The following is a 72089-nucleotide window of genomic DNA, read 5'->3' as shown; positions in this document are numbered from 1 at the left end:
TCCTTATAGACAATTAACACTAATTTATTCATTTAGCTGTATCATTTCATACTATACCTAAAATGACAAAACATAATTCAGTTTCAAACAATTTTAGGAAAATTTTTCATTGAGTATGCTCTGAATTTCGGAATTCGTAAGAAAGAAAATAAAATTATTTATTTCAGGTTTTCAAAATGCTGTGATTTTATTGCAGTTTTAAGAGGTTTTACTGTAGCCTTGGCAAATGAAGTATATTTGGATTTAATGAGATATCTTTATACTTAGTTATTAAAAGAAATAAGTACAAAATATGAAGTCCATTTCTGTACCAAAGTAAGAGCTGAAATTTCATAACTCGAAACTCTCCTGGAATAATTTCTACAATCCTACAGGAATTTGGTGTTTTCCCTTTAAAAGGGATTTTATCTCCCTGGTTTTGTAAAGGGTTTATACAAAATGCTTTTCAATGACAAAAGCAGGAGCAGCCCCTAAGAACTTGGCCTTCTCTCCTGTTTAATGAAGCTCAGTGTAACACAGAATTCTTCTCTCTTTACTCAGGATAAACTGTTGAATTCAACCGGGCTCAAAGATTTTCTCAGGGTTTCAATTACTAAATAATACAGGAGTTTCAGCAACATTGATTGATCGTGGCAGAAATTAGACCCCAGAGCACTGTGGCCCAAATATTTATGGTATAGACAGATAATGTCTATGCAAAGCAATTATAACCATGATTTCTCTGAGGAATGTTTGTGTATGTGTAACTGTGTGTATTTAAATGAGGAAAATTGGGGACAAATCCTTCACTTTGCCAAAATTTATTTGTAATGTAAAACTTTTTTAACCTCAGGAGCAAAAAAAAAAAATTAAAATCGAGCTGTTACTCTGTAATGGGTTTTCTATAAATCAAGGGAAAAAGAATTTAATTTCTGGAGACACAGATGAACTGAGAGCTCAGATTGCACATAAAAAGAGCTCATCATCATTCAATGTTTTACTGAGTTTTTACTGTATGAGCTTGTGTGTCTTATCAGTCCTACTTTTTTAATCACGGAGAAGGGTTATTCATGGCATGCACAAATATACAAGTCAAAATCTTGAAGGTGAGAGCAAGTACCTTATTTGGTGGTGAGGCGTTGCAATAATGTGAGTTGTTCCAGAGGTGCCAAACCACCTCTAGAGTTCTGCAGATCTTGGGGGTTTGACTTATTTGTGAGTGCATTCTGTTCTCTGTGTATGAACAGAGGCATGCCTGATGCCAATCCCAGCTTTGTTTTTCTGTAAACACTTGGCTATTCAATTTACATGATGCATGAATAAAGTAGAAACAGTGAGATATACACCATTTGGTCTCAGATCCTATTAAATTATTGTTAAAATAATCCAAGCATGGTACTTTGTATAAATCATTTAACTTAGCCTGCTTTTATACATCACTGTATAAAAACAGCACCTAGCAAAGTGAATAAATCATGTTGTTTGATTTTACTGGTTAAGTTTAAAGAAGCATTTGAACATAGTTCTTGGTTATTTATGAATTAATCATAATGTAAGTCAAAGTAGTTTCATATGTTAGTTTCTATTTTCACTTCTGTTCTACAAAACAGAAGTTCCCTTTCATGGAAAATCTGCTTCTTTACAAAAATCTGTATTTGTTTGCAAAATGTGATTATATTTGCTAAAATAAACAGTATTTTTGCTACTAATTTAAACAACAAACTGCAAACATTAAGATGGAAGTTCTCTTCTATAGCCATCTCAAGATATAAGTATTTAATGGTTTTCTTTACCTTTTTCAAATCTATCTCTCCAAGATTTCAGCAGCATACTGACATGTGTATGAATGCACCATGTGTGTGCATTGGCAGGAGAGAAGGGAAGTGGGTGGAAAACTTGGGAAAATGAAAAGTGAGCTCCTCTGCTCAGGGCCTGTGCAATATCCAAAGTGCCAAGCACAGGAGGAGATGGAGGGAGGGAAAGGGTGGGGGAAAAGGGAGGGAGAAGAAAGGAAAAGGTTGATTCATCAGTGGAAGATCATCAGGGCAGACAAGCAAAAGAGCCCAGAGTGGGAGCAGCCCCTGCTGTGTTTCTGTGCTTTGGCCTGCTGCACTGTGAGACTGCTGACACTTCATTGAGAGACTATCACCAAAATTTATGTCTAACCTAAACTGACTGCCTAAACAACACCTTCAAAAAAAGAGAATGATGTCTTGATTAGTAGTAAGAGCTACTGGATAATACAAGCTGAGAGAATGAATTTATATAAAATTAGCTAAAATAGACAGCGTGCTACAAAGGCAAGAGATCTGGGAGATCTCTTACACCAGGAAACCTTTGAAAGTTGAAGAAAAACGGTTCTAACAAATCAATGTGAGGAGTGTGGGGGAAGAAAAGAAAATTATTACTGAGATAAAAAATACTGTAGAGTTTCATGAAAGCTTAGGTGGAAAAGTGACATTTCTTAATAGTGAGAAGAACTAAACTGGCTGCTGTGGAAGTATTTCTTTAAAAACCTTCTCAAAATTTGAATATACATTCATATCCAGGCAGCCCAGGTTGTTATTTCAAGTGAAATCCTTTAGCTGCTACAACATGATACGAAGTTTTAGAAACCTTGAAGATTCATCCCACTTTTGACAATGTACAGCAAGGAGCACAGGCTTCCTCAGAAGAGGAAGGGGAAAGAGAAGGCATGGATAAATAAAGAAGAGTAACCAGTAGCCTTCCAGTACCATGGAGAGTATTCCTTGTGGTGCCAAGAAATGTCCCTATTTGCAAGGATTTGACATCTTGATACAAGTAAACTCTGGTGCACCAAAGAAAGTGATCCCTGTTTTGGTGAAAGGTAAAATGTAACAAACTACTTAAGACAAAAGTTGCTTTAGAAAGGCCTTATCTACTCTCTTTCATTTACAGCATTCACATCACAGAAGTGTTGTGAGGTTTTAATTAAACATTTGGAAATTGCTATGTGTTCTTCCCAAGGAGAAGCCAATACAAATAAGACAATTACACTGAAATGGGTGATGGAACAAGGAAGTGATAAAAGTAATTCCACTTGTTATGGCATCTCTCTCCAACATCTTATTGTGTTTCCTTCACATTATTAAAATAAGCCCTACTTTCCAAGCATATGTATGCAGATCATTTTTAAATGCAAAGATTGCAGAAACAGGTAATTCTTTCAATAAGACAGTGGAGCTTGGTGGGAAGGGTAGGCATCTGTCAGGCCCAGATAAGATCAGACAGCTGTGCTCTATCCTGAAAGGGTTCCGTGAAGCTCACTTTTCCTAGGGAAATAACATCTTTGGTATGAAAAGCAGCAAAATGAAGTCTCCAAACAGATAAGTAGAGAAAACACAAACTCTCAGAGCTCATTTTAATCTAGAATACCAACTCTGTATAAGTGAAAAGATGCAGGACGAGAGGAGGATAACACCTTTACCAAACAGTAAAAAATAAAGGGCAGGAGGATCATTTCACTCTATAGTCTCAAATTAATCCTTTTTATTAGACACAAAGGTGACTTTAGCAACAATAATCACTGCAGAGAGCCACTGGGACAGTGAGAGGGTTGGAACACAGGACACCCAGGACAGGCTGTGGGAAGAGGGGTGGTTAAAACAGAGGCAAGAAAACCAAGAAGGTGGAAATCCAACAGCAGTGTCACAACAGCTACACGGGATGGTAGAGCCAGACTTCCTCAAGGGACACACAATGACAACACAAGCAGAAAAAATCACAAGTTGCAATAATTTTGTCTTTATTTTCTTTTACTTAAGGAAGAAAGCTTCTCACCCCAAGCATGGTCAAGGACAGGAGCAGGTCATCCAGGGAGGATGTGGAAGCCTCTTCCTTGGAGAGCCTCAGAACTTGACAGAGTGAGGGCCCAGTTGGGTCTAACTTTGAAGTCAGCCTTGCTTTGAAAATGGAATATGTATGGAATAACTCAAAAAGTCCTTTGCAATCTAATTTTTCCTGTGATTTTATGAAATTATGAGCTCTGGAAAGAAAGTTTGTAGAATAGAATAAAAAGAAAAGTGCAAGGATTTCACAGGAAAAACCCACACTATTGGTCAGTGCCAGGATCTATTGTGCCAGACAAGATGAGGGGCATCCAGGTATGCATATCAAAGGGATTCCTGGAAAAACAGGAAATCAACAGGCCTATAAAGGGAATTTCCAAAACCAGAAACAATGAGAGGCAGGGGTCTGTTTCTATCAGAAGGACCTCTCAGGTCTGAATTAGTAAAGAGTTTTTAACTACTTGTTTGGATGATGGTTAAATTTAACAGGTGACAACTTTGGAGGGCTGATTAAAATCATAGAAAAATTAAACAAGAAATGTTCTTAAAAAGATGCATTTTAATGAAGAAATGTTGGTAGTGCCACAGCTGGCAGGAATAATGCACCACACAAACATATGATAGCAAATGACAAGCAGAAAATTATTTTTGAGGTGTTGCATATCACAGACATATGAAAGCAAACCCCATACTGGATGCAAACTTCACCAAGACCCCTTTTGGCAATAATTTCTATTATTATTAGAATGTCCCTGAATTTTGTCTGAAGCATCTGGCTGGGTGGAAAATCTGTTAAAAGTTGTAACTTAGAAGAATATTACAAGTAGAGAAGTACATAGTCTTAACTACTGTGTCTGTGCAAATGAAGTGATGGAGAGGGACCTGAGAGGATTGTGAATGCCAAACCAGGTAACAGTGAGAGAGGATATCTGTATCTTATTAACAAATAAATGTCTCCCAAAGACACCAGCAGCAATATAAAAGGAAGTTATGAGACACTGAAGTTTTCGAGGGTAACATTTAAAGTACCTGTGGTGCTGCTGGTGATTGAAGCCTGAGAATATGCTAAACACATGCATATACAACAATTAGACTATCAGAAATGCACAATAGAAGTTTTAGCATCGTGGTAAGAGGTATAACAAAGTGATTCAAGATTCATCCATGGGAAACAGGCTCCAGGCTGCAGGGAGCAAGGTCCTATTGTGTGTTGTTTTGTTACCACCGCAACCGATTATTTTTATTTGCCACACTGCTCAAAGAAAACCTGAGTGGAAAAGACGGGCTTTAATAACAGGTGCTGTCAAAGATAACAGCATTAGTGAGAGTTTCTGGCTGATGTAAGAGGCAGTTTCTGGAACGCTCAGTATCTACAGCAGTGTGAAACACCAACCCTGGAGCAGCCAAGCATAGGTCAGGCCCTCTGGAGCATGGGCAGTGGCCAACAAGAGAGACCCAAAGAGGAACGGCCAACAGCCGCAACCCACAACATTCCTGCGCTGCACAGGACAGAGCTGAAACCAGCCAGAAGCAGGAGGAAAAGCAAAGACCACTTTTCTGCTAGATAAAACAATGGTAGTGCTTATTTTAGGCTCTGCAATGAGATGGAGCAGAAACTGAATGTACGCTCTGGGGAGCCTCTGCATTCCAGCAAATGCCGCAGCGTTGCCGCGTCCTCCATCCCACCAGACAATCCTTTGGCAGCTGTCACCAATGTGCTGCAAATGAGCAGATCTTCTCTGTAGGAATTGTTTCTCTCTGCCTTCTTGGCGTGTTTGCCTCTCCTCAAGTGGACCAGCTTTCCCCAGGATGGGAAATACACAGGGAAAACTATTTGAAATATCACTACTGGTAGGAAAACACCGCTGCTCTTGAAATTTTTTAATTAAGATGGTTAAACCGCTTAATTAAAACTATTTAAAAGGCCTATTCTCATTTCCATTAGGGACTTCAGAGATCTTATGGCCTCAAAGAGTACAAAGAGGTCCAAAGGTCTCCGTAATGTAAATAAGTGTTAGTGGATTTATTTTCACTGGCATTATTTATAGTTAGTGATCTTCTCATGTTAGCTTAATTATCATCTGATTCTAAAAGGCTAATAATTTCACTCCATTACCCTCCAGATCTGCTTCTCTTTCACAAGGAGTTTAACAGATGCCAAAAATTAAAAAAAAAAAAAATAAAAAGAAAGATTAAGAGTCAAAGCAATGCAGAAAATCAAAGCTGTTAAAAGACAATTGCTGAACCAGTGATTCAGAATTTGTTGCTCACCACCTCCATCTGCTGAAAGTTTCAGCAGAAACAGATCAAATCTTGTAGGCACCACTGCTTCTGGACTGAGAAAACAGCTCCAAATATATCAGCAGCAGTTTCAAAGAATGCATTAGACAGTTGGTTCTGGTGGGCAAGGCTCTGGTTCCTTTTGCCAGCTCTGCTAGTCCCTCACTCTGCCACAGGCAAAGTCAAAAGCTTCTGAAACTGTACAGTTGGGAATTGCTGGAACTTACCTCTCAATATCCAAACTCATCTGATTTTCAGCAAGATTTGAGTCCTTGAAAATGAAACTAAGGCTTTATGGGGAAAAATTTGCTAGGATTCAGATGCTGAATAAAAATCACAATGAGTACAAAGATCAACATCTACACACGCACAAACCCCATTCCGTGCATGTGCTTCCAGATCAACCATTACCTGAACTGACCAGTGTGGAAAGGAGCAGGAACAGAGGGACCATCTTTGTGTATTCCAAATTGAGAAAATTATCAAAATAATGCAGCATAATTTGAAGGGGTGGACATCAGCTGAGAAGTGATGAACAGAGTATTCACTACCAGCTTACTTCCACAAAGACACAGAGTATGTGTGAACCATCCATGCTCCATCCCTGCTGAACAAGACCAGGCATGCACAGGGAGGAGGAGGTGGGAAAGATGCTCTGCTCTGTGTGTTTGCTCCTTTTTCCACTCCCAAGACATAGAATCAAAATGCACATTTCAGTAACTTAGCTGAAAACAGCACATTCTGCAATTTCCACTGAGCAAGTCCCCATTGCACAACTGCTGTTCCACAACCAAATGTCAGCAGAGCAGCTGAGCCACACACAGGCCTGGGAGGGAAAGGGAGATCTCAGAAGCCTGGAAGAAAAAGGGAAATCACAGTGCTGACCAAGGAAAATAATAAAAACCCCTTCTGTTAGGCTACCTGATGGCATATAGTACATGGTTTGAGCTTCCTTGTGAATCCCTGTCAAGTCAACTACCGAGCAGAACTGGAATATTACTGCAGATAATGTCCCAGTCCCAATCTTTCTTCAGGATTGGTACTCCATTATACTCCCACTTTAGGCAGAAATGAAACCTACAGCCCACTTTGCCTCAATATGTAAGGATAGGTTTCTAATAACTCTGTGTCACCTTGGAAAATTAAAATAGTACCTCTTGTTCTGATTGTATATGAAAGTATAGCTAAAACAAATTTCATGGCACTGATTAAGTGTCGTGTTCACTAAACTTTCCAATCCCATTATGGATCTTTCTATATTGGTGTTAGCAGAGGCTGCATGGTGAGTAAGAAAAATCAGATTTCAGGTGCTCACAAGCATGACAAATAGGCACTGAAGTGGCCTTGAGCGCTGTGATGTAGTAACAGAGAGGAAATTGAAGCATTCAATATTCTGAGGTGCCTGAGCCCACTGCAGATGGCTCTTGGATAGTTGTTGGTAATCTAGAAAAAGAAATCATCTGGTTTTGTGAGGGCTTGTTGTTTGTTTTGCTTTGACACTGCCAAAATAAATAATTTTAATTCAGGCAGCATAATATGAGTAACAATAATACACAAACTAACTTGCAGCTCTTACTTTAGGAGCTCATCTCTAAATGAAATCAATGCAAGATTTACTAAGTCCTTCATACAGTAACAAATCTACACTTCCAGAAGGCTACTGTACATTTCTGTGTTAATTAGGAGCTTTGTGGAATTTAATTCAAGGTTGCTGACAGAAAGGCTTGTGATGAGGAGTATTTTAAACCCATGACTGACAGTAACAGCAGTGTTGCAGTCTATTGCCTTAGTAGGACTATGTGTTCTGCCCATCTTCATATCCCACCATTTCATTAAGTAACTCATAATAACTTAATAGGTCATGAAAAAAATATATTTCTGTATGCTAATCTTTGTATAATTCTGCATTTTATAATTGGATGTATAATTAAAATGCAGAAATTGAATTATATGCTTTCATTTTGGGGCCTGTTTCTATCTGGCAAGTAGACCTGTGGAAAGAGATGGATTCATAGTTGAATAGATGATCTGAAAATATTTATATATTATATAATCCATTTAGACATTCACTTTCAGTGAATGAAGACAATACCAGCAGGTATCTAATAATTAGGAGTCATTGTATACATTAGTGCATGCATAAAGATAAATTTTAATCTGTTATATCGCTCTGAAATTATCATAGTTTAATATTTTTCAATTAAGAGCTTCACTGTTTTAGATTTTCATATATAAGGAGGTGCTGCAATTCTGAAATAAATTTTAATATTAAAAAAGTCACAAAATAATAGAATAGTGATATTTCCTCTTTAGATTGTCAGGCACAGCAATTGTGAGTTCCAGCAAAAAAATTCTGATTTGTTAACGCAAACCTCCCTGATCTTCCAACAAAAACAATTCTGTATCTTCGAATAAACTTAACTCAGATTAGCTTGTAGGTTTAAACAAACATGTAGAACAGAGATCAGAGTAACAAATTGGCTATTACTCAGTAATATGCACAGGTGTGACCCTGCAAAGGTCAACAGCCAGGCACTGTGTTCAAGTGTGGAAAGTTAAAAATAGCCTGTGCAAGAGTAGTTTATATAAATTGGTGATGTACAGTAGCCTTTGAAGGCAAGTAAGAGTGAAAAAATATATTTAATTACCTAAAATTTAATTGACCTGTACAGGAGAAAAATATGAAATATGAACAATCCAGCAGCTTTATGAAAGAAATGAAGTGGTACTTTATAAGACTATTAGAATTCCTATTGATTTTGTGAATAATCGTGTCCTTGATTATTTTATCTCTCTCTCCACACATCCAGCCATTGCCTGCAAATGAAATTTAATTATTGTTTAGACAGAATCTGAACACATCCTCAAGCAAAATAGTACAACCAGCAATGGCACAACAATTTGACAGCTCCCTACAGCAGTACACAGAATCCATCCAGAATTGGATTGTGTCCCAGCGTGCTGCAAAACTACACTTTGCTGCCTCTCCTTGTGCTATCAGACAAAGCCAAGGCAGCCAAAGGATGAAATGGGGTAGCTGTTGGTGGAATTCCTGTTTCTCCCTCAAAGCCACCGCTCACATACTCACAGTGCCTTAGGAGCAAGCCCAATTCCCTGCTGGTGGCCTCTCCTTCAGAAGCACAGAGGGAGGAGGGGCTGTGTCCCTCCTCAGTGAGGAAGAACTGAATTACCTGCCAGAAGGAAAGCAGCACATGCAGGATCAGAGGTTTGGTAGCAACCAGGACACCCCAACATCACAGGGCTTGTGCAATGCAGGTCACAGCACCCAGCTGATGTTTCACACTGCCTGAGGACTCAGGCTGGTAGCACAGCACCAGTTATGTCAAGATTAGGCTCAAAGTGGGAAAATCCATTTAATTTTGAGATGTTCTCCATGCCTCCTTTCAGAAGAAGAGTTCTTACAAATGCAGCAAACACTGTGCCCAGCCATGACATTTCTGTAAAGGTTGCAGGACTACAAACAAGAGCTGGACTCAGTAGCTGCCTGTCATCTATGCCAGCTCTGGATGCCAGCATAGAAGAATGATTTAAAATTGCATGATGTGGTACATTTAAAATGTACATCAAAAACCTGAATTTATACAGGCTGGATTCAGCCCTAATTTTATAAGTACATCATGTCACATTTTCCAGGCAGCTTAACCTTTTGAAACTACTACCTATTAGTGGGCCAAAACCATCTTTTAGCTTTAGAAGGGGTTTAAATTCAAAATATACTTGGCACTTCTGTTTCAAGTAAAGATTAAAAGCTGGTGGAAACTGGTGGAAAAGAGTCTCACACTGAGCTAAACCCACCCCAGAATGGTGTTATAAATATGCAGAGGCTATGGGGAATAAAAACAAAAAAGACCTTTCTTTCAGCAAAGAAGTCTGCTTCCTTCTCAGGATCAAATATGATCCAAGAGAAAATGGTGAAAACTATAAAAAATTACACAGAATGAGAGCCTGCAGCAAAATTTAGAAATATTCTTCAGTAATATGTAAAAGAACAAAGAAATAAGCATCAATTTATAGTTCTAGATTGACACCCAAGTTAATCTCTGAATACTCACCAAGATGACCATACTCAAGGTCTGAGTAAAGACATTGAACTGCAATGAGACTGAGGAATAGATATTACTGAACCCAAAGGGAAAGTAAAGCTTGATGTTCTCAATTCCAACATGTTTAAAGTCACCATTAATAAAGTCTGATAGCATGATTTCTCCAGCAAACCTAATTCAGGCTCAAAAAGAGAAAACACACTATGTGTGTTTTAAAAGGTTGAATGGAGTCACTTGGGAACTACAAATTCATGAGTATGACCTCAGTAGTTTGTGAGTCTTTAGAACACACCCTGAAAGCTTTGATTTAATGCAGATATAATGCAGGTAAATGGAGATAAAAAGGATGGTCCTGCACAGTGACCAGAAGAGCTTTTACTTGTACATTTTCTCAAGAGAGAAAATACAAAGGGAAAAAAAAATGAAAAAGAAGAAAAAAGGAAACCAGAACAAGGCTCTAGCCATATTTGTAGGCAAATGAGCATATGCAAGTGGAAGCCTGAGCCCTGGTGTTTTCTGTAATATTCCATGTGCAGCTGTGAATGCTTGCACTAATGCCAGTTAATCTGCAGAGCCATGGGCTGAGGGAAGGCAGTGCTGGCCACAGTACTGGAGTCATCTACTACTCTTCAAACACTGAAACCCAATCCTTCACATCCTCCTGGGCTCCACCAGGAGGGAGCAGATGGAGCCTCGCTAAGCTGCTCATTCAAACACAAATGCATAATAAGGCAGTAAACATGAGGGGCTTGACACAATACCAAAGCAGAGCAACAACAAGAGTTTTGCTAAACGTGCTTCTCACTTAAACCTTTCTCTCATGCTTCCAGTAGAGTGAGAGTTCATGGCTTAAACCAGGACTAGCAGCATACAATTAAATCTGAGTAAACAGATTTATACTGTTTATATTAACAAACAATTAAAACTAAAGAAAAGACTTTTTGCAATGGCGCAGTCTGACTCCCCTTTTATGTGATGTACCAATTTCAAGCACCTCTGCAACTTTTTGCTTACATCCTTGCAATTAAGGCTCATCCCTGACATCCTGCACTAAGAGGATGCCTTTCAGCTTCCTTTTGTTTTTTTGGGGTTTTTTTTTGTTTTTTTGTTTTGTTTTGTTTTGTTTTGTTTTGCTTGGGGTTTTTTTTTGTTTGTTTGTTTGTTTGTTTGGGGGTTTTTTTTGTTTTTTGTTTTTGGGGTTTTTTTTTTGAAAGGTCTGACAATTTTCACTTTCATTCCTCCTCGAGGTGTAATATGGAATTTTTTTTCTCTTTCTAGCTGTCAAAGTTTACAGAACAAATAAAATGAGGATGAAAAGTTCTTCTTGCTCAGCTTTTTAATTTAAAGGTTTTTTTATTTTAATTTTCTTTCTTTCTTTTTTAACTCATTGAAATCTTAGGGTCAGTAGTAAATGTGCCATTCAAGTATCTATTTTTCCTGAAACCATGGCAGAAAACATCCATCCCTTTGGGATAAACAAGCTGAAAAGAGACTTTCTTCTGTTCTCTTTCCCATGACTGAGGTGAAATTGCTTGCACCACTGGATATAACTTCATTTTAAAAGAGTTTTCTTAATAAATGAAAAGTAGGATTCAGACTACACAGAAAGATAGACTGGACAGAAAAGCATAAGGGATCCAAAAGAAGAATACACCTCAAAAGAGTTTTCTCCTACTTTCTGGATATCTTATCCTAATTCTGACATCCTTCCTCCTCACAAAGCAATTCTGACTGCAACCTTTCCAAACCATCTCTTTCAAGCTGAGGAACATTTTCACACCATTTTGTGATCTGATGCATTCCAGCCACTCACATGTGACCTTACTGGTTTGTCAGGATGCATTCCTGTCTCATTTTATAATATCTTGATGATAATATTTGTTGCAATACAGTTGAGCAAAGAAGAGAATGTGAAAACAAAGTCTTGATTCTGAATTCCCTGACCAATCTTGTCATTCAAATAGAAATAAAGAGTATGGAATAAATCCAAAGAGGAGAAAGAGAACACAGTTTTCTGTGCTTATTCAAAGGATAATGATGTCCTAGGGGAGACAATAAAAGAAAATGAAATTGTACAAAGAACACCTCCAGTACATCTGTAAACCTTGTAGGAAAACATAACAACAAAATCAATAATAAAAAACTATTTGTGAAGATGCTAAATAAAGCAAACTAGGAACAAGACCTCTGAAATGCATATATTGTAAACTGAGTTCTAATACTTCAAAACAATTATTCCTAATCCAGGCTGAGATTCAATAAGGATATTTACCCAGTGCTTACCTCTTCTTTTGTGCAACCTGACTTCCTATAAATGTTTAGGGAAAGAGGAACACAGCTAAGCTCTTCAGCACACTGCACACCATGTACTGTTCTGCTCAAAACAATGCCTGCATTTGCCCAAAAGTTGTGTGAGTGTTTCGGGAAGATCATCCATGTGCTGGTTTGTTCTGCATGGAGGGTTCCTCCTGTCAAACCTTGTTGATTTTTATGTAAGAGGAACAGGAAAATGAAAGTGCAGAATACCAGAGTCTCATGCTGCACTGTTTCTAAATATACTGGGTACACAAAGTCCAGCAGCATCCCAAAAACAACCTTTTGCAGCAGGTATAATAGTGTATTTTATAGATTCTCCTAATTTAAAAGGGATAATCAGATTTTCATCTGATTATACCATCTCTTTGTGCTGAAACTAAGCACAATCAAAACAGTCTAAATGGATTTTGGAAAGAGTGGGATAAAGTCACTGAGTGAACTGGAGCAATGCTTGAGAGAATGCCAGAAAGGAATCTACAGGTTTGCTGTAAAATACATGCATTAAAAAGAAAAGAAATCAACAAATCAACCAGAATACACACATACTTCTAGACCAATACTTCAGCACATAAAACAACTTAAGTTCATTAATAATCACAATACACTCCTCTCAGTTTTAAGAGACAAGTTCCTAAATACTTATGCAGTGCTTTGAACTCTGAAAATCTTTTAATTGAAAGAGACCTGCACACTTCAGCAGTACTTAAATGTCTTCAGGTAATCCAAAATTCATCTGAAAGTTCAAAGAGATTAATTTATAGAGTATTGGCATTTCAAATGACCAACTCTTAACCTGTCAAATGATATATCTTAAAAGCTGCAGCAAAAAATCTCTTTTTAGAACTTTGGTCTGGTCATGCATTGCAGTTTATCAATAGCAGTAAAGCTTGGCAAACAGAGGCTGTGGTTGAAGTTCATGTCAATATAGCACAAGGTCCAGGAAAGACTTGCTGTCTCACTAAAAGCTTTTCTAAAGATTTAACTAGAAAAATGTTAATGCTATTGTAAGATTTCTCTGCACTGCACCCACATTCACCCTGCAAGAGCTTCCCACACGTTGTCACAGATATTAAACATAAATGTAAGTAATGAATATAAAACAAAAAGTCCTTTTGCACTACTACAATAAGCACAGCATTTATATTTCAGGAACTGCTGAATGATAACAATCATAACTCTGAAATTATTTACTGTGAAATTTGGGCCACTAAAAAAATTCTAAATATGCAAGTCTCAAGTACAGGGAAAGTTCAAGGAGAAAAACCCTTAGTTCTTATTCTTGCATCATATATTATAAATTTAAAATTAGCTGTATCCAAGTCTTAGAACATTTAATAATTACATTTCCATCTTCTATTTTTCCCTTGAGGTGTGCTTCATTACACAGGTGCACAACTGAGTAGGGATGCTCTGACTGACCTCTCCATTCTCTTAAAAGTCCAAGATGAATTCCCACTTACTATAAATGATCAAAGTTTTATGGACTAATGACAGTTTAAAATACTTTTTTTCCCCCACTTTTACTGCAGTCCTGTCATTAAGACTAACAATCTAAAGTAGCTAAGAGAATGAGTAAGCAAGATGATTTACACAGATGATAGTGCAATGGTAAGAAGTGGGGAAAGTTCCTTTCAGATTTTTTTTGTAGCTGACGCATTAAAAAGATTTACACCAAGGTCTTTAAGTGAAAAGAGAGCATTGCCAAAGAGGTCTGGCAAGCTCTTCTATCAATAAAATACTCTGCCCCATAAATTTAACCAAACTTTCAGCTTAAAACCTGATTAGCACTACAAAGAGCTTGCCTTGGTACCAGAGTTACCAGCCCAGTATCCAAAGGGTCTGATAAAAGCCAGACAAGATAGCAACACTTCTACAAAATTTTCACCACCATGGCATCTCTCATACTTTTTATTTTCCCATGATGCCACATACAAAAGCTGAGGAAATAAGCATGAGAAAGCACAGGCTCTAATACAGAACAAAGTCATATTGAAATTACTTAGGGCTGGGCACAGCAGTAAAAGCTTGTAAGTTTGTCTGCCTGGCTGATCTGTACTTCTAGAGCCAGACTTACAAGAATCATGGCATAGGGTTCAACTTCTTTCAGAATGTTCTTCAGTAAGAGGTCAATTTAGAACAAGCTTGTATCTTTTTCATAATCCAACTCCTACTATTTCTGTTCATCAGAAATAGCCTGAATCACATCTGAGTTTAGGTGTAGGGCAGGTTCAGATCAAGGCTTAATTTTATGACTGTACCAGTATATGCATTTGACATTTGAAAGCAGCAGTATTTGATACAGTGCTCAACGAAATTTCAAGACAAAATCACAGAAAGAAAACATGAGGCTTGCTGTTGCTCAGTATAACAGAACATTATTTGTTTGGTGCTAAAAATGGGCTTAAGGTTGTAAGCCATGACTGTTTTGACAGTCCTTGCTTCCAGATCAGCTGTTCCTGACATTTCCATCAACTATCAACTTGGATTGCAGCCCATCCAGATCTAGAAAACAGGTGCCATCCACTTTTGGACTTCACCCAAAAAGAGTAGGGAAGATACTCATATGTCCTCACCCTCACCCTGAAAGTCTGAATAAAGTGATAAACTTTATATATAGGGAACTCCAACAGTCAGATCCTGGCAGGAAGAAAAGCAAGGGGCCAAAGGGTGGATAAGCAAAAGGGTCTTTTTATGTCCCAGCAGTGCAGGCATCTCTGCTGAGGGCAGCAGGCTGCCCTCATCAAGACATCTCTGAGCCAAATTCTTTAACCCCCAAACAGATACAAACAAATACATAGAAATCCACTCAGATGGAAGCCAGTTTTGCCTACTGACCAGTCCACACATCCTATGCAATTCTACTCTGAAACTGAATCAGGACACAGCCTTGGATAACTGGTCCATCACAGTAGTGCTGAGTTTCTATGGGAAAGTTTGATATCATTCAGGAGTTGTTGTGCTCCTTCAGCCAAACAAGGGTGGAAGAGAAAGCCACCAAAAAGGGAGGAACCTTCCATAACCAACACCTTTCCCAGCTCACTGCTGTGATTTGGCAGTCTACAGGCAGCCAGAAGCGTCAGGAATTTAAACAATTCTGGTTACACAAATGTTACAAACCTTGCTGGCAGCTTTTAAAAACACAGAAGGAGGCAGATGCCATTCCTATTCCTGCTCAGCCATTCCTCAACCAAACTTTGAGCACTTGCAGGTCCAATTTCCAATTCTCCAACTTTCACCCAAGTCTCAGACTACATACTGGACACTATCAACACCCAGTTGTAAAGTAGTGTCACAAAATCCAGGTATTAGCATGGTAAAATAACACCAAAATTTAATAGGGAGCCAACATGCATCAAAGGAAGGTCAGCCTACACGTCTTATTCCTAATCTTTTGCCTGCATCAAAGAATTTACTCCTCTATCCAACCACAGATATTATCTATGGTTCTCTAAAATACAGTCAGTATTTGTAATGGTATTCTGATTGAGATAAGGAAAAAAACACTGAAGGTTACTCATGAAAGTTCTTGCCAGTGTTCCTCATTGGTCAGAATTATAAGTTTTAGCAAATAAATTCACTATTTCAAATTATAGGAGAATCTGTGCCATCATTGCATGTATTCATTCAAAAACATACATTCACATGTGCATAGGCAGCTCCAAAAATGGATATGTCCTAAACAAGAAACAGGACAGAATGTGACCTTCATGGCAACAAATTTTCAACTAAACACAGAGATTTTAGGCTGTTTTAGGAAAATGCTTGTTTCACATTCACCAGTTTGGAGAGGGATTCCTCTTCTGCAAATGCAACTACATCAGCTGTCCAGTGGCAGATGGCAGGAGTGATCATAAACAGGATGATTTTACTTTCTGGTCAACATCCACTTGTCAGGATTTTTATATAGGTTCATTTTTCATTGAAATGAAGGAAGAGCTGCATGTATTTTTTCATTCACATACAAAATATTTAGGAAAAAATAGCAGGAAGCTCTCATAGAAACACAGCATCTTCCCTCCCACTCCCTGCTTTAGCATCTTGTACAGCAGCCTGGGAAACCAAAACAGGTCATGCATTACAAACCAGTTTTCAGAACAATTCATTAAAAGCACTGAAGAGTGCTTGTTGCTTTCATGTTCTCCCCAGATGATGTGTTGACTGCATATCATATTTGCAAGCCCTCATTCCTTGCAGACCTGCTCCCAAGAGAGAGTTAAAAGTGGGAAGACACATTACTCATCCAAGTATGAGAAGTTAAAATCGTTCAGAGGGGATTACAAATGTCATTTTTCCCACTGAATCTCTTCCACACTAAGTCCTGTTGACTGCACACATTCTCACAACCATCCCCTTTGAACAATTGTAGAATCTCAATCTCAAGTATCTTCCTTTAGGGAAATGCAGAATATTTCTCTTGTTTTCAGTGCGTTGGGAAAGACATGAAACTCAGTCATAAAGAATTTGTTTCTTCTCACCCATATTTTTATTCCCATGTGAACTATAACTTTTACATCCTGCATATACAGGAGTTGTGATTTATAGCACTTGTTTCACCCGCTTTCACTGTAGTTTTTTTTACCTCCAAACAATTTGTTTTGTTTTGTTTTGCTGGACTTTGTATTTCAATGACTGGGTTTTCTCCTGCAATGTATGAATTTAAAGAAGTTATGGAGTTCTGAGACACTGTTGAAGAGGCCTGCTGTCAGTAGATGGCAGCATGTGGCTGCTTAGCACACAGACTGCCAAAATTCTTACAGGGGAAACAAACTCCCAGGCAGAAACAGCTGGGTCTTTGTAAACCCCTACCCCTATATATCTTTCCCAGCAAAATACTGCAGTCATGTCTCTTACAAAATCCTTCAGGGCCTGAGTCAAACTGTGAAGCTTTTCCTTGATTCTGGGTTTGGTGTTTGGTTGAGAATTTTTTTTTCCAAACAAAAGCACAGCAGAAATTAAAAGATTTCTGTAAAGCAGAGATAATCTAGACAAGGTCTCTTGGTACAGATACTCAGAAAGGTTTGTAAAGGTTTGGAATTCCAGCCCTGTATCTGAAGTTCAAGACATCATTTCTAGCAACAAAACCAATTCTTGTGTCCCTGCTTCTTCACAGTTCTTGACTACACAGAGTACTTTCCTCTATCAAACAATACACACACACATATATAATATTTTCTCTCTTTCCTACCTGTATAAAATGATGCAGCAGTGTATCCAGGAGTATACACCTAACAAAATTTAAAATAATGAATTCCAAAATTTCACTCCTCTCTCAGCTGGTTTTCATATGATAATTTAAATGGAAACAATTCCCAAGTTAGTATGTACATATTTCATTCATTCTAAATTCCTAATTCTTTACATTCCCAAAACCAAAATGGGCTTGAGAAAATGTACACAGCTATTTGCACTTGCAATCTACAGTTTGCTTCTCTGAGTAAGTAATTGTATTAAATGCTGTGGGCAGCATAAAAAAAAGTGTATTTCTGTATGCAAGGTTTATTTCCATTTATGTGATGTGGTTCTTTCAGGTTAGCAAGTTTAGGGTGTATTTATAACAGAGTTTTCACAGTGGATAGAAATTTCCTCTCTCCTACCTGGATATATCCCTTTCACTCTCTGACAATATAGAAGCTTAAGAGAGTATTTTTCTGAAAATTTTATACAAGTGCTATGAGTCCACAAACAGCTCATGCATCTCCTTTGTCACGTTAGTTCTATAGCCAGAATTACTTGGTCATTCCAAAATAAATGCTAAAGAAACAAGAACCTATTTTATGTTGCTGGTGTGTTTTTCTTTCCTGACATGATTTCATTAGCCTTATTCTGTCCCTCAGAAGCAGCTAAAATTCCACTTTTTCCTCGTTTCAAGTAGGAGCTGCTTCAGTACTGTGGGCAAAGAAAACGCTTTTGTCAAACAACATAGTGCTTTTAAATTGCAACATATCACACAATTGATCTTAATAAAACAAGGCCTCAGAAGGGCCTTGCAGCACGTGAGAGCTCATAGATGTTTTTAAAGCAGCAAGTCCATTTGCTTTGAGCCTGTGAGGACAGAGGCCATGGCTCCCATGCCAGGATAGCTGGAGGGCACAGCACTGATGGAAGCACTGCCTGTGAATCCTGAGCTCCTGGAGGGGCTCATGTGCTTGAGCCACAGGCTCCTGCAAGCCTCTGAGCTCTGGGCACCCAGATCAGGGCCTCTCCCCAGCCAGTCCTGCTGCCCCAGGACTCCCAGGGTCTGTCAGGAGGAACATGTGCTCCCCCAAGCTTCCCCCGATTGAATAATCTCCAAAAGTCCATCTGGCAAGGAACAGAAGTTGAAACCAGCTGCTCATCCATGGAGAGCATCACTTTGGGTTAGGCAATTATTGCCACAGACTACCTCAAAAAGTCCAAATTTCAATACGCCTTTGAAATTTGGTGTGCTTTGAGTTGCAGCAGATGAGCTACAAAGAAGGCTGTAAAAATCCTTTGTATTGCTAAGCAGTATTAATGGAGTAAAATGATGATGGGATTTAAATATCCCAAGGTAATGACAATTAAAATGGCATCAATTATAGCAAAGAATAGCAGTAAAAGGTCTGCATCAACTTAATTCCATAAATACAGGGAAACAGGATATTTTCCACTTCTCCAAGTTCTAATGCTGTTCTAACACTGCCACATTACATCCTACTTGCAACTATTGCTTGGCAGTTTCTGAGCACACCTTATAGGCAACATGACAACTGACAATACAATTCTTTATGTCTTTGATATCCTTCCCATCCTTTGATTTCTTTTTTTGACCTCCTTTTTCCTTATTACCTTACCACTAATCTCTATTTCCTCTCTCACTTCTCTCTCCAGGTGTTTCCTCCTGTATTTCTTCAGATCTTAATTAATTTGATGTATAGCACTGGGGGGAGGAAAGGATCTTCTCTGAAGCAGCATTTAACAAAGATAAGGTTAAAAGAGGGGCAACAGGATCTAATGTCATTATATATTTAAATAGTGCTAATAGTGCACGAGCAGGCATGCCAGAATTCACCAGCTGTCCCTAAAGGTACAAGCCAGCTTTCTGCCTCCTCACATGATAGCCCAGTTTAACCTCTGCTGGAACATACCTCAGCACAAATAGATTGCAAAACCCTCCTTCCCTACAACAAATCTAATTTATCTCCCTTCAAAAATGTTCAGAGTTTTTCTGTAGAGTTGGAAATTCAAAGAGTACACTCAAAGTTAAGGAAAATTAACACAGCAGAAGTTGAATAGTAGAGTTAAAGCAGAGTGGATGAAGTAGCATAACAGAGGTTTCTTCATAGATATCTATATTTATATGGAAGATATAGCTGTATAGTTGTATATATAACCTAAATATCATAGATATTTATATAGGTATATATACACATATCTCTATATAATAAAATTTATATATAAATAATATTTTCTGTATGGACAAACTATGATACCATCAAAACAAGCAGAATTTGAAGGGGAATTCATACATGAGAAAGAGTTCTGGACATAGAAACATGCAAGAAATTGAGGCACAATTTAGCAAAGGCAATAATATAATTGTGCTGTGTCCAGCTATAAGAACAGCCATTGAGTTGCAGGTAATGATATCTGATCTAGACAGTTGCAAATGTTTAGGTTAATTGGCACCTAAATGCAGCTAGAAAACAACAGATCAAAATCTATGAGAAGTCATATTCTCACTCTCTGACCTCACTAATAAGAAGCAAATATAGGACCTACAAATGAGAAAGAGAACTAATTTCCAGAGAACCGTGTGAATAGGAAGAATATATTTAATTTTGGCAATGGATGTGCAACTTCTAGTGTTTGCAATCAGCTTTTTCAGGCTACAACATGTAACCCTTTTCTTTGATTGAGTCTGTGTCTGGGAAGGATTTAGTCCTGTCTTGGATAACCTTCTGGGACAAAATACTCTCTGGCAGCCTGCTGTGCCTGTATCTCCCAGTTTTCCTTCAGACCTTCAGCAAAATAGGTTTGTTATAAAAAAAAAAATTTCTCTTAAATTCTAAATTCAGACAAGCTGGTATTTAGTTAGGGCTTTTTCCACCCATGAGAAATTATATGACTGCTCACTTATAAGCATCCTTTAGCTTCAGAGGCCTTAAAATTTGTTTAGGTTAATATCATGTATTGTGTATCACACCTTCAGTGAGCTTCCATAGCCAGTAGCCAGTTGCCAGTTGCCTTCAGTGGAAGATTTTGGCAATGAAGTACCTTCAGATCAGCAATCCACAGTAGTGAGTGCTGGCCTGATGAAGTCCCTGTTACAGACACAGAAACCTCAGGCACGATTTGACTTTGGAAAATTGTTGGAAACCTGGTTTGTGTGGCAGTGTTGGAGGTAGAAATGCACTTTATACTCCATACACTTTACACTCCATACACTCCACAACTAGAAGGTTAGAGCTGCTCCACATCAAGGAGCAAAACACTTCACTCTTCTGTTTAAGCCTTCATCATTTTACTGTTAAATAAAATGTCTCAGGTTTCACCCAGTCTTTCATAGTGTATCTTCTGACACTGCCTGCATTGGGCAGCCTTTGTCCTGATGCAAGTTCCTGTACCTACAAAAATATTTCATTTAACTGCTTATAAAACAATTTCTCAGCTCTGATACTGCCAGAAAGGTTTCAAATACAGCATCTGTCCCTCTTGTACTTTCCCTGCATTCACCAATGCTTTGGAAATGAAGCCACATCTCAAAAATCAGGCCTGGATTACAAAGAGGTAGTGCAGCTGCAGAAGCCAGCGATGCTGCACCGAGCTTCAAAAGCACAAAAGGTCTGAGATTATTTTTAATAACCTGGCCTCAACTTGGAGGAGAAATAGGAATTAAAAAGGAGAAAAAAAGATGAGGCATGAGATAATCAGCTTAGATAAAGCAAAGGCATGATTTGATGCAGTTTGCTTTGCAGTGAAATTATTGTGTACATAACACTCACGCCCTGGGTCACTTCAGGCAACTTCTAACAGGCACAAAGAGATTCAGGAAGCAGGGGACACTCCATGTAAAAGTACAAACCAGTTCATTACTGCCCAATACACAAAACAATTGCTAGGAATAATGAGCTACCAATCCAACCCTTGAGAAGTTCACTGCTCCAGAGATGACTCCAGATGACTGCTTCAAACATTTGCCAGCCAGGAAGAGCATGTGAGGAGGCTTTTGTCTGTTTGTCCTTGGGACAGGGTGAACCTGTTGTCACCATGATATTTTCTGAAAAATCCCTTTGCCAGGATTTCTTCTCCTGAGAAGATGAGAAGCCTCAGCTTCTCCATGTTTTGCTGCTCTGGAATGTGGTCTGGAGATTGTTTGTCCAAACATGTGAATTGTTTTTTTTTCTAAATGGCCAATCATGGCCAGCTGTGTCAGACTCTCTGAGTCAGTCACAGGTTTTTATTATTCAGTCTTGTTAAGCCTTCTGATGTATCCTTTCTCTTTCTCTAGTATAGTTTTAGTATAGCATTCTTTAATACAATATAATATCATAAAATAATAAATCAGCCTTCTGAAAACATGGAGTCAAATTCTCATCTCACCTCATCCTGGGGATCTCACAAACACCACACCTTGGTGCTGCAGAGCTGCCATCTTAGCTCTTTTTTTCTTCTTAGGACTTTTCCATGTTTTTTCCATGTTTTTGGTTTTTTTTCCTTTTGAATCCTTGAGCTACCAATTATGCCCTTCTCACCAACCTTATCTCTGGAGTTTCACCTTGTTTCTTTGCACAGCTCTATTCTGTGGAGGCTTTTCCAGCTCTTGCCATCAGGTCAGCAGGTTTCTCAGAAGTCTGAGCTGGGGCTGCACAAACATTGCTGGATCCTGGATCACAGACACCTGAACCACTGGGAGGAGGTTACATGGACAAGAAGCTATCCTGGAAAACTATTGACATTCTCTTAGGAAGAGCCATTGTTTTCATTGTCACATCACGCTGCTGCGAGGAAGCAGAGAGCAGCAACCCACACTTAATAAAATAAAAGAACCTCTTTACATCTCATTCAACTCTGACACAGCAGTGAGAGCAGCAGAGGATTCACACAAAAGCAGACAGAAGTACATAACAGACCTCTTCATTTGCACTAAGAAGTTAAGCAACAATAAGCCTACTTAGGCCTGCAGATGGTTCAGTGCCTATAATGCTTGGCTTGGGTTTTAATGCAGAAAAATCAAAAGCTGTTAGTGGCAATGCTGAATGACCTCCTGCCTACAGTCAGTGATTTGCTTTTAATACTGAACACGATCTACAGAATGACTGATCATATTTTGAGTCTCATTAGGCAGTCACAAATGGAAGGGAAGAGGCACTAGCTAACTCTCTCTGCCCTGATGAGCAATAGCAGGATAAAGCACTGCCAGCCCTCACAGACAAAAACCTGCACACTCTGGGGATGCAGCAGCAAGAAAAGTTTGGTGTGTGCAAAAAGCCTAGGCAACATGTGCCAGATGTGACACTGCAGGAAAAGCACAGGAAATAAAAAAGTCATCATGGATGTAACAACCTCATCTGTGGCACTCTGTCTCTCTTGTGAGATGAAGAAATTTCCATGTCCTAGCAGGCAATCACATCTAACTGCATGACCCCACTGCTTTGTTCAGCTGAACAGCTAAATAAGTGTTTTCCATCCTTCTCAGATGGAAGGCTCTTAAAATGTCACAACATTCCAATACTGTCAATGTAAGCCAACTGATAGAAAGTATGTTATCCAAGCTATTCTTCTTGACCCCTGAAAAGAATCAATAAACCTCTGGACAACAGGTCAGACAAACAGAGCAGACATAAGTCTCCTCACTATAACTATTTTTTTCTCTTTTTAATATCCCAGCACCCATCTACTCCTTATAGTAAGGAGTCTTGCAAAACTTGTCCTGCAAAACTTATTCTGTTAGGCACTTGTATCAATTGATTTTATCCTGAATATTGGTTGTCATAGAAAATTAACTATGGTAAATGTTTCTAGAAAACTGCTACAAATGCTGTCAGCTTGTGGAAATTGCAATTACTAAACAAGGATCCCTGGTAACTTCAAAGCTTTTGGACATAGCTTTGAAGAAGTCTGTGTATGTCAGATTTCACCTGTCTATATTTATGTCCACTATTGCCCTGAAATGACTGCAGCATGAGTACTGATGGGAAAGAACAGAGTATAATCTATCTGTTTATACCAATGGGTTTGATGCCTATGATGAATTTTGAAAACACTATTGGAAATTTCTACTTGCTACACTTAAGTATTTGCAATCTGGCTACAATGTGCCTTATGTGATGTGAGAAAAAGGACGGAATTATGTGATGGCACAAAATCCCAATCTTTTATAAATTACTTAATCCCACAACTCTTGTTTTCCTTAATTCATTACTTTATTGACATTGGCTGGCTGAAAAGTTATAGTAGCACTTGCTTCCACTAATCATTAGATCAAAGAAGTCTGTTAAAGTTTTAATTTTGGGAACACTTCTGAAGAATGTCTTTTGATTTAAGAAACCTAACTTTTCTCATCCACCTAGATATTTTCTTGTCTTCTTCCCTCCTGACTCTACTCTCAAAAGAAAAGAAAAATTGATCTGTCAAATCTTTCTTTCTATAACTCTGAAACTTTTAAAATTGGCAGAGGCTTTCATGGGTCTTTTCAACTTAGTTTTACAACCGTAAAAAATTGACAGATCTCTGCAAGAAAAATGAGAGCATGATAGATTTGTCAGAGACTGAGTGGATAAAAATGAATGCAACAAGACATATATATGCCTCTTCCTGCTGTAAGTGAAAGGAAAGCTCTTCAGAGTCAGCAGCAGGAACACTCTGTTCCTCATCCCCCAGTCACACCGAGTTTACAGCTTTGTCTCCCCATGAGCAGAGGGGGGATGTCTCCTGCTCAGTCCAGCAGCACCAGGCCTGGTGATATTGGTGATACCCCAAGGTGCAATTTTGGACTCCTGCACTCTCAAGACCAACCTAGGCTGATTTCTGCCACCCTTTCCAGGACTGAGGAAGCTTGTTCTGTTCCAGTTCTCTCAAAGGTTATGTAGCTTTCCCTGCTGTATTATAATTTTCATACAGGTATCTATGCCCTGAGCTGGGTGGTGAAGTCTGAGGTCAACACAGAACAAACTGGTGTGACCTTATACAGGAATTCAATAGGTCCCTCAAAAATCACTGCTGCTCTCCTTAGATAACCCAGCTGGTATCACTGCACCATTTTTGGACATCTTGCCCTTATTGAGATGGGTTTCAGAGCAAAAGACAAAGCTAAGCAGCATTGACTGGAATACATGGCAAATTTAATTGCAAATTCCTGCCCCTGTCCTGAGTTTCTGGTCAAGTAAAAAACCAAAACAATTCCTCCAAGCCAGGCTTCCTCAAACCCACATTTATTATTTTATTTCAAGCACCAGGTCTCCAGAGATTGCAGACTTTTAAAAAAATATCCCAGCAAATGAAAACCAAAAAACAACAACATAAACTACCTTGTTTCAGGGAAGACTCCTGAGGCCCTCTGATTTATTCCAGCGCTGAACAAACAGAGCACCTTTGCAGCAGCTTTGCCAGTTCTCCAAAACAATTGTGCCAAGAACTAAAGTTTGCTTTTCTCACACTCTTCATTCTTAGAGGGAAGCTGTTTTTCCAGAGAGTCAAAGCACTGCTTCCAAGTTCCTCAGCGGTTCTGGTCTGGATTCTAAAGAAAAAGAGGCTTGTGTTGGTTTCCCCACTACTGAATAAGCCTTCCAAAGGAAATTCCTTCCTCCCTCAAGAGCTCTGACCTCACCTGGGTCACATTGAAAGGGAAGGGGGAAGGAATTGTGCATATTCTCCACCTCAGCCTCCTGGTGACAAGATTACAGGCAGCACCTGGGAAACACAAATTCCTTCAAAGCGGCCTGACATGAGGAAAACTCAAAAAAAATTCCCTGTTTCTCTGGGATACAAAAACATCTTGTGAATAATTGCTTTGGCTTTGTGGAAGATGATAAGGAAAATCAAGAACTTGTGTCAATTTTCAAAAGTAACCAATTATGTATTAACCTAAGAGCTTGTGCATTTGTCAATCTGCTCTAATTGTTCTGATAACAGAAGGCACATTCTGGATGTTTTATGAACAATTTTATCTCTCAAGGCACCAAAGGCCACTGGGACATGTGCTGTGCTCTAGCCTGGGTAGATTTAGAATAAAAAAAGAGTAACACGATCTGACATCTGCTGATAAACAATGTGAAAAGAGATGCAGAGCACAACGTCCCCATCAGTGATTCAAGTCACTTATGTTAGAAATTATGTAAATAAAGACATCCTTATTTTGGCCAATTTGGCCAGAAAAATGATGGTTTTAAAAAACCACAAGGGGCCTCTTTAAGGCATAATGTGATACATTTCTCTCTATCTCTGACAAAGTTCACTTGGGCATGTTATCATCCCTTTAAGCTATTTATATCCCTACCTTGCCGAAACTCTATTAAAAATATTATATTGGAGTTGTCTTTTAGAAATAGCCAGAGTTTACCTTGATATTAGTAATTTTACATGTTTTATACAGATATTTCCTTATCACTCCTTAGATGAAAGATGACAGTAAAAACAATGCATATTTTTATATAAAGATTATGACTTAGAAATGTAATAAAATGAAAGGGAAGTAGATTTGGCAGCATCTGCTGAACAGTACTTTTTTTCAGTACTAAATGAATGCAACAGCAAATTTAATCTCCCGAGTCACAGACAAAATTTTAGCACAGCTCTGGGACTTTTTTTCCTCATATTATAAAGTTGGAATTTTTTAATAGAATTACACAGCAAATATTTCTGTCATAATGCAGATTTGCATCTTTTTTCTGTTGGGTTAAATACAAAGCACATAGTACATGGTTATGGTTTATACATACTCTATGGGAAAATAAATAGTTAAAAATTAGATTCTCAAAAAAACTCTGAAAACAAAAACAAAACTTAAAACTAAAGCAATTTTAGAACTAGAACCTAAGAGACAAATTAAACAGGGTAGCCACAGCATAAATGAATCTCACATGAGGGTTCATTATAAATGAGAAAATGTTCCTTTGCAAGAAATTAACTGATTAAATAATGTATCAATTTCTGATGAGCAAAACATATTAAAAATTTTGAAGGTAGGGAAAAACCCCCAAGGGTGTTAATGCAGTCACTCTGACCTCAAATGCTGTGATTGCTTTCTTTCAATATTTGGTTCTGCAATAACTCTAGCTAGTATGACTTTTAAAAACAATTTTATTTAATAGCTCTCTTTAACCAGTTACAGACAACCCATTTTCCTTGCAAGCAGATTTTCATCATTACTTTTTCTCTTTAATGTACCTTCCAAAATCTTTCCCATTTGCCTGTTTTGCCTGTTTTGACATTTCTGAAATAGTTTATAAACTCTAGAAGTTTAACTTGACTTCTTAATGTCTCAGTGCCAGCTGTGTTGGGACTATCTAGATAAAAAATAGCTTAGCATTTAAAGATAAGCACAGATCACCAAAATAAGGCAAAATATTGACAATCAAAGTTAATGGATTTATTAGAGGTCAGAAAGTGTAATAAACTGAAAGCCATAAAAGATCATGTGAAAAAGTAGCCAGGACTCTTCAGCCTCACCCAAAAGTACATGGAAAGGAAAAAACCCAAGGCATTCTGTCTTTGGAAGGAAACCAATCTCCCTCAAATTAATCTTCTACTTTAGCTTTCAGTGTGAATGAATATCCTGAATCCTAGGGCAGATATTACTAATCAAAGGGCAGGAGAAAATTTTTGCAACACCCTGAGTAAAACAGAATTCCAAAGGCTGATGTGCTCAGAGAAGCAGAGAGGTGGAAGTGGACAATTCTCACTCCTGAATCTGAAATAACCAACGTGGAAAACTGCAAGTCAGAGAGAGGAGATCAGTAATGAAGCTGTGAAATCAGGAATGGTATAATTGTGGAACAGCAAATGCAAATCTAATTCCTAAGAATATGAAGAGAAACACGGTATCAGCAAATATGAGTTTTAAAAATATGCAAAGCTGTTGAAAGCCACCTGAAGGAGGAGAAAAAAGGCTTGGAAACACAGAGAAATAGAATATGGGATATATTCATCTGGGTTTTGGTTTAAGTTTTTGGTTTTTGTTTTTTTTTCCAGAAAGGTAGATTATTCTAGGATGACAAATATTTCATTACCTGCCTTTGATTAGGTTACTAATTTTATAGACAAAAGAAATAGAGTCATTTATCAGCACTTCAACCAAAATATGATTGGATGTCATGGAGTGAAACAAATAGGCTGGAGAGAATGATTAGGAAAAAGTTGTGAAGAGGATAAGGTATGGTTTTAACAGACTGTGTTCAGGGTCTGGGAGGAAATAAGTAATAAGGTTCTTTAGAGATTGATCTCTAGGACCACTGGTATTCAATAAATTAATTAGCTAGTCGATAAATTAATTAGCAATTCCAGCAAGGTAGGAATTGCTATTGAAACATGCTGCTCACACAGAAGCAACAGGCACTCAGTAGTGTGAAGAATCTGGATAACACATTGGAACAATCCAGAGAAAATATAATGGGGATGCACTCTAGACAAGGAAAATACTGCCACATGGTGTATCAAACATTTCCTTTTCAACAGAGATAAATTAGGCATTAATGACATTCCACAAGACTCCAGCATCTAACTTTGAATGCTCACCCACATTAAAAAAACCCAGATTTATTCCAATGGCAGCAGATAAAAGTTTTACTAGACTAATACAGGAAATGGAGGGCTATTGCCTGAGAGAGACTGCCTGGCTCACATGATTAATAAAATTTGAGAGGGAATCTGTACCTTTTAAATTTTTTGGGCTACACATTATAATTAGGAAGAAGAGCTCATTAACATAAAGCAGTTGACTGTAAAAAGTTCCAGCTATCAAATACAGCAAATTTGAAAATTAGAGGTAAGGAAGAGGTCTTCAAATGCCAGAGGTGTGAATTTTTGGAGCATGAAATTTCCCTACTCCTCATTAGCTAATTTAAAGGAGGATCTTGAAGACTTTCCAAAAACCCCACACTTCACTGTCTGCAGTTAAGGGAGATGGACTGAATGACACAGGCAGCTCTTTCCAGTCCACTGTTCCCAGCAGCTGGAAACAGAGTGAGGAGTCTTAGGACAAAGAGAAGTAAAAGTTATGTCAATGCTTTAAATTAACTCAGAGGAATGAGATTTGAGACTTGAATTGAGGCTGAAAACGGATGGGTTTGATGCTAACTACAGGCAACAAACTTGTTTGTGTGGACAAATTACTTGATAAAGGAATAAAAGTTATTACTGACTTTGTGCACAAGCATTAGAGATCATGTACTAATCAGATATTTTTCACTGTCTTGTAGCAGCCAAGATGGTTTAGCAGAATCCTGAGTTTTTAGTTTATTTTTTCCACAGCTGGCTCATTAATCCATTTCTAGAGAGATTAGGATTACTTCCTGCAGTATACAACCATTATTTCCTGAGATGAACCAACTATCAGTTATTGTGCCTTAAAATTAGACCAGAAAATTTGCCCATCCCCATTTAAATGAGTTTTGAAGATCATGCTAACATGGCAAAGCAAGGGAATGCAAAGCACAGGCCTTCCAATCTCTTCTTAGCCAGCACTACTGACTTTTCTGGCAAATAATGCAGGTAACAATAATACTTAGCACTTACTGTGTATGTTTCTTCTCATCCTCAAAGCGCTTTACAATTATTTACTGCTACTTAGTCTGGAAAAAGTATGATTTCAGGCCGGCTTCTGCTAGCTTGTGTGACAAAGTTAATGTCATTTGAATCAACTCTGTTTGTATTTAATAGGATAAAACTACCGTACTTCAGTTCCAACGCTATTGTTCCATTAAAAGCCAATTACAGAAATTCGGCTTTCCTTGAACTTATAGAGCACAGATTTTTTTTTTAATTTATTTTTTTTTAAATACAGACGAGATTTCTCTAAACACTCGATCCGAATTGAGCCTTTCCAACTCTGGCTGCACGAAGCGGCGCGCCCCGAGCGGGGCTGCGGTACCGCCTGCGGGCGGCAGAGGGCGCTCGAGATGTGTCCATTGGCCACAGGGCCCCGCGATTGAGCGCAAAAAATGCGATTTCGGCAGCGCAGAAAGTGCCTTTTCTCACTGGTAAACACACGCAGAGCAGCGTTTGACTGTTCTCCATCCGCGCAAATTCTTGGATTTAAACTCTCATACGGGTAAATCCTAGCGTATTCTATTTTGATCGCTGTGTACTAACCAGGATGTCAAATGGTGGCACTAAAATAACGGCGGGACAATCCCAAGCACAAGTGCCGGCTGGGTGCAGAAAGGATCGAAGGCATTCCCAAGGAGAAGGCTGATGTAAAGCTCAGCATGAGCTCCGGCAGCCCAGAAATTCTCCTGTGTGCTGGGCTGTCTCAAAAGCAGCGTGGGCAGCAGGTCGAGCGAGGGGATCCTTCCTCCCCCCTCCACTCTGGTGACACCTCAGTGGCCCCAAGGGACAAAGGACATGGACCTGTTGGAGCAAGTCCAGAGAAGGTCATAAAGAAGCTCTGAAAACTGGAGCAGCTCTGCCAGGCTGGGAGAGCTGAGGGTTGTGGTCTGGAGGAAGAGATGGCTCTGGGGACACCTCAGAGTCCTTTCCAGGGCCTAAAGGGGCTCCAGAGAGCTGGAGAGGGACTTGGGACAAGAGATGGAGTGACAGGACAAGGGGGAATGGCTTCAAACTGACAGAGAGTAGAGTCAAGAGTAGAAATTAGCAAGAAATTCTTCCCTGTGATAGTGGAGAGGCCCTGGCACAGGTTGCTCAGAAAAGCTGTGGCTGCCCCATCCCTGGAAGTGTTCAAGGCCAGTTGGATAGGGTTTGGAGCAACCTGGGATAGTGGGAAGTGTCCCTGCCCATGGCAGGGGATGGAACAAGACGAACTTTAAGGTCCCTTCCAACACAAATCATTCTGAGAGTCTATGATTCTTTGAAAAAAAAAAAAAAACTCTTGAACTTTTTCCACAAAAAAAGTAACTGTATTAAGTCCATTATAATACATTGACTCTACGACCACCACTATTTCAGTTTTCTCTGTGTTTTGAATCTACTGCAAATGAACTCATTTAAAGTTGTTCCCTTAATAAGTAGATTATTTTATTATAGATAAAGCATTTTGTCCAAACTCAAATGAGTGATTGTGACTTTTGGCTCAATGACATCCACATGATACCTTTTCAAGCCACCTTGCAGCAGAGCTAGGAAGGGAACCAGTGGGATGTAACCAAACAACCACAATCACTACCTGGTAAGATCATGGCTGCTTTCAAGTGCCACAAGAGGGATTGCAAAGCTGTTTCCACTGACAAGGATTTTAGCAGCTGATCATACAAGGGTCATCAAAATGTAACCTGAATACAGACCTAGTAAGAAGATGAGGCTGAGAATTAAGAGGAAAGCAATCTACAAATGGCAGGCAGGGTTTGGAAACTGAAACCACTACTTGCACTTCAGCCCAGTGGCAGAGAGCCCACATATCACACCATGGAATTAGTGATGAGCAAACACAGGCACTGCCAGGCCTGGCACAGGTGTACCTGCTGTGGTGGCACTGCTTCAGCCCAAGCTGTGTGTGTGGTTCTTGTGCCAAACCTGGCTGGGGTCACTGTTCCACCCAGCCTCCTGCACCCTAAGCTTTATTTCCCCTTTTGAGGTTGCCACCTTTCACAGGTGTCACAAAAAACAGAGGGACAACTTCAGCCTGCTCACGGCTATCTCAACAATGGATCTGGTGAATATTCATTAAATTCTGTTATTAAATGGATCTGACCCCAGTGACTTCTTTGGAAATGGGTCCTGCAGCCCTCGGGGCTCCCCACAGGCTCGCACACCATTACCCAAACCCTGTGGCCCTGCACAAGGAGCCAAATTAAACATGACCCTGGGCCTGTGCCCGCTCGAGTGCGCACCGGCCCCAGGTGACAGGGGTGTGGTGTCCCCAGGGCAGGCCCCGGGACAGCTTCAGTGTCCCCGGGGCAGGTTCCATGTCCCTGGGGCAGGTTCGGTGTCCCCGGGGTAATGTGAGTGACCATGGGGCAGGTTCAGTGTCCCCAGGACACTCTGAGTGACCCCGGGGCAGGTTCAGTGTCCCCAGGACACTGTGAGTGACCCCGGGGCAGGTTCAGTGTCCCCAGGACACTGTGAGTGACCCCGGGGCAGGTTCGGTGTCCCCGGGGCAGGTTCGGTGTCACCAGGACACTCTGAGTGTCCCCGGGCCGCCCCACCGTGCCCACTCACAGCACAAACACGTCGGGTTTCCCCACAAGCCCCATGGCTGCCGAGCCGCCTGTGTGTGCCGGGGGCAGATCCCCCCGAAGGAAGGAGCCGTGACAGGAGTGCCCTATAAAGCCGGGGCCAGGGCATGGCCGTCGAGTCTGTTCACCTGCCTTCTCTTGCCTACAGCGGCGGGGCCGGGCGGCCCAGGGCGGCTCCCAGAGGCGCACCAAGGCTCGGCAGGGCGGCCGCGGGCGGAGGAGGGGCCGCCGCCTCTTTAAACTTGCCGTGAGGGCCGGGCCGCCCCGCCCGGGGCAGCGGGGTCCGCTCAGCGCCCGGCGGGGACGCGCCGCCCCCGGCACCGCTCCCCTCAGCCGCGGCCCGGGCGGGTCCCTCCGGCACGGAGGGCGGCGGGGCCCGGCCGCGGGCTGTGAGGGGGCCCCGCCGTGCCCCGCGGGGGGAGCCGGGCAGCGCCGCCGCCTCCCGCCCGCCTCAGCCCGCCTCCCGCCCGCCATGGCCGCCCGCGGAGCCGAGCGGCGCCGAGCCGAGCGCCGCGGCAGTGCCGGGGTCTGGCCGCTGCCTGGCAGCGCCCCGTGAGCGGGGACGGCGGGCGGCGTGTCCCTGCGCTCGGTCCTGCCCCCCGTCCTCCTCCCGGAGCGGCGATGAGCGAGACCCGCGCCGGGGGAGTCGCCGCCTAGACCGGCAGCCAGGATGGTGCCCCTGCAGCCCCTGCCCCTCGTCGTGGTCCAGGGCGTCCTCCAGCTCGTAAGTGTCCATCCCCGCGGCCCCCGGACTCTCACGGGGGGCTTGGCGGACACCGGTGCCTTCCTCCGGGAGCGCGGCGGGCGCGGTCTCCTCTGGAGCCCGGTTCCCCTAACCTGCCTCCCGCAGCCCCTAACATATTCTTGGTTTTCTCTTTCTTTTCCATCTTTTTTTTTCTTTTTTTCTTTAATTTTTTATTATTTTATTTTAATTAGGCGGGTTTGCCTCTGTTCGCCCCGTTTGGGAATGCGGGACGCTCGCAGCCCGAGCCCAGCGCGACCCCGGGGGCCGGGATGCGCCGGGAGCCGCCGCGGAGCTGGAAAATACCGCGGGCAGGGATGGGAGGGATGGGGGTGTTTGTGTGTGCCGAGCATCGCCGAGACTGCCCGCTCCCGGAAAGTTTTCTGCTGGCCACAAGCGCCTTTTTTTCGCGTGCAAGACAGAGCTGGGTGCGCAGGTAGCGCTCGGGAAGCTCCCCCGTTAGTTTGCGCTTGCTGCAGCGCGCCCCAGGCGTTTCCTTAATTTTTATCAGAAGCTGTGGGACACGCCGGCGTTGTGGTGAATATTCCTCTGTATGCGGTGGGGGAATGCGGGGACTGACGTGGCGGCAAGGTGAGGTGCAGAGTGCGAGACTCGGAGCGCTGGAGGAAGGGAGGGAGGCGAAGCGAGGTGCGCGGCTGAGACGGGCGAGGAGCTCAACTTCTCCCGCCCAGCGCCTCGTCCGTGGGGCGCTGATGGTACGGAGCAAATGGACTGATGCTCGTGTTCGTGAGGCGCTCATAAAGAGAAAAAAAAAAGTGTTTGCAAAAGAGCTTGGCCATCTTCGCTTTTATTTCGGAAAGATTTTAACTGCGCTTGCTGTTTTGGGGGGAGTTTTGGTGTTACTCTCACAAATAGCTCTGCTGCAAAAGTTATGCCTCTCTTCCCCAGCTTGCCTTGGACTCGAAAGTTTGTCACGAAGTAGTCAATAGGGAGTGTGTAATAAACCCTGAAGGGATTAAACAACCTCCTTAAGAACTGGAGTCTAGTGTTACAGTGTGAGGTGATTGATTAGTTTTTGAGGAAGCTTATGTCAAATTCTAATCCGGTTTTGGATTGTGCTTGTCGTGTAATGTTTTTTGCTCCAGCACTTTATCATAGCAATGAAGTAGCGAGCTGCAGCCCTGCGATAAGGCGCACATTTCTTTCACACTCCATCCTTTTGGACAATAAAAGGCTGTTTACATTCTTCACATTCTTGCAGCCCAGTTTCCAACTAAACAACGCGCAGGGGTGAGAGATGGGGAAAGGAGAGCAGCAAATGGATTACAAAGTTGCTGAGCAGAAGGGAACTAAATAAAAACTCAAACCTACAACCTCTCTCACTCACTTGCACCATCCTTTTTTTCTTCCTTTATTTTTATTTTTTTTAAGAGCTACCAAAGGGATCAATTGGAACTTGCACCATCAGGGATGGGGTTTGTTGTGCAGTGTTTTATAGGTGATGTTGGGAAGTTGCTTGCTGTGAGTGTGTGAGTGAAGGCTGACTAAATGAAGCAAAGTTGCTGCCTTGAATCAAACAAAAATCATAAATAGCCACTGCAGGTTCTCAGGTGGATGTGGCACTCAGCTCACCCAGGAGGATTCTTTTTTTCTGCGTTCTTTAGATACAAACCAGCAAGGCTTTTGAGTAAATTAGTTTTATACCACATATAAGTTAGTTTAAATAATAAAGTAAAGCAAAATGAGAATGTGTGAGATTTTTGAAGCATTTTGGGTACCTTTTAATGCTAACCTACTACTAAAAAGTTGTGTAAATGTATTTTGGCATGCTCTTACCAGAACGTCTGGTTAAAGTTACAGTTTATTATAAATTATGAAATATTTTATGTTGGTGGTAATGCATTGAATGCAAGTCTGTGCTATTCTTTGTTCTCTGGGCAGAATTTGGAGGGACTGGTGGCTTCCTGGAATCTGATTAGCAGGTTTAGAAGGGAGGCATTGTTATTACTGATTCTTGATTTTTTTCTTTCCTTTTTAATCAAAAATCCGTGTGGATAATATTAGTACTACAGTGAAAGCTCAGCATTTCAGCCAAGAAAAAAAAATCCTGGGCTTCAGTGATGCAATACAGCAGCATTTCAGTAAGCCAGAAATGCTACTATCAAACCCTTCCTCTGGGGCAGTCTTAATTTTTTATAAAGTCAGAGGTGTTAGAATGGGAAATATTTTGGCACTGCCTTTCTGTGAAGGGAGAAGTGCTTTTTATTTTAATAGATTGAACTTCAAATGCTGTCTTTCCTTTCAGATATCAAAGTGTGCTGTCTACTTACCTACTTGTTAAAGATGCATAAATTAGGATGAAATCCATGTGAAACTTCACAAATCTGAGGAGATTATGGCAGAGTGTCTCACTGAATTTCTGAAAGCAGTGTTAGGTGATTCTTTGTATGCTGTATCTGACGTTGCTCAGTCAGAAGTTCGTGTTTTATACTTTTAAGACAGCATAGATATATTTTTGTAGCGGGTTTCTAGATTATTTTGATTATTGTACGGGTTATCAGTATGCATGCAGCAATTGCACATATAAATTTCCTAAAATATTTTGCATTTTTGGATATATTAAGCAGTAAGGAAGGCTGCTGTTGAGTCAGGTTAAGGTGCTAACTTGCTCCTGTATAAATTCATTAATTTTTAAAGCCAGGTTTACCTTCTGTTGACAATATGGAGCAAAACAACAATTTGCAATGCACAGTCAGTGCATGTCTGGGCTGTTATTGATAAGAAGATGAAAAATTGCTGTGTTGTGTTATCATTAATAGGTGCTCTTGCTTTACTATTAATTTTCAGTAAGCTTTTCCAATTGTCACATAATTGCTGAATGCCCTGTTAGTTATCTCTTTGGAAGTAATGGAGTTCTGCATGTTGAGAATTAAAGTGTGTGAAGCATTAGGATAATGCAGTTTATAGAATCCCTGCTAATGTTTTGTTAAATCAGCTTTAAATACCTCTAAGGAGGAGGGGGACTTCTTCTGCTTCCCTGCAAATATGAGTTGTTATTTTAAAGAATTCTTGTTGGAACAAAAAAAAAAAAAAAAAAAAAAGCTGGCACTATCCCTTTGTCTAGGCAAGGTGTAGTTTCAGAGAAACACACAGTCCCAGGCAGGACCTGTGGTTCTGGGGGTAGCCAGGCACTGTAACTATTGGTTTATTCTTGCATCTCTGTGGTCTGAAATTGGGAAAGGCTCACAGCAGCATTTTCCAGTGCTTATAGTCAAAGTTGCTTCATTATTCTATCAATAAACTCTCTTTACATTAGCATTGGGCAGAGTTGTTACTGCATTAGAAATCATTTTACAAGCCCTTAAAAGCAGCTGATTTTTTCCCCCAGCACTGTTTATATAGATGAGAAATAATTAGGAACAAAAAAGACAAAGGTTGTTAATTTAAAATTTTTCTCCGCCAAGTTTAGTAGTATAGCATTTGACATGAGTGAAATTCAATGACACATTGTTTGTCTTGCAATTTCAAAGGCTGAAAATAACTATAACCAAAGCAGATTTTGACAATGAAGCAAAATTTTTGCAGAGGTTTTTTTTCTTTTTTTTTTTAACAGAATGTAAGGTTCTTAGCAACTTGAGCTGAAAGAATATTTGCTATAGCACAAGGTACTGCTTCATAAGAAGAAATATATTAAAAGCTGAGCTAAAGCTGCCTTTCCATTTAAAATATGCATATCCTGTGAGGTGTAGAAACACAGAGATGTGTTCCTTCTGGCTACTTTAATTTTGTCTCCATAGCCTTGCAAATGTGGTCCAGGTAGCATGCCCTTGCAGTGAGAATCAGAAATAGGCACCATGCAAGACTCTCAGCACCATTTCAGAAAGGTAAATGCTTCCCTCTGGTCATCTGGAAGTGCACAGATGAAATTCCATCCCCCCTTAATTTCAGGGAGAACTTTGTTATAAAATGTATTGGACCCAACCTTTCATTTGGCTTCCTTTGGTAATTTTTTTTTGGGTGCTGTAGGCATTATAAGCCTTGCGTAATAAAGTAATGTAGGTAACTCAAGAATTGCAGGTAATTTGGAGCTGGAGACAGACCAACAAACGCTGGTTTCAGCAGATTGAGAATTTATTACCCTGAATAAGGAGTTGTGTCTTAAGGTGGATGGGGCCAGGTTTAGTTTGCATAGGAGGTTCACAACTCAACCTGCCCTCACATCACATCTTTTGTCCTAGTTCCATGAAGCTGGTTCCGTGATCCTTCTCAGTTCATTTGCAGGTTGACTGGGGCACAGAAAGATTACAGATCCTGTTTAAAATTTGTACAGCAAGACTTCTTTGACTGATGTCCAATAGGCCACAAGATACCCCAGGCTTCCCTAGGCAAAATCCATGTTTCAAACTTTCCATTTGTAACACATAAAGAATTTCTCTGCCATTGTAAAGCACTTGGAGAGATGTCAGAGTCGTGCTGTAAGTGTAACAGACAGGGAAGTGAAATGGAAAGATTGGTGGAGCCCCAGTGCTAAAATAGGATGCTCTCATCACTCCCACCTTTCTGGTTTTCCTCCTGTGAGAAGGGAACTCAGGAACAGGAGTTGAAAGGGAGCAGCAGAAACCACTCACTGACCTGCACATTAAAAGCATCAGAGAGGTGCAACTCTGCCCTAGGTACACCAAATTCCTCCTATACTGTTAAAATTTTTACCTTTAATCAACACTTTACAAACAAAACGGTACAAGGAGAAGCAAGAGCTTCTTGGGAAATTTGCACTGAGGTGCCAGCAAGTTTCTTGTGGTCATTGGGCGAGGTGTTGACCTTTATTTGCTCCAGGTGTTGGGTAAGATGTGGAAATTCTGGGGCACTTGCGGTGAAGAGCTGCAGTAAGGAAAGGTCAGTGCTACTCTGCGCTGAATGGTTTTAAGACAAAAGCTGTGATTCCATAGGTGGGGATTGCCTCTTGCTCAGAAACAGAATGAGGTGTTCCTGTGCTCGGGAAAGCCTGTGGCTTTGGATCTTTCACGCCTACTTGTCAATGTGTCAAAACCGGAGACAGCGATGAGAAAGAAAGGGTTTTTTTCGGGTTTGTGCTACGCAGGACAGTCCATTTGCTCTGCTAATCTGTTTTCGTGTCCTGATTTTTGCCCACTTTAACACATTGCTTCACTATACCCATTACAAAACACAAACACTAGCTGTAAAATCTTTGCTAGATCACATCTAGCAGAATTGGAAAACAGGAAGGTGGAAGTTCACGTGGCTGTTACAAATTCATCCTGAACCTGACTTCCAAAAACACCCTATTCTGAGGCAGCTTTGGCCTTTCACTTCGAATCTTAAATACGTTTATGTTTATTTCCCCAACCCCATTCCTCCTTCCCATTATGTTTCCATTCCTTCAACTTCCCACTGGGTTTGTGGCTATAGTTTGTGTAGGGTGTTTAGGTGCTTAAAGGATCAATCAGAGTGATAATAAGGGGTGACCTGCTGGCAATTTTTGCTTCCAGCAGAGCATCACTACTGTGAAGTAAGTCCGGTCTGCAGGTCAGGACTTGGGAAACATTGCTAATTCCTTTCCTGTAGGGAATCTCCTTGTGGGCTGGTGTTCTGTGTCGGCTCTAAGCTCTGTCGCACTTAACGAAGAGATTCAAGGAAACAAATTAGGAATGGGGAGGAAATGAAGGGCTGTGAAGTTGGGTCAGCTGTAAAGACTGAGTAGTTTTGTCTTTGCAGCAGGGATTTCAGTGCTGGTGTGATGCTCTGCTCTCCCTGGAATGGCAGTGCTTACTGTAAATATAGAATTGGAACGATTGACTATAATTTAAGGTAGATTTAAAGAGCTGTAAGAGCTGTAGTTCTTGAGATAGGTTTTCTCTTTGTTCCAAATGACTGGTAGTAATAGAAGCTATTATTAGCTGGGAAGTGAAAATGAAAGAATAGGGAGAAATAAAAAAATAAAGTGAAGAATCTAATGTCTCTAAAATTGGGCTTTATGTGCATTGGGGCCAATTATGGTTATTGTATCATTACAGTACAGATTTGAGGCTACTCCAAAAGCTCTCATTCTGCTTCTCCAGATCCAGCATGTTTGGTTTATGTTTACAATCAGTTGTGAATTTCTTGACATTATAGTACTTGTTTTAGGGGATGACTAGGTATTTCTAATATCATCAATCATCAGTATAAACACTACCTTAATTTCATCTTTCTTTACCCATTATCTGGGAAAATAAAACACTGTGCATAGAAGTGCTCCTGTATTTGTTCTGCTATTAAGTAGATTTAAGGGGTTTTAATGGAGAAGGACCTGGCTGTGCTTGAGGCTGACCTGGAGGAAGAAAAAAGCCCTGGGACTTTGCTGAGGGAATAAGAGATGAATATGAGAGAGAGAGAGGAAGATGATGGATGTAAAACAGCCCTGTGGGCAGGTGGAATCAGCCTGAGAAGTTACTGCAGGCAGAGAAGGACAGACAGACTGACAGTAACGAGGAATATTCCCACAGTAACAGAGTTCTACTTGAGCATCAAACCCAGGTGGGTGAAATATCAGACCTTGAAGTTTTTTGTCATTTAATGCTGCCTGTCTCTCTTTTCCTTGCAAGCACCTGCTCGTTGATTCTGTTGCTGCTAACATGTGTTTGGAAAGTTGGAATTCCTGTTCCCAGTGGGAATGTAAGGGTCTCATTGGCAGTAGTTTGGTCTCAATCCTTTGGCTGTAGCTGTTAACAGTGAGTGTGTTTCTTTGCCATTGGGAGCCTAAACCCAGGGAAGGTGTTCCCAAGTTGAATTTTCTCCTTACTCCAGGCGGTTGGGTGATTGCTGGAAGAAAACTTCTGAAATTGTATGCACATGACAGGAGTTTTATAGTGCACTGTAACTGGAGTTCATGGCGCTTTATAGTCAAGGTGTGTTACATGTGTGTCATCGTTATTTTGGGAAACTTAAGGAATAAAACAGAGCCTAGAGGCAAATTCCTTGTCTTCACCCAGTAGAGCAGAAGAATATTTTGCGTAACTGATTCTGTCCTTCCATGGCCCATCTCCCCACAAAGGGAAAGAGCTGCTGAATCCGATCTGAACTGGCTGACAACAGGGGCATTTTTGGAGTGATGTAATTTGGATCAAGGCAGGAGTGAAGCCCAGTCCTTCAATTTCTCAAGCAAAAGGAGTGCCAGGGAGAGGGATAAAGCCTGTGTTGTTTTCCACTCATTAAACTAACAAAATGCTAATCAGCTTTGTGGAAAGATTGGCAGTAGATAATGTTGCTGTGGCACCACTGTCTTATCGGGTGTGTTAGCCTGGGCTACTCTAAATGAGGTGATTGAAACACCTCAGTGTTTTTTGAAACTGATTCAATTTTGCCCATTGACTACTTTCAGTTCTGTCACCATTCGAGGCAAGGAAAATACCGATGCTAAATTCCTTGTGGGGCTGGGACAAATCCTGTGCTGCAGCTGCTGTTGTGTGCCAGCCTCTGCTGCCTGCTGCTGAGCTGCTGTGTCGATTTCCAGACATTGAATTAATCTTCCAGTGCTGGAAACATCCATTTTTGAGTTAATTCTGAGTCAAGCTGCACTGTCTTCTATTGCTGAATGACAAATCCATCAGTCTTCCTTGCCTTCCCCTGGCTTGGGTCTGCTCACTGCTGTCAAGAAGTTTCTGGCCCTCCAGGGAGCTTTTCTAAGCTGCATTCTGCTGGGAGCTGCCTGCTTGCTCCCTCTGTTTCTGTCTCCCTCTGTGCTCCATCTTCCTGAAGTTTTTTTCCAGGCAGAGGATGCTCAGTTCCTCTGGGAGAACCAGCAGTTTCCTTGCTTTCTTCTTCCTCCTGGAGATGCCCCTCCATCCAAAGTACAGCAGCCCAAGAGCAGGTAGAAAGCCCGCCTTCCTTTCTACTAGTCAGCTTCAAATATTTTATTTAAATATTTAAAACATATTTTTAGAAGCATTTTATTTTATTATTTTTGCAGGAAAGAAATTGTGAGAGCTGCGTTTCCAGAATCTATTAATGGTCATCTGTTCACTCCTCGCTGGTGGCTTCTGTCCAAGCTGTCTGGTAGCAAATCAGTCCAAAGGTTTATCAGCTTTGGGTCCTTCATTGTATAGTGTATTTCCAGAGTGTTTCCATTTCAAATTGTCCATTTTTTAACTCATTTGTCATGATTCCAAGTCTGAGTGGATATCCACTTTTAAAGCACCTGATTGGATTATGATGTGAGGATTGGTTTTTAAGGAGCAAGTTTTGTAGAGCTGTAGATGTTGTAGACTCTGCCCTAAAAAGCATCTGTTTCTAAAAAGCATATTTTTCACCTCTGTGTAGGGACACCCTCTGCCTGTGAAGGTCCTATTGTGGCAGTGAGCTGGGCTGTGTAAAACTTAGATCCAGACCAAGAGATGCAACAAATTGCATTTCTACCAGATTACTTTCCTGGGGCACAGAAGGTTATTAGTTTCTCTACTCTTTCTCTCCTTCTCCCTAGAACCCATAGTCCCAGATTTTTTTTTACATCAGTTTTGGTGAAATCACAGTTAATGCCTTTCCTTAAAGTTCTTAAAGAGTGGGAAAGCCATTCTCATCCATCTCACTCTTCAAGTCTTTTCTTATTTTTCTTCTGACTAGAATTCAGTATCCAGTTTCTGGCACCAAGCTAAGCTAGCTTAAAATAATACCAATGTGTTGAGTGCCTGACAGGGGAATAAATGCATTGTTGAGTTGGGACCTATTTGATTTAAATTAAATAAAATGCCTCTAAATGTAAGGATGAAGAAACGTGACATACCTCATACTCAGATCCATTTTATGGTGCTCACCCCATAATCCTTTTATTCAGACATGTGTGACCTATGTGTTATCAGCAATGGGCAGCCTAACACTGCAGTAACCAGGGAATTTAAACTCCATATTTTATTCAACAAAACCTTTTTGTGAGTATTGGATGAGATCTCTTACTCTGCTTGCTTAGACTGGGGGTTCAGTGTTGCTGTTTTTAATACTTGATGTTGAACAATGGAGGAAAGAATGAATTTAAAATAGCAAAATTTGTATTTTTGCTGGCTAAGGACACCATTCTGCAGAAATTTGCCTTCTGGTGAGTTTGCAATATTCTTTCAATGAACAGCACAGTTATATTTTTGGTGGAATAGTAAGATTAATATGGGGACAAATAAATATAATGGCTATTGTATCTTTCTTGTGTTCTAATGGATTGGATTATCTTGTCCATCCAGAGTAACTATTAGATTTATTTTTAATTTTTTTCAATAACACCAGTAATGTAAGGGAAATGGAACTTTATTCTGTTTAAATGTTGAAACTGTAGTCCTGAAAATACAACTCAGTAGTCACTGACTGACTTGTCCCACACCAGTGAAATCCTTCCATGTTTTCAGGGAGTATTGAGATAAACTCAGTCTGTAATCAGTTATTAATAAAGCCTGCTGAACATGTGCCCTATGTCCCCATTCCTGTCTCATCCACTGCAATTATCTAACAGAAATTTAATTATCCTTGAGATCACCAGCTCTGATCCAACTGAAGTGCACAGAATGATTGAACAGTTCTTCCAGTGATGGGCAAGAGCATTAGAGGAAGCTTGGTTTTCTTAGGAAATGGGCTATAATAGTATTTGAAACAGAAACAAGTTTGAAAGCCAAAGCACACCTGTATGGCAATCAGAAGTTCACCAGGGTTTCCTGGGGTAGCCACATTTTGGTGTTTGGACAGACATATAGAGGCTGCAAAAGAGCTTTTAATGTTGCCTCTAAAAGAAACACGTGCTATTGTATAATTTGTTTGGTTCTGGCCCCTCCTCAAAATACTCACCTGGAAAAGGACTAGTGATCCATTTCAGTGGGGCAGGAAAACCTACATAAATTCAGTTGGTTTGTTTGGGTTATTTTCCTTCTTTCTTCAGTTTGAGAATAACATCCTGACTAAATGTGGTCAGGAGTTTTCTACACACACTTCTGGAAAATTCAGTCATTAAAAGATAATGCAGAGGTTATCGATATCATGACTTTGAATTCAACACCTGCAGATTGTGTATGGTACTTGAGAATGAGATTCAGCCAGAAGGAAAGGTCCAGAACAGGGATTGCAGGGTTGCCTGTTTCCACTTGCACTAGCAGACTTTTTAAAGGTCGGCTTAAGGTAGAACAGCTTTTAATGACTGATGAGCAAACAGGTGGTATCTCCATTCTCTCTGTACAAATAAGTCAGTGCTTATCCCGTGGTTAGGATGGCAGAAGGGAAAATGAGCCTGGATCTCTCAAGACAGTATCAAATTTATCAAGGGAGACAGTATTCTACAGCAGGGTGCTCAGTCCCTGCCCTCAACAAGACTGAAACCTGCTAGGATCTACCTTGAAGAGACACAATAGGTACAAATATGTTCATTTATTTTGGTGGGAGATGGAATAGGTACAAATTCAGTGGGAGCAGGAAAGTGGCTTTTCCTGCACCTACCTGGGGATCTTCTTGCTCCTGCAAAGAGACACTAGAAGATAAAACATGGTAGGAGCATCACTGCAAGCATTTTTTTCCTGTTTTTGCAACCTAAGTCAAAGGTGTGTGAAAACCACATCCTGGATTGGATCCTTCAACAGAAATCAAGGAAGGAGTGCCTGGGTTGTATCCTGGGAGAGCCCATCCAGGGATTAGCAGCTTGGGTGCTTGGTGAGGTGTGCTCTTAAACAAAGGGGAATTTGCGGCCTTAAAATGTAAGGACCACTTGGGTCATGTGTCTTACTGTGTGATTTTAGAGATTATAGATTTAGGCACTAGTTATGAAACTGAGGAGGAACTGCATTTGCTCTCTGTCAAGCTCTCCATGCTTTTGTCATTCTCCTTGTCAGATGCATACCTGGAAAACTACCCAATGGCTTCCTGTGATGTAGGATTGCTGATGCTAAACACTTCCTATTATTCTTCCTTAGTGTTTTTTTAGAAGGTCCCATGATGATCCCTAGCTGATGCTATCATATTGTTTAGTTTTTCCTAATACTATGCACAAAGTTTTCTTAATTCCTTCCCTTTGTGCTTAGCTATCTTGTTTTCTATCACTCTTGAGACACTTTGTTCAGACTGCATTATTTGCCTGTTCCTGGGCACCTTTTCCTCAAAGATCTGCAACATTAGCACTGTGAGTCATAGCAAGTTTTACCTCTTTATTGATCTTCTGATTCTGGGTGTTTGGAATAATTTACTTTTTTTTTTTTCCTTGTCTCTCTCCTGTTGGTTTTCACAGAACATCTAACTAGAAAGATATGTGCTGACCCAATTTGCTTAGACAGTATCTTTTAACCCTGACAGAGAGGAGTCTTGGAAAATATGGCAATTTCTCAGATTCAGAAAACGGGCTAGATTCAGGACGAAGACATTATATTCTGAATAATTATATTGGAATATTTTTTTCTACTTCAAATTGTGATGCTTCTACTCCCTTTTTTTTTTTTAATGGGCATGTGATGTAGACAGGTTGGGTTTTCCCTGGCCATCTGCAGCCAGCCCATGAAGATGGGACACTGTGTGTGCTCTGTGGATATTCTGAAGATGTGAACTACGTGACTGTGTTAGCACCATGCATGAGCTCACAGGCACAGCCACAAAAAGGAGGATGAATACAGCTGGGAGGTTTTGGTCAGCCTAGAGCTCAGGGAGAACATTCTTGTATCTACCAGAAACATTCATAGTCTCTCCAATGAAGTTTTTCCATTGCAAGCTCTTCAGGGGTGTCAGTGCTCTGGGTAGAATTGATAGTGTCTGAAAAGAAAAATACCAGCAGGAAATACAGATAAACAGATTGTACACCTAAGTGTTTTGCTCAGTCCTTAATTTCCTATCAAAGAAATATCCCAGCCATTCCCAAGGGACGCATTTCTTTGCAAGCAGTGACAACCCTTGTAGCTGGCAGTGTGTAAGAAAAGCTTCTGTTGAAAGAGGCTGTTAAAGAATCACATGTTCTGTTGATATAAACCTGATATTGCTTCAGATTTCCTATTACTGAAAGAAATACATTTAGAATAGTCTGTAAAATAGTCCTTTTGCCTGGAACCACCACCTTTTCTCATACAAGTCATCATCTTTAATAGATAAGCTTTCCATTAAGAGCTAGAGAAGGTGCTAGTTTTTCTTTCAGCAGTTAGAAATAAGAACAATAAATGTGTGGGGGAAATGCATCAATTTGGTTAGGAACATCAAAGTGTGTTCCTATCTGAAATATAGACAAATCAGTTCAGAGAAGGCTCCAAGTGTAGAATTATTGACCCTGTAGGATAAGATACAGAATAACCTTCCTGGGCTGTATTCTGTCAATTTTAAGTAGTGTTTGCAAGGTGAATAGTTTAACAGTCTCATTCCCCCTCAGCAAAATATTAATAGCAGATTGCATCACAGCTTTTCCTAAAAGTTTTTTGCCCTTTATAAATTACACTGCTGTAAAAGTATATTAATGTTCTATATATCTATTAATCTTCTGTAAGATAAAATGAATAAATCCAAGTGATTGATGTAACTCATAAAAGCCCATAATTGTCTCTTTCTGCTCTGGTTGCTAATTTCATGATGTGGTCTCAATTCTGGGGCCAACTGGTTGAGCCCTCTCTGTGGTGTGTCAGAATCCTGAAAGCAGTGGGGTCTGCAGGTGCTGCATCCAAGTGCAGGATGAAAGATTAAACCAGGAGATCACAGGGTTAAAATCACTTATATAATCTCCTTAAATATAAATACAAATCTCATAAATTAACATTTGAGATTAAATTCTTCTTTCACAGGGTGCTTAAGTGTATGTCTGCTCTGTGATATTTTGAAACCCACCAGGCAAAAAAAAAAAAAATCTGTTTTATTCAAAATGCTTTTGAGCATTCAAGAAATGCACTGTCTTCCTGACAGCTCAAATAGGAAACAGTCCTGGATGTATTGCCTAGCAAGGAAGAACAGCTCATCCTGTGACATACTCTGTGTGTGTGTGTGTAAGACAACATCCTGGGCAGTTAGCAGGTGAATTCTGTCCTTCAAGTTTTACAACACAAATACAACTTGTCTCAGGGAATGTGTACATTAGAAACAAATGGAAAAATGGCTGAATTCAATTAAATGTTGGCAATCAAAGCCTGGAACTTTATATAATCACCTTTGGTCCAACATAAACAACTGTCAACAGTACATTTTGAAAATAACTTTTTAATGAAATCTGAAAGAAACAAGATTGTTTAAATCATCTTTGGGAAGATTAGTTTCCAGGGGGAGTTATTCTGTTATACCGTGATTTCCGTAACTACGTCAAATCTCTTCAGTAGTGATGGTGATTATGGGCAGAGTGATTCCAAGTCCATCTGTGAATTCAGGCTGCAGTCTTACAGAAGAACCAGACCCCCCTTGCTCCTGATGTCTGCTCAGAGTGTGCCTCATTACCCACTGCCTTCTGAGCCTCATCCAGTGCTTTTCACTCAGTTGTCCCCTCATCAAGGCAGCAACATCCCAGCTTGGAGGCAGAAGTGCTTGGGAGGCTGTGTCAAAAACCTGGACAAAGTAATGGACATTGCTCTGCTCTCTCCTCATCCACAGATCTGGTTTTTTGATAAATATTTGGCAACCAATTTAGTCAATCATGGTAAATGTAGTAAATCCATGGTAAATCTACTCTGCCTATTCGCAGCCATCATCTTGCCCTTCCTTAGCACGTCAGACTTTAGAAAGGATGTGCTCCATGATTTCCCAGGGGGCTGAAGAGAGTCTGAGCAGCTGGTCATCTCCCAGACTGTTTTTAGCCTTTTTGAAAACAGTTGCTGTATTTGGGGTCTTTCCTGGTTATCAGGGCCCTCTCCCAGTCTCCAAAACCTTTCAAATCTGGTAGTGAAAAGCCTCACAATAACATCAGCTGGCTCTTTCAGCACACTTGAATGACACCCACCCTCTGGGCTATGTTTGGGTTCAGATTTCTCAGGGGACCCCAATTCCTTGCTCTCTCAGACTGATACTAGGGATTGTGTAGGGAATAGAATAAAAACTTCAGAGGACTTGAACTAGTTGTGCAAGAGCCAAATGGATTCCTTGGAGTTCAATATGATATCACTGAGACAGGCACCACTGTTGGTTTTGTCTAGTGATAGATGCTAAATGATCATCAAGCCAAAATTTAAATAATCATCTGCAAAGGAATAGTTTTCATTCATTGAGACAATTTTGTCTCAAATATAGCTAGAAGGACATGGAGGGTTCATTTCAGATCTCTTCAGGAGATCTAAGCTTTACTTAGGGAGAAGGTCTTGAGTTTGGTCTTCCAATATCAACAGAGAATTGCCCCACAGAGGCAGAAGGAAGTGTTCCTTGAGGACAAGGATGCCAGGGTGGGGCAGAAATGGGCACTTGCTTGGTGACTGGAGCAGTCCTGTAAGAGCTGCTTCATTCCCCACCTTTCTCTACAGTATTAACTCGGGACACTGTTCTATGTTAGCATGAGATTCAACAAATTTTTGGAGAACACCATTAGTGTGGATTAGCCCCATATTTTTTTTGATTGAAAAAACAATAATGGTTTTCTTAAAATGGTGAATATTAAATTCTTTGCTGTGTTACATTTTAGCAATGCCTACAGATACAGAAATAACACATGCTTAAGGCAGGCATGGGAAGATGTGTAATTCCTTATTCCTTGTAACTCTCATCCTTCTGAATTCAGTCAGTTTTATGGAGAGCAAGCACAGAGGTAAAGCTCCAGCCTGGTCTGTGACTCAGACTAACAACTTTTGCTCCTGCAAAAATGATTCACATTTTTAATGTTAGTTTGTATCCTACACATTGAGGGCTTGTAGAAAAATAATTTGAGAAATTCTAGATAGGCAAATGAACCTCAAAGCAGTTATAACACCTGAAAAATTTATCCAATGTAGGGATATTTTTCAGCTATAGAAAGAAATTATCATTAACCACAGTTGAGCACTTGCAGTTTTCTGCCATACAGGAACTTCATTCTCCCCTCGGTCTGTGAGCTGATGTAGTGACAAGCTGCAGAGAGATGACAGATTTCGCTAAGGATTTGGAGTCTGAACACCTGTGCAGTGTCATGCATTTAAAAATAGAATGTGACAGCAAAACACATCAACCTTCTAATGTCCAAATGGAAACCACAGGGTTTTTTTCTTCAGCTTTTATCCAGAGAAATCACTTTCAATCATCACTGGCCAAGTGAAAATACAAAGCAAGGCTGTTTTGTTGTGGTCCAAAACAAACAGGAACAAGTCAGAATGGTAAGCACAGGTGCACAGAAAATATTCAGTAATGCCCATTTCTTTCTCCTCGGTGCTGTTGTGCATCTCTGAGGCTGCTGGTTATTAATGGTCCAGAGTGATTTCTTCAGGAAACCCTGGGAGATGGGTTAGGAGAGGGCTGCCAACCAAAGCTGCTCTACACACCTTGGCTTCTGCAAGAGTCATTCAACCCTCCAATGAATGCATCAGAGAAAAACAACCAACACAGCTTTTTTGTTTCCTATGATCTTCTCTCTGGGAGAAAAAGAAGCATTAACCAAGGGCAAAAAGATAAAAAGAGACTTGCCTGATTGCAGGGTTAGATGTGTGCATTCTGCTCTCCTCTGGAGGAGCCTGTGTCACTGGCATTGTTGGAAGGGAACATCTCTGCTGCCCATCTCCCTTAACAGTATCCTTGAAACGTTAATCAAATCGAAAGCACATGATCTTTTCTCCTCTTTTTTACAGAGGGAACGAGGCTTCCCAGTCTGCCACAGCCTCTGAGCCCTCTGCCAGGCTGCTCTGCTCTAAGGTTGAACATAATTACTGGGCAGCACCATGGGCTGCCCAGGAACCCAGTCCATCCCATTTTTCCCATTACACGATGCTGACCTTTCAGCAAGTGCTCTTTCTTCAGCAAAACCTTTGTTTTCAGAGATCAGATGTTTTTTCTTCATATTGAGTACAATAATTTTGAGAAGTGGTTTTGGCCTCTTTCCTATTGCAATCCTATTAGCTGTGTTTAGAAGGACATTTATTCAGTGTTTTGGGACAAGATTTTTATGTGATTGTGTGATGAGGAATTAAAGAGGGTCCAGATTTAGCTCTTCTCTGCTCTCATTTATGGATGAGAAAGACAGAAACCTACTTTAAACTCAGACAAGAATTAGCATTTTGGATGACAAAAGCTATCACACATGAATGGGTTGCTTCTTAAAATCAACAAAATAAATTAGACTCCCTGTTTAGGAGCATCTGGCACCCTTAGAACCTAGTTCATATAATGATGTCTCTGTTTGTTAAAAAGAATTATGTAACAATGTGGTTGATTTATTTCAAGATGATTGGCTTAGCAACTTAATTGGACTATGCAGTATAGCAGAGTACACACAAAAAAATAATTTAATTAGCTCATTTGTTTGTGGATGACTGCGAGCACTGCGCATCACGCTCGGCCGTTTGATCCTGTGAGGAACCAACCCTTGTCAGCTTCCACGGAAACCATGCTCACAGCCAGGGAGCAACAGCACCACGCTGGTGTTCAGGTGTTGGGAAAACCCACAGAAACCTTCCTTGGAACCCAAGGAGTGCTCCTTGACTCCTGGCAGGCTCAGGAGCCTTCCTGGAAAAACAGCAAGGCAAAAATGTCCCTTGAAGACGAAAACTCATTTTCTCCCTCTGCGACCTCTCTGTTTTCTTGAGCTGATATTCCACCTTCCAGCTCCCAAATGCTATTAACATCCCAGAAAATTAGCATGCTGGATCCAGGTTTTAGATTCATCCTGGTGCAAAGTTTTATGTCCTCTGTTTCCAGGATGGCTACTCATTCATGAAAAACAGGCATTTGCAACACCATTGGACTCCTTCATGAGGTCACTACCTCCCACCTGAGACAGAAAAGTGCTATAATTATTATCATCATTATCATTATGGTTATTTTTGTTATAACAATAAAAATAAACCTGCTAGTAACATAAGAGTAACATTTGTTGTAATGTGTTCAAATTACTTAATATCCAAGTAGTATTTTCAGAATAGCACTTGGCAGTGGTTCAAATAACTTTCAAGATCTCTCCGTTTTATTTCAGTTCCAGAGGCAGCCAAGAGACTGCTGACTTGTGGGAAAGATTCCACTTAAGTGTTTATTAAGTTGTTTCTATACTCTAATTTTACACCAATTTAAATAAAATTAGAGGTGTGGATGTTGATTTCTCTTGTGTTGTTACGTTAAAATACTCTGTGTCCCACGTGATTTCCTTTTTCCATTTCTATAATTGAACAGCAAACTCCCCCCTTCTCTCCCACCCCACAAAGCACACAAAAAACAAGAAAAAAACCTAAATTAAAATCAGAATAAGTACTTTACTTAAAACATAAAAGAAGAAATAGGGCTGAAATTCCTTACTTATTGCACCCTGTAGTTCCTAGATACAGCTGCACATCTGGCGTGTGAGATAATGCGCTGTTTAGAGACCATGGTAGAACACAGAAAATTGGAAATGAGTTTCAAGTCTTAACACTACATTTCTTCACTGCTGGGAGCAAGTAAGGCCCTGCTTTTCACTCTTTTTGTAGGTTGTGTGATTTGATTCCCTCTGTTTTTTTCCTCTGTAAATAATATATGCCTGAAGGAAATCAGGAAAGGGATCATTCTGTAAGAAGTATTTTATGCAGAACAGCTGAGAAGATTTTTTATCAATACTCAGACTATATACCAAAGTTTAGTTGTGATATTAGCCACAGGATAAAAAAAAAAGAAGAAATGCTTAGTTGAGGACATGGGTGGAGCAATAAAACCAGCATGTGTATCTTGCTCATTCACTTACCACATAATATAAATCATTAAAGCCAAAGGCAAAGGGGGTTTGCCATTCTCTGCAGCAGAGGATATTCTCTCAGGACTGGCTGGTGCTACAATTCACTTTTGCCACAATCACACCTCTCAGTTATTTGCATGTTCCTAGCCTGTAGCTATCAGAAGTTAAACCTGCTTCCCTGTTACCTCCTACTGGAACTCGTGGCTGTCTGCATGGGTCTGACTTCTGGTAAGGAATATTTTCCTTGTACAGTCGTGCAAAATGCAGGACTATTTTACAAAAATATGACCCAGGTGTAGTGCATTAACTTTGGACTTACTGTACAGGAAATCTAGTACATCTCTAAATGCAGAACATCAGACCTGATCTGACCTTTTAGTATTTCTACACACTGGTGAGAGCATCACAGCCTGGCTGTGAGGCAGGGAAGCAGCATCCCAAACCAGAGAGAGGAGCAAACTGGGGGCATTGGGACCCTTCCTTTCCCTCCAGCCTGTTTATCCCATGTAGTGACCGTGGAGATGGAGAAAAGCAGCCAAGTGAAGCATGTTGTTGGCACTCCAGAGAAGATATCTCCTCCCATGTATTGAACAGCAATGAACTGCACATCAGAAGTTTTTGGACATTTTGATCTGTATTCAGCTGTCAGGATTTTTGCAGAATTTTGAGCAAAGTTGAACCAGAGCTTAACTTATAAGACATAAAACTAATCTGCACTAATGAGGTGTTTTACTTTGCTGGCTGGACAGAGATCTGCTGAGATCCTTCTTTTCTGGAGCATGATATGGAAATACTAACTCTGTTCAGTGAGGTAACACAATCAAGCTCCTTGTTCCCTGAAGGTGGGTGATAGCAATCCTTGTTTCTTACTGAGTGCACCCATCCTGCTCTCCTCCATGCATGGCTTGTGGACAGGAGAAGCTGCTGTGACTCAAACAGGAGCTGAAAGGTTCCCAGCCTCAAACCCAGCTAAGGAGAACGGGGAAGCCAGATTTATTTACCAATTTCTGACCCAAAGTCTCTAGCAGACTACCTTGCATATACTCTGGTGACTGGTCTGGATTAGGTTTGTACCAGTGGGTGATCCAGGCACACAGGGAAGTGGCACAGGGCTGTGCTCCGTTTATCCTTATCCCTGCAGCATCACAGGCAGGTAGGACAGGCGGACAAGCCCTTCCTGAAATGGTTCATCACAAGAACTGGCACTCCTGTAGGAACCAGAAGCTGCAATGTAATTTGATGTAACAAGTTTGTTGGCCTGATCATGGAGACTCAGAGACTTATAAAATCACATTTTTATTACTGATTCAGTCACGCACATACATATTTATAGCTTTGTAATTGATCACATAGGGCAACACATTAAATTTTAATACAGGGAATTACTTCCTGTCCCTGTAGAACCACCTTTTGTATCCACAGGAGACAGTTTAAAACATTTACAGCGGAGTTGCTTTTATGTCTGTCATACACTTATTACCAGCTTTGGTCTAGGCAGTTACATTTAGATTTGTTTCCTTCTTTGATCTCCACAATCTGTGGGAAAACATGCATTAGGAACAAGAAGGACTGCGTGACTTTTGAAGCCTGGCATCACTTACACATCACCAGTTCTTGTAGCTTCTTTTTATCCGCTCACATCTCACATCTCTTGTTCTAAAAACCTGCTCTTCCTAACCCCAAATGTTTGGGGTTTGAAATTACTCAGGGCACTTGTTAACACTCATCCCCAAACCTACTCATGGCCAGGGCTAAGGTTTCTTGTACAGACTCAGAATTTAATGAAAAACACCTCAATTTGTTCTGTTTAGTCAGTGTGTGAATTAAGCAGTGACTATAAGTCTTATTAGCAATTTTGAGTCCTTATGAACTGGTTTATCCAACTTCTTAAATAGTAGTGAGAACTGACTACTGCCAATTGGTAATTTTCAGAGTAAGTCTTAAATTAGCAAAGTCTGTTTTGGAAGCAGATTCATCATTTGCCAGGGAGCTCAAGACTGGGGTCAGCTGAAAAAAAGAATAACCCCCAAAGAAATCTGAAAACCGAGGTGTCTTAGGAACACTTTGGTTTTGTTACCCTGCATGGTCAAGTTCTGGAGCAGGGAAAAGTCAAAGGGGTTGTTAGGGGAATGGGGATAGGAGCATCCATGGAACCTTCCTGGCTGAAGGTGTTTCTGCCCGTGGCTGGGGGTTGGAACAAAATGATCTTTAAGATCCCTTCCAGTCCAAACCATTCTGTGATCCTATGCTTATCTGAACTTTGAGGAGGGGAAAAAAAGTCTGCTGTAAGTGAAGACAGACAAGCCAACAGAGCTGAGATTTCTCACTGAAGGCTTATCTAAACTGACCTCAGGTTCAGGCCTTTGGGGGTTTGGGATCCAGCTGGCTGGGTCCACTAATCCACTGATATTTGCATTATTTGTGCTAACACAGGAAAGATTTTTTTCAGGTTATGCTTTCGTACAGCCTTTCCTGTAAAACACCACTAGTGAGCCTCTGAAGATAACACTTCCCCCTGCCCTGTTGCTAGGATTGTACATTTTCTGGGGTGTATGTTTCAGACATGTGTGCCTTAAAAGCCACATGCTAGAGTGCCATTCCCCTCATCCCCAGCTCCCCTGGATGATTTATCTGCTGTCAGGGCTTGTTTCACCAACTGCAAGCACCCTGCTAGTACAGTTCTTTTGCACAACCTGGAAATGTTATTCTTTATATGCCAATTGGAATACATCAAATGCATAGTGAAATGAGACCAAATTAACACTTGGGGTTATGTGCACTGTAATTCACAGTAAAAGAAAGACTGGAAGATGTAAAGATGTGTTGAATGTGCTCCCTTCTTGTTCAATACAGATGTGGAGCAAATAGGTTTGAAATTATATTTTTGCATGCAAATGATAGCAATTTGTATTAATTCCTGTTGTGCTAGAATGTAACATTTTTGTCTGATCTGAGCCTTTCTGTCTTCAGATCCTGTTTCTGTTCTTACAGTGCATTTACAGCGATCTTAGATATTAATTATCTTGGTAAATTCCTGCAAGGGAACAAACCAGGCACATGTTGTGACATTCTTCCAGGCAATCTAGGTGTCAAACTCATCTCCCTTTGTTAAACACAAGTCATGGATTTATTATATCAGGGCAGATGACTGACCAACTTCTAATTAAGCGCTGTTAAAACTTACACAGTGACTGGATTTCAAATTTGAACCTTGTCATTTTCAAAACATCCTAAACCTGTCATTTTGTTTTTTCCCAAAAAGGAATTCTGATTTTCCTATTCCTGGGGACATAAAAAATGCCCGAATAAATTAAAAGAGATTAAAATTGGGTTTCAATAGGACCTCACAGTATGAAGCCAGTGTTAGTACACCATTATGAAGAACACAATGACTGCAGGCGTGGCTGGCTCATGCCAGGCAAAAGCTAATATTGTTTCACCTTAAAACTTAATAATCAGGCAGCCTCAGTCAATGATTTTCTCTTCTTCAAGAGAGTAATTCATTTAGGAAAGCAGCATGCATGCATGTGTGTAGGCAGCAATGAAATACCTCCAAGTGCCCCAGTGTGCTATCTCAAGCTAAGTGCTTTGAAAGGGAAAAAGAATTTTAATTTAATTTAGAAAACTTCTGTGGCCTTCCACGCATTGAGCAGGGAGGACACAAGCTGTGAGCAGGCATGGAGACAGGCAGCTCCAGCACAGCCCAGCTTCCACACTGGCTGCATGGTGGGGAGGAGGACAGCCCTCAGCCTGGCCCTCATCCCTAACCTGTGCTGTCTGGGGAAAGGCAGTGACAAGGGCTTGCCCAGCCAGCGACAGGTTTTGGTGCAGTCCTGGCGTGGTGCTCACCACCAGGCTTTTCCTGGGCCTCCACCTTACTGAAAGGGTGTGAGTGGGGAGCTTCTCCCCAGTGTGTGACCCTGACATCCCTGGGCTGCATTTCCAAAGCAGCCTGTGCCTGTGGCTTGCCCTGCTGCACTCCCTGATCTCACTGCTTGAGCAGCAGTGGGTGCCCCTGTGCCTCTGTGCCAGTACCAATCCAGCTGCACCTGCACTTCCCATGTGCTTCTGTCACAAAGCTTTGAAGCAGAAGTATTTTTCTTAGGGAGATGCCACAAATGTACAGAGCAGCTCCCAGAGCTTGGTCTGCCTGTGCTGCTCAGGGTGCATTAATGGCAGTGCTCATGGGCACCAAGGCTTCCAGGAAGAAACACCATCCCTGAAGAAAACAGCAAAAGTGTTCTCTGGATGAAAGCTTTTAACCTGACAGTATTATTAGTCAAAGTCAATCTCCCTGGTCCCTGCCCAGCTGATGGACCCTTGGATACATCCACACACTTCCTTCAAACAGCAGGAGGATTCAGGAGGAATTCAAGAGTCACTGGATAGCCCCAGTTAACTGGTTCTGTAGGAGGAGCCTGCCAGGAACTTGGGGTGACCACGGCTTTCCTGAGATGCCAGTGCCAAAAGCACTTAGGGCAGCTCTTTTCCACTGGGAGCTTTCCATGCTGAGCTCTGTGGTGACCCTGCCTGAGCCAAGAGTGGTGCCAGAAAAACACCTTGTAATGCTTTAAACAGAGCATTTCCTTCCAACCCAGCTGAGGGTTAGGAAGGAAGTGCACGCTCTGATGAGATGCACTTAACTGTGAAAGCTGGGGCAAAGTCCAGAAACTTGGGATTTGTTTCTGCTCACTCTCCCCTGGCTGCAGTTGTCTCTCATTAAAGGCAGTGGAGTTTGGAAGCACACAGGCTGTTCTCCAGGAATGGGATCTTTATCTCCATCACATCACCAGCAGGTTGTTAGAAAATGCAGCCTGCAGTGAAGCAACACAAAAATCTTATGCTTGATTTAAATAATGCTGTTCATTGCCTATTAAAATCTAACTTCTTGCTTTAAAAAAAAAGATTAATTAAAATGTACAAGAATGCAATTCAGTTACATTTAATGCTTCAGCCCAGTGCTCACTTTTCATCACTCATTCCCAGAAGTAGTATTCAGGGAAGCACGGCATTCTCAGTTCTGCCATTAAAAGCACAAATGACTATCAGACCTGTTCTTTTCAAAAGCCTGGCTCCAGTATCACTATTGTTAGATTTTTCATAACATATTACTTTGGTCATTACTGTTTTGCAAGATAATTGTATCAGTGATCTAACTTTTGACAGGATCCAAAGTGGCTGAAAATAGTTCACTGCAGCACCTTTGTCTTTTAAAGGCCATTTGGGGCTTGTTATTTTAATCCTGGTGCAGCCTGATTTATCACTTCAAACATCTGTCAGCTGTGCTTTGTCTTGAAATTGATAGTGATAGTGTTCCTGATTTTTCAAGAGCAGCTGGTAGAGGTTCATTAGTTAAGCTCTCAAAGGGAGTAGATAACTGTAATATTTTTCTTTGTTAATCATCTCTTACGCCTTGTAATAATACAGAGCTTGAAATCTGCTAGAAATGCACAGCTTCTCTTTGTTTCTAACTCGTCAGAAGCATCCTTTCATTCTTTTAATCTGGTTCGATTATTAAAACTCTCCTCTGCATAATGCAGTAAAAAATTGAATAATTGCACATGAGTGGGAAGAGAGGAAAACCAGCCTTTGCTGTGTCGCATTTCACACTGAGAGAGGTCATCGGGGTCTCAGAGTTAACATCCAAACACAAAACAACTCCAGAGAGGAGATTAAGGGCTCTTCCATAATTGATTTTTAATTTAAACTTTACAAGGCATGAAACCCGCTCATGACAACTTCAGTAAAGTCAGGTTCATTTCTAACAGATACAACAGTTTTCCATTCACGCACTTTCCCTGCCGCACAAAACAGCCGTCGTGGTGAGCTGTGATTCTGAAAACATTTCCCCCCCCAGAAATCTTGGCCAGCCAGGCTCCAGCTGAGCACCAGGGTGGCTCCTGCCCAGAGCTTCCAGGACTGGAGCATCTGGGAAGTCTCCTGCAGCTGAGAGCATGTCAGCGCTAGCGCCGCTTCCACGGGCAGCGCTCGCACACAGATAATTACTGCTTGAAATTAGGATTTTAATGAACTGGTCCTGAAACGTGGAGTGACATCCCCCGGGCATTAAGGAAATAAGCAGGAGGGGAAATTATTAACTGTAAAGTTCAGCAGAGGGCTGGTGGGCAGGTGCTGGCTTGGCAGAGGGGCTGAGTGTCCCTGCTTCCCTTTGCTGGGATGGGCTTTGGTCCTGCAAGCTGCTGTGAGTTTTAGGGACAGGGTTTAGTGGGACTTGGCAGTGCCAGATCAATGCTTGGACTCGATGTTTTTTACAGCCCTTTCCAACCTAAATGACTCCATGAGCTGCACCTGCAAGCAGCACAACTTCAGTGTAGATTGAAAACACCTGGCACATCTCACAGGATTTCCAGGTGGGTAGGATTGTCTTCTAAATGGCCCTAAAAATAACTAAATGCCAGATCTCCACCCTAAAACCCCATCTCAGTCCCATAAGACAGTACATGTGTCTGTAGTAGCCGTGAAGCTCAGTGCAAAATAGATTGTGAGAATTCAGCCTGAATATTGAAAAAATGCACAGAGTGACTGAAAAAGCCACTTGAGAATCAGTGGGAGTTATTTTGTGCTAATTTAATAATAATAATCTAAGTTTTCTGTATCTACAGTATCTCAATTTGATACTTTTATACTAGACTTTTTCAGACCCTTCACTGAAAGCTTTACATTTCTTTTATTTCCCCACCCTTCCAGAATGCCTCATAAATAGTGAAAAAACTAAAACTACTTAGTGATATCTAAGAAAAAAATTTAAAAGTTTTTCCCCAACACACATACAAATAAGAGACCTAATTTTTATCTCAGAGATCTCTAATTTAGATTTAAGATGGGAGGAGGGGAACCCAAAGAGTCAAAATCTTCAAGAAGAGAATTGGTGCACATTTTTTGGCAAGAAGCATTTCTCAGAACAAATTTTCTGTTCTCTCAGCAAAAAGGTAGATCAATTCAATGCATGGATATAATTTAAAAGCAATCTATGCTCTAAGCAATTTATCCAATTGCAGCTGGAGGGAACACTTCAGATAACCTAAAACTACTTGTCAGGGTTGTGAAAAAGGCACATTTTAGAAATAGGAAATCTTTGCAGGCTTTATTTTTAATTTTCACTCTTTTCTTCTGCTGCTTCTTCCTTCCAGTTTTGTTTCTTTACTGAGGTGCTGTTTTAGTAAAACAGTATTTTGCTTGCTTGCACAAACTGGAGAATTTTAAAGTGTTTTTTTTTTTTTTTTTCCCTGTAAAATATGATACTGAGTTTGAAGTGTCAATGTTGTTTAAAAAATATGTAATGAAATTGTATCAGGAATGGCATGGCCAGCAGGACCCTGGACTGGGCACTGGTGAGGCCACACCTCGAGTGCTGTGTCCACTTCTGGTCCCTCAATTCAGGAAGGACAGTGAGGGGCTGAAGCACGTCCAGAGAAAGATCTGGAGCACCAGGAGCGGCTGAGGGAGCTCAGAGGGCTCAGCCTGGAGAAAAGGAGGCTCTGGAAGTCAGGCTCTGCTCTCAGGGAACCAGGGGACGAGAGGTCATGGTCTTAGCTGTGCCAGGGGAGATTTAGGTTGGACGTTAGAAGGAATTTCTTCACAGAAATGGTGATTAGACATTGAAGTGGGCTGCCCAGGGAGGTGGTGGGGTTACCGTCCTTGGAAGTGTTTGGGGAAACCTGGATGTGGCACTCGGTGCCATGGAATGATTGAAATGGTGGTGCTCAGTCACTGGTTGTACTCCATGGTCCCAGAGGGCTTTTCCAGCCTCAATGATTCAATGATTCTGTTTACAAGCAGAAAATCTAATGGGCTGCAAGGTTCAATCATAAAGGCTTTCTTTTCTGCTGAAGCATCTTCTCATTGTATTTTTAACTACACAAAGCTGGGCGAAATTGCTAAAATAATCCAATTCTATTAGTTATTGAACAGGGGATTTCTGGCTACCTTCCCTGAGTGAAAGAAGGTTGCAATAGCATTTAAAGATTTCTTAATTGTAACCTCCCTAACTTATCTGGGGGATTTTGAGAACTACTCTGCCACTGTCCAGCTGGAGATCAGCCCCCCTGACTCCCAGCCAGCTCTGCAGTTTTCCCCCATGATGGATATCCTTGCTGGATTTGGCACACTGAACCCCACTGTCCCTCTGTGTCAGCAGGTTCAAAATGAAACAGAAATCAAGCAAGTGAACTCTGAATTTGTGACCTAATTTCATCTTTGCACCAGAGTGTTTTGAAGAGCCAATCATTGCCCCAGGAGAGAGAAAGCCAGGCACAAGAACCTGCTAGTGTTTATTTACGTACAGTTTAGCAAGGACGAGGCCGTAGAACCTGGAAAGGCATTTTGGGTGCCTGAGGAGTGAGGGCACCCACAGCTACAAGGTTCTGCCTCTCTTCTGGATATTCACATCCCACCAACCCACCACCAGCTCAGTGCTTGGTGGATTAGAGAACCACAGAAGGGTTTGAGTTGGAAGGGATCTTAAAGCTCATCTTATTCCAACCCCATACCATGGATGGGCAGGGACATCTTCCACCAGACCAGATTGCTCCAAGCCACATCCAACTCTGCCTTTTTGCTTCATTGCAGAGCAGCTCCCCTGCATCCTGAAAAATGAGGCTGTGACTGGATGCAACAAGCATGGCACTCTTACACAGCCCTGCTGAAAGATGTTGCTTAGCCCCCAAATTCCTCACAGCATTCCTGACAGCAATCACATCTGCAGCCATAAAACCCTCCACAGCCTCTGTCTTTGAAAAAAAAATTTAATAATCAGTAAAGTTCAAGCTCAGCTTGTTGTGATGAATTATTGGAGCCCGTCATCATTTTCTTGGGGGGAAAAAAAGACTAAAAGACTATAATGGAACACAATTTTATGGTTTTTTCCATTTAATTGATGACGGGCTGAGTTTTTATTAATATTTCTGGGCTCCAGTGTAAGATGCTGAAAAAGCTAATATGAGATCATTGTATCTGGTTAATGTGTGTGCTTTGCAAAATTGATAAGCCCTGTCAAGATATAAATTATTTAAAATTTGATAAATGTGTTGAAATCACTGAATTTTCAAACCGATAAAGCAGAGTTATTTCTCTTCCCTGCCACACACCCCCCTTCAAACTGGGGCTTTTGTGCAGCCACTCGATGGGGCCACGTTATCTCATGGCCTGTGAGGATCCAAAATCAGCACAGGGACCCCAGAGAGGTGTCCTGTGCTGCTGCAGAGAGGACACGAGTGCAAACCCATGGGACACTTGGGCATGGAAGCAGCAGAGAGTGAGGAGACACTGGAATCCTCCCCCCAGTGTGAGTTTTTCACTGGTGAAACTGGGGGCTAGAGGAGTGGTGGTACCCCTCCTCTCCAGCAGTGGGATAAAAAGCTCCCAGTGAGCAGCAGAATGGTGCTTCAGAGCTGTTTATTCCAACAGACCAATTCATTCCAGCTAATTGCTGAGAGTTTTTAAATGATTCCTGGCAGGGGTGAAGCTAAAGGAATGATTGCTGGTGATTGATGAATAACCTGGATAAAATTCCCAAAGCACCAGAACTATTAACTCTTGCATGGGGACACCTGCTTTTATTTAGTGCCTTGCCCACAGAGAAAGGCACTGGAGTGAGTTCCAAATGAACCCAAATTTGGGCAAATGGAGAAAACAGAGCATTTACTGATACCAGTGTTTCATCAGTGTCAGCTCATTTCTGAAAAATAGCTCACAGGGAATGTTATTTAACCCTGTGCTGCTCTGATCAGGATCATACGTGGAAGGAGGAGAGTGTGAAGAGCAGTCACCATCTTTTAGAGGGGGGCAGAGGAAGAACCAAAGGTTTGAAGTTTAAAACTCCATAAATATAAACGGATTTGAGCTGTTCTCGCCGTTTACGTGGCGAAAGAAAGCAGCGAGACGCGCTGTGGATGGGGCCAAGGTTGTGTTTCTTACTGGAAAATACCTACAGGCAAATGGGAATTTTAGGGTAACTGGGTGCCATTTTACAGCCTCTGTAATAGGGAAAAAGATTAGGTGATTTCTGTTTGGAAATGGATGGTTTGGAGGGAATGGGAAAACACTTGTGCAGCAGAGGAGAACTCCAGCAATAGCCATCTGTTTAAATGGATACTCTAACTTCCCTAAGCTGGTATTTTTCAAATTCCCTACCAGCAATATTTTTCACTATAGTGATGCATTATAGTAAAATGGAAAGATGCTGAGGAAGTCATTTTTTCCAGCATGTGCTGTGTTCTTTTAATACAGATTTTTTTTATTGCCCGGAAATTGCTAACCAATGTGAATAAACAGCTGAACAAAGCCATCGGCCCTTCCTCACTAACAGCAAAATGCAGCTAGTGAGGGAAGGGCCTTGGGAAAAAACAAGTGTTAGAGTTGGGTTCTCTTATACTGCAGAAAGCTTTATTCAAAACAGGAAAAAAAAATCTGCACTCCACAAAGGTTTTACATTACAAAAGCCCAAACACCATTCACATCTCTGAGCAGTGTCCCCTCCTTCCTGCTGCTGAGGCAGGCAGTGAGCAGAACCAGGCAGTTCTTTGTTCAGCTCTTTTTTTTTTCCTGAATATTTGCAAAACACAACAATTTAGCACCCTGGGCCATGAGGGCTTCCCTGCAGCCCTCTGAGCTGACAGAAGTTCTCTCAGCTCCTGAATCTCACCCCTGTAATGAAATTAGTGGAACAAGACAGCACTAGGATGGAGCAGAGCCAAGAATTAAGGCTTTGCAAGACTGGAGAATCCCACAGCCTTGCAAAATACTTCAAAAAAGAGGAGGAAAAAAATACTCAAGCAAAGTAAGCTTGAGTAAACCCAAACTGTGAGGTGCAGCTTTCTGCAGAGCCTAGGGATTGCTGTCTGGGCCTTAAACAGGGGTGTTATATCCTTGTGTTTCAATTTATCAATGATTTCACACTCCTGTGTTATGAAAGCTGTTCTGTTACCACATGAAATAGCCCAGGTCACTGTAGCTTCAGGGGTGTGTTTCGTTATCCCATGAGTACACCTCATTTGGTGTAACAATTACATAAATAAAAGTAGCAGTAGTCTAGCAAGGTGCAATTCTGTGATTTCAGCATCATGGTCTTGAAATACTTGTGCCCTGATACGTTATTGATGTGGCAAACCTGTCTGGCTTTAGCATGTGTTAATGTTTCCCACCCTTCAGCCATCCCCAGCCCTATACCCACATATTTCTTCTTTTCCTATCAAAGCCTTCAGCAAGGCACCCCCGGGAAAGCAGCACTCTGCCATCTCATCTGGTGTGAGAGCCCCCAGAAGAGACATACACTGAGCACATGGCTCAATGTCCTCTGCATCTCCTCAGAAAAGGCCAGGGGAGAAAAGCCAAAGAGCCATTGCAGGATTTCAATAAGCATTGCAGAAGACCAGGAGCCCCGAAGGATGTTTGAGGGTGTTCCTGTGCCCTTGCCAGAGGACACTCAGAGCTGGGTGCAGACACCAGCAAAGCCAGATTCCCCTGTGAACTAAACAGCTTCCTTTCCATATATTTCACTTTAAAATATCCAACTACTTTCCCCTCTGACTCAGTTGCTAACAGCAATACCAGCTGTAGGTGCCCATGGTTTGAGTGGTCATTAGCATTTTAAATAGCATTTCATTTAGCTGTGCAAATGAGGAAAGTTTCTGGTATTCCAGCACTGCCAGGCCCCTGGGCCCAGCTGTAATCTAGAAATGCAGCAGAAAAGCCTTTTTTTATGTGCTTCTCAAGGCCTCAGGTCAGACTGGGGATGGGTGAACGTGTGCAGCACTTCTTGCTTCATGTGAGCAGAGTCACTTCTCTGCAGCAGGGGAGTGATTTCCCTGCCAGTGGGGATGGCCAGCGTTCTCAGCATCACACAGCTGATCCTGGGCTGGTGACAGGCTTAAGAGTGGCTGAAGAGCCACACATAAACATGACAGAGCTTCACCAGGAACTCTCCATCACAGCAGAAGTGATGTTTTCCCCAGCATCATTATGACAGTGCTATTTAGGCTGGTACAGATCAGCATCTGTCACTGTTTCCATTAGAATCTCCTATTTCCTCAGGTTCCTAGCTCAGCCATAAAAAAATATTAGAGGCAGAAAGTTGACATACAAGGTCTGGGGCTGAGAGTGATCACTGTTGTCTTTTCTTCCCCCACTTTTAATCTGAAGAAGGAAATAAGGTATTTTTGCAGAGACACACCTGGCCCACTGCATTTCCACCCAGCCGTGGATTTATTTCTAGTAAAAAATAAGTGATAGGACAAGTGGAATGCCCTTAAGCTGAAGGAGGTTTAGATTAGTTATTAGGAAGAAATCTTTACTGTGAGGGTGATGAGGCACTGGAACAGGCTCCTGAAATTTTTCAAGGCCAGGCTGGAAGGTGTTTCTGCCCATGGCAGGGGGTTTGGAAATGAATGATCTTTAAGATGCCTTCCAGCCCAGACTATTCTGTGATTTTATGATTTAGCAATAGTGATGGTCACCTTTCAACATTCAAGCTGTGAATGTTGCTGCTGTTCCACATTTCATAATCACTGCATTAGGGGTGATCAGGAAGGACACGTGGTAGTGGGTTTGGGCTCTGGTTTGGAGCCTATTGCTCCAGAACAGGCCCCACTGAAGATTAAGGGCTTTGGAGTTTCTAATCTTTGCCAGATGATGAAATGAAAAATTGCAATTTATAGAAATAACAGCTGGATATTGTAAAAAACAGAGCCCTGTGAGGAACCAGAGGTGTAGGAGACCCTTTGGGATCAGGAGCAGAGGGAAAAGCAAGCCCAACATTGAGGTTTCCCTCGTGAGACACAAAGCACAAAATTCCACCCCACACATTCCACGTCTGCCCTTCGTACTTTGGCTGCTTTAGGAAAACTTCCACCCTGTAATGTTGCTGCTGGAGAGTGAAAACCCCATTCCTGCATTAGTTATACTGGGATCCACCTGGATTCTGGAATTGTGGGATCAGTGATGAAGCAGGAGCAGCATTTGGCCAGCAGCAGTTTGTCACTGGGGACAGGGGCAGGACAACAGTGTCCTTTCTTCTTCCCATTTTAAACATCTCTTTGTTCTGTTCACACATTCTGTAGAAATAGATGCAGCTGAAAAAGTTTTTCTTTTGTACATTAGGAGGACTGTGTAAGGCAGTTCTAAACAGAACAGACCCTAAAAACACCTTCTCCAAAGGCATTCTACAAAAAGCTTCTTCAAAGATTTACTCAAGATTTAAAGGACCTAAAAAGTCAGATGATCATTTCTATCCTGTTGAAACACAGATCTTCCTTCTGACCTTTGGATCATACACTCGAGTTCTGCATTTCCAACAGGACTTCTCTGCCAGAGAGAGCAGGGAAACACATCTGGGAAATGTGTGTCTGCACTGAGTTGGAAATTTTACTGAGACCTGTTTGTTTGACTCTGAAACCTTAAGGCCTTCACTACCAGGAGGAAATTTTGCTTTCTGATTGCTGACTCAGCTTGGCCTCGTCACGGATCCTAAAACTGAGCTGTGCTGTGTGGCTGGGAGTGCTCAGCACTTCTAGAAGGCTGGGCCTTGCTAAGCACAGGCAGCTGTGCAGCTGAAACCAGCACACCAAAACAGGGCCATGGTCACTGTGTCAAACTAAGGGCACAAACGAGCAAACTAGGTTTGGATCAAATGGAAAAAGCAACACCAGAAAACACAAATGTACAATAAATGGTTTAGGAGACAATTGCACCAACAGAACAGGATTTTAAGCCTAAACCAGCTGGAAGGTTGTGGGGAGAAAAAGGAAGGGACTGGAAATGCGTGCTGTTCTATTTCACTCCATCTTTTAGCAGAGGGGTCTTCAGGATTTCCACTTTCCCCAGTCAGGTATTCATTTAACAAATCTGTGAGCATGGGGCACCTGCTTTTGCACATCACAGCCATCAGCCTGTCCAGAACTGGACAGGAGTCCCCATGGAGCCCCCATGGATGTCTCCTATTGAGATTTTTGCATCTTCCATGAGCTATTTTGAGTTAAATCCTTGAACTCTCATAGAGCAGTAGAAATTACTCATTACAGTGGTCCAGGTGACCGATTCAGATCCTATGAGTATAAAATTAAATATCAATGGCTCCTTCTGTGTCTTGGCTGTTTCATCACCCCCCTTGACCCTGCTCTCTGTTTCTGTTTCGGAGCAGGTGTTCTGTGACACCAGCCGGGTGGTGCAAGCCGCGGAGGTGCTGGACTGGGAGGACAAGGATGCTGCAGAGACACTGGTTGACAACGTGGTCCACTCCAGGATCATCAACCCCCTACGCCTCTTTGTCAAACCATCCCCAGTGCTGAAACACGGCCAGGTGTCCTACTCGGACAGCATAGAAAACTTTTGGGATTGGTTGTCCAACATCACGGAGGTTCAGGAATCTCTGGCACGAACTAAACGCAGACCTATAGTGAAAACTGGGAAATTCAAGAAAATGTTTGGATGGGGTGACTTCCACTCCAACATCAAAACTGTAAAGCTGAACCTCCTGATCACGGGGAAAATCGTCGATCACGGCAACGGAACCTTCAGCGTTTATTTCCGACACAACTCCACGGGCCTGGGGAATGTTTCTGTCAGCCTGGTGCCGCCCTCCAAAGTGGTGGAGTTTGAGCCATCTCCACAGTCCACGCTGGAGACCAAGGAGTCCAAGTCCTTCAACTGCCGCATCGAGTACGAGAAAACAGACCGCGCCAAAAAAACTGCCTTGTGCAACTTTGACCCTTCCAAGATCTGCTACCAAGAGCAGACCCAAAGCCATGTCTCCTGGTTGTGTTCCAAACCCTTCAAAGTCATCTGCATTTACATCGCGTTCTACAGCGTAGATTACAAACTGGTGCAGAAGGTCTGTCCCGACTACAACTACCACAGCGAGACGCCCTACCTGTCCTCCGGCTGAGCCGGCCTGGGGATCCCGCACAGAAACGAGCATTCCCATCAACCTTCTGGAGAGGAATGTGGTTTCCTATCAGGTTAAAAAGTCTCTAAAAACCGTAGCTGTGTTCGTGCTGTATCGTAACTAATCCAGCTGTTTATGTAACAATCGTTTTCCTTTGGGGCCGTCGCGTTTCAGCTCTCTCATCGTTCGTAAGGGAACTGCCAGGCAGGCACGTGACAAGAATCAAACTAAATTATGTCTGGAATGAACATTGATCTTAAAAATCACTTTTTTGAATAACTCCACGGCAGAGAGGTTGTCTTTTACTTGAATTGGACAGCGCTTAGCAGGTCCTATTTCTCATTGGGAACTTTAGGTGACAATAGAATGAACAAGTGATGGAGCAGCCTCAAAGCTGCTCATACCCAAACTTCAAATAAACAGCTCTCCCACTGCTTTCATTAAGAATGTTACACAGACGGCTCAAGTAGTCAAGCCCAATACTAAGAGAAAGTGCTAATTCTTTGATAAAAAAGGAGAGAAATCTGCATTTTTATGAGTTGTAGGAGCTGTAGGTGTTCATTAAAGTGAAGAGTGAGTAGTTCTTCCTTCAGACTTCCTACCCATGGATATGCAGTGATGTAATTAGACCTCAGTAAGCTTTAGTTTATTAGACCCCACAGGTGTGCACGTGTGGTATACATTCCTTCCTCCCGTGCCCATCACTGGGTTTAATTCCTCTCACACATTCACACAAGGACACACACCCCAGTATTAGTTTTGCAGCAACAGAGAATCTATAAAAACCTGGGGAAAAGATAATCTCTGTTTAAGTCAACCTGGTCTGGCAGAAGGTGCCCCTGCCCATGGCAGGGGAGTTGGAACTGGATGATCTTTAAGATTTGTTCCAACCCAAACCATTCTGTGATTCTCTGAACTGTAGCAGGGGCTGGCTTCCAGGAAAAGGAAACAATTATTTTGCTATCCAGCCCCTGAGCATTGAAGTGCAGCAAGGAAAGCACATCACCAAGGATGAGCACAAGGATGACACCTGAACAGGCAGCTTTCTCCTCCTTGGCACCAGTCGTTCCCGTAGCACTGCACACCTTAAGTCAAAGTATCAGCCATGACAAAGAGAGAGAACAACAAAAATCTATGCACCTTCAGTTCATAAAGCAGGTTTGAAACTTTTAATATAAACACTCAGCCAGGCTTTCCCCTAGTGCAGCACCAGCTCCCTGCGCTGCAGCTGCAGCAAGGGAGGGTCCAGCTGTGCTGTGCTCCACCAGCTGTGGTCCCACTGCAGTCAGCAGTGGTTGGCTCTGGCCATGCAGTTCCAGCATCATCCCTGTGCTTTCTCTGGGTATTGATCTGCTGCTGCTGCTGCCAATTTGCTCTCCTGCTCCTTGGTGACAGCTCGATGTCACAGGTCCTGTGGAAGGAGCTGGCTGAGGAAGTGCTGATTGCCTCCAGTCAGACTCGCACACAGGTTTCAAGGAGTTACACACAGCTTAAATAAAGCACTATTGAAATACTGTTTGGTGATGTGCACACAGACAAGTGACTGTGGCAGCTCAGAAGGACTCACTCATGAGATTAATTCTGATTTCCTTGGTAAAGACTCACACAAAAAAATTACTCTGTTAAAAATATACGAGTAACTGGGTGATTTGTTTTTCTCTTTAGGTGACAAATTTAAATGTGTGGTTTAGTTTGATCAATAATCTAAATGTTTTCCTTCATCTTATTTCATACAGAGTCTCTCCTGGTCTATAATGATGTTTTTTAGTTTGCCTAATCCTGTCAATTCCTACAAGTTGGTCTCTTTGTATTCTGTATAGCGTGTCCTTGCCCCAGCTGTACATGAGCTTGGATTTATTGCTACGAGTTCAGTGGTTGGTGCTTTTGTAACTTAGCTGTAAGCCATGATTTTATTGCCATGTATTTTTACTCAGCACTGTAGGCAATTAAAAGAAAACCCTACATGCTATTTATTGTAGAGTATGTGGAAACCATGTATGTATATACACTTAAATATGTGTACATATACAGAACATATGTGTACATGTATTTGTATGTAAATAAAGAGAGTTTATTAAATCTGGCACTTGCTCGTGGCCCGTTTGATGTTTGGTTTTAAATGTTGCATGTATGAAGAGACAAAGTAAAACTAAGGCACAGCAACAATTTTTGCCCAGCTGGATTTTGTTTTTCTAGGAGATATTTGAATGTGTGCTATAGTGAACTGTGCACAAGCCTAGGCAGAGTAGGTTCAGCAGCATTCCTTGAGATTTGAGAAATGAAGCACATATTTTCACTAAGACAACCCTTAACTGTTCAATAATTGCACCAGGTGCCATTAAAATGAAGAAGAAAGTTTGAATTAGACAACATTCCCAAGCAGGAACATGCTGGGAGAGAAGGCAGCTCGCTGCTGATTCAGCCCTTGCTCAACTCCTCATCAAAAGGGGAGCTGGATTCTCCTCCTCCCTGGCTGTGGCACTTCCCAGGCTGAGGTTTCCAGGCTCAGGAAGACAAAGCATGGGAGAAAAACTTAGCCCAGTCTCCTCCCATGCAGCCCTGGCACAGGGAAGCAGCCTGGCAGCTGGGGCAGAGGGAGGGAGCCCTGGTACCAAACCCCATCACACCCAGCAAGTCCCCACCACTCTTCTTCCAACCACAAAACTTTAATCATAATACTTGAATCAGCTTAAAAGCAGGTGGTTGGGTTTCCTTTCAGGTCAATTTTGAAAACATCACAGCAAGGAAAAAAAAAAAAAAAAAGCAGTTACATTCTTACTGCAGTCAAAATCTGCTTAAGAAGAAATTATTTACACCCAGCAGGGTAAGCAAAATATAATGCACATGATGACAGGCTTGATTAGGTCAGACGTCATGCTGCCCATGTAAACAAAAATAAATGTGATTTCATTTCACACAGACAGGCCGTGTTTTTAAAAACATTTTCCTGTGTAGCAGGTGACTGTTTCAGACAAGTTTCAAATTGTTGCTATTATGGCTCTTATTCAAAGGATTTTGAAACTTGAATGATTAAATACCATATTTAAAAAGTGTCTTGAGCTGGCAATGGCAATTTATGACTGCAGCAACTTAATCTAGAAGTTTTTAATATACAGCCTTTATTTAATCCCAATCTCCACAGGACAGTTTTGCACACATTTATATCAGTGAAAATATCACAGAATCATGGAATATCCTGAGGTGGAAGTGTCCCACAGGGATCACTGAGTCCAGCTCCTGGCCCTGCACAGGACACCCCAAAAATCCCATCTTGTGCCCGAAGCACTTCCTGAACTCTGGCAGGTTTGGGGCTGTGACCACTTTCCTGGAGAGTTCACATTAAATACATAGACTTCTTGCTGAATACCTTTCTTATTGTTCTCCCCACCCAACATTAGAGAGAGAATTAAAAATTTCCAATAAAAAGCTCATTCATGACAAACATATAAAGCCTCAGCTTTTTCTTTAGCCAGCACTCTGTGCAGAGCTGCAGGAACCACAAACATCCACAGTTTTTTAACCATCCCAACTTAAGGAAGGAAGTAACAGCCTGGGGTTTTTTTCTTCTCTTCCCCCTGAAGAATTTTATCCTCTGGACCTCCAGATTTCTGGTTTCCCTGCAGCCCTCACCAGTGGCCACATCCTGGTGAGTTCTTCAGCCTCACCATCAGCTCCCTGTGCCGTGGGGACCACGTGGCAGTGCCAGCCCCTCAGAGAGGGCCAGCAGGGCAGAGAGCAGCAGAGAGCTGAGCTCTGTGTGCCATGCCCTACCTGGGCTTGCACATTTGCTTTTTAGGGTGAATCTGCAAATGAGCAAACCCCTGGATGCTCCTGATGCAACTGGAAGAACTCTGACAGCAGCCAAGCAGGGGTGTTCGTGCAGATCAGCATCCTGTGCTGCTTTTCTTTTTAAATTGTAATTCAAGGACATTAGAATTTGCTATTTGTTTTATGCTCTGTTGACCAGCATAATCTGGATAATGTTTTATTTATAGTATAATAATGATTCGTCATTAGCACCGTCTCTGTTCAAATTTGCACAGTTGAAAAGACAATAACAAGCTGCTCTACACTAAGTAGCTCAATGAAACACACATCAATCAAGTAGATTTTTAGCTGGAGGGTGTCTAGTTTGAAAAACCAGACTTTGCCATTCCCACCTCTCCCTCGTGAGCACCTCCTGCACGTGTCCATCAGGAGCAGCATCCTTTGTTTTGGAGCTAACAAATCAAGTGGGTTTACAGAAGAGGAACTGAATTATCATGAAATATCCTGCTTGGTGTCAAACCATGCCTCCCTTGGGGTTTGTTGAGCTGAAAAACCTGTTCAGATCTGCAGCCAGGAGTGATGGGAACTGAACAGAGTCCACAGGACATGGCCAAGGCTGCTGCCACCGACTCCATGGCACAGCTCTGCAGCCCCAAATACTGGAGGCTTGTCAGCCAGAAGCAAGGCCAGAGCTCTTGGTACCCTCAAGCAAGAAGCCCAGCCATCCTGACTGAATTTTGAAAGGAAAAAAGAAAAAAAATCCCCCCAAAAAAAAGCTATTTCCAAAGATGTAATTCAGTCTCCAACTCAGCACAAATCCAGCACCAGCTGCAGCTCAATTAAAAAGCAATCACAGTCATGGGAAAACAGTTTAGCTGGAGAAGAAAAAATCCTACCTGCATAAACAGTGGTGAGACTCTAAAATAGACTCCAAAAGAAATATCAGCACCTTCCTATTCAACAGGAATGGAACAGCAACCAGGTCAGTCTCTTGCACTGTTCTCTGCTTTTGTCCTCAAGCCAGAACAGACAGGGAAAAAAAATTGCTTCAGGGACTTTTTAATGTATTTTCTTCATTTTATGGCAAATGCACTGAGATCGGCTCAGCTGGCCAGAGCAGGTGCTGATCACACCAAGGGCATGGGCTGGAGCCCACATGGGCCATGCACTTAAAGCTGGACCCAGAGATCCTCCTGGCTCCCTTCCCACCTGGAATGTGCTGGGACTCCTCACCCAGACCCAGGAGCTGAGCTGCACTGAGGGCCCAGGGGTGATGTGCAAGTCAAAGGCTCAAACACCTTTCCCAGCTCCCAGCAAAGGAGTGATGTGGGAAGCTGAGCTGGCACATGGGGACACCATGGCCTCTTCTGGCTTGTCAGGAGGCCAGACTGGAACTGCCACCCAGAGCTGGGCCATGGGAGCAGGGCAGGAGCACCACAGGACATGACCTGATGGCAGTGATGCCTCAGGTTTTAGCTTTTGTATTTTTGAGATTCTGTGCTGCTTCAGTGTGAACTTCTGAGCTTCATATTAGGGGATAGTGAGCTCTCTTCACAGAGTAGGGAGACAAAACAATTCCTTCTCTAGCTGGGGACCAAGGACAAATGATCCAAATCTCAGCCCCAAGAGCACAAACAACGTGGACTGAAGAGAGAAAAACAAGAAGGATGGGACTTGATGGGCTAAAGCTCCAATTGGACAAATAACTCCAATATGCAAATGGAGCAGAACTTATAAAAGTGAGAGTTCCTGTGACTGGTTGTCCATTTTGTGACCATTTTGGTTCATCTTGGTGCAGCCCTGGCTGGGCTTTTGTGCTGCCCAAGGTGGATTTATTGAAACCTCCTAATAAATCCCTGCTTTATTCTTTAGCTCTGTCTGGTCTCTGTTCTAGCTCAGCCTTCACAAGGCATCAGCAGGAGTTGAGCACAGCCATGACAGAGGCGCCCCCGAGCAAGAGCTGCCCCTGGAACCCTTTCCAGGCACCCCAGGGCAAACCATCCTTGGAAATCAAGGCAGCTTTTTTGGCAGCCTGGTCCCAGACCAGCATTCAGTCCTCACCCTGCTCACTTGCCCTTGGCAGCCCTACATTTCAGCCCCCTCGGATGCAAATCCCATTTCCTTGTTTTCTTCCTCATTCCCAGACAGTTCGTGGCTCTTTCATCATTACAAGCCAATTAAACCTCGGCTACCTTATCTTAACAGCTCCAAATAAGCTGGTGATCTTCCTGAAAGGTGATACATTATAATTGGTTCCAAATTGGCAGGAAAGAGAATAGTGAAACATGAGACTTGGAGGTTATTTGAATCATCCCTGAAGTTTAAAATGGCCAAAAACTCACCCCCACCTAAAGCTATCAAGGTGTTACCTTTGAACTTCTAGTCACTGTTGCTTCCCAGAAAACAAGACTTGGCATCTTTTGTGCTGGAGATCCTGCCTGGAGCAACTTGGTCTAGGGAAGGTGTCCCTGCCCATGGCAGGGGTGGAACAAGAGGGTCTGGAAGGTTCCCTCCAACCCAAACCATTCCATGATAAACACCTCAACAGCCACGAGAGAAATATCCCAGTTATGAGGTTTCAGATGGGTGGAGAGCACTTACACTCCTGCCCACATCTCAAAAGCCCCCGATGAAATGCAATTCACACCGAGCTGTTCTGGAGAATGACAAAGAAAAAAAAATCAGTCCAGGTTTTCAAAACACATCAAGTTCATTTAACTTGGACAGGAGAACATGTTCTGGCTTAGCAGGAAACTGCTCTGAGAGGAGCTGTCAGTCCCTCCTAAGCCAGCAGTGCTCCTTCAAAGAAGGGGGGGTGGCAGAGTGTGTCTGAAGCAGGTGATGCTGAGCACTGCTAACCTGGGAGCACAGAATATTTAACACAGATTTCTGAGCAGGTAAACTAAAGGATTAAAAACCATTCCAAGTTGCCATATTGAAGATGATAAGCAAGCCTTTTTATTAAATACTACTTAGAGCTACTTAATTCCAATCCACTTCTCATGTCAGATATATTTAACTGAGGCATTTCTGACTTCAATCGGGGAAGATTTGGATTAGCCAAAGCACCCGGTGGAAAACAACACAAGCCAAAGCACCCAGCTGCTGGAAGGCAATGCCACACAGGGAGATTGATCTGCCCTGAGGGAATAACCCCTCTCTTCCACTTCCAGCACTTGCTT

General features: G+C 41.7%; 2 protein-coding genes across 2 annotated transcripts in view; both read left to right on the top strand.

The window, feature by feature from the left end:
* LOC136558820 (basic helix-loop-helix transcription factor scleraxis-like) overlaps window positions 1-1688 on the top strand; it is a 4134-nt gene extending 2446 nt beyond the window's left edge. The window contains exon 3 of the mRNA XM_066553545.1: window positions 1-1688. This exon is cut by the window's left edge and continues 1846 nt beyond it. The gene's annotated coding sequence lies outside the window, so the exon portion shown is untranslated.
* Window positions 1689-32265: 30577 nt separating this feature from the next.
* On the top strand, window positions 32266-67225 carry NXPH2 (neurexophilin 2). The gene is made up of 2 exons (XM_066553273.1): window positions 32266-32479; window positions 64396-67225. The coding sequence occupies exons 1-2, from the start codon at window positions 32426-32428 to the stop codon at window positions 65137-65139; spliced, it is 798 nt and encodes a 265-aa protein (XP_066409370.1). The 5' UTR covers window positions 32266-32425; the 3' UTR covers window positions 65140-67225.
* The last annotated feature ends 4864 nt before the right edge of the window (window positions 67226-72089 follow it).

The sequence above is a fragment of the Molothrus aeneus genome, chromosome 7 (genome assembly GCF_037042795.1).
Source record: "Molothrus aeneus isolate 106 chromosome 7, BPBGC_Maene_1.0, whole genome shotgun sequence".
Lineage (NCBI taxonomy): Eukaryota > Metazoa > Chordata > Aves > Passeriformes > Icteridae > Molothrus > Molothrus aeneus.
The sequence above is the reverse complement of the archived record's forward strand: the minus strand, read 5'-3'. Positions and strand labels throughout refer to the sequence as shown.

Excerpts from the sequence above, each read along its gene's own strand:
- NXPH2 (XM_066553273.1), top strand. The coding sequence starts at position 32,426 with ATGGTGCCCCTGCAGCCCCTGCCCCTCGTCGTGGTCCAGGGCGTCCTC. Across the intron at positions 32,480-64,395 it reads TCCAGGGCGTCCTCCAGCTC|GTGTTCTGTGACACCAGCCG; the intron begins GTAAGTGTCCAT and ends GTTTCGGAGCAG.